This window comes from Amphiura filiformis, chromosome 17 (assembly GCF_039555335.1).
Source record: "Amphiura filiformis chromosome 17, Afil_fr2py, whole genome shotgun sequence".
Lineage (NCBI taxonomy): Eukaryota > Metazoa > Echinodermata > Ophiuroidea > Amphilepidida > Amphiuridae > Amphiura > Amphiura filiformis.
The window spans coordinates 39,547,801-39,604,285 of NC_092644.1; the positions used below are offsets into that span (position 1 = coordinate 39,547,801).

A 56,485-nucleotide genomic window follows, 5' to 3' on the forward strand; every position below is an offset into this window, starting at 1 on the left:
GAAAGGATAAAAATTTCAACGCTAATTTGATACAGTTTAAATTGGAACCCTGATTTCATACAGTTACATATTTCATACACTTTTGATATAATTATGTATGAAATGTGTATGGAATGAAAGGATAAAAATTTCAATGCTAATTTGATACAGTTTAAATTGGAACCCTGATTTGGTACAGTTACATATTTCATACACTTTTGATATAATTATATATGAAATGTGTATGAAATGAAAGGATACAAATTTCAACGCTAATTTGATACAGTTTAAATTGGATCCCTGATTTGATATAGTAACATATTTGATACACTTTTGATATAAAGTATGTATGAAATGTGTATGAAATGAAAGGATAAAAATTTGAACGCTAATTTGATACAGTTTAAATTGGAACCCTGATTTGATACAGTAACATATTTGATACGCTTTTGATATAAATGATGTATGAAATGTGTATGAAATGAAAGGATAAAAATTTGAGCGCTAATTTGATACAGTTTAAATTGGAACAGCTGATTTGATACAGTAACATATTCAATACACTTTTGATATAAATTATGTATGAAATGTGTATGAAATGAAAGGATAAAAATTTCAATGCAAATTTGATACAGTTTAAATTGGAACACTGATTTGATACAGTAACATATTCCATACACTTTTGCTATAAATGATGTATGAAATGAAAGGATAAAAATTTGAGCGCTAATTTGATACAGTTTAAATTGGAACGCTGATTTGATACAGTTACATATTTCATACACTTTTGATATAATTATGTATGAAATATGTATGAAATGAAAGGATAAAAATGTGAACGCTAATTTGATACAGTTTAAATTGGAAACCAGATTTGATACAGTAACATATTTGATACACTTTTGATATAAATGATGTATGAAATGTGTATTAAATGAAAGGATAAAAATTTGAACGCTAATTTGATACAGTTTAAACTGGAACCCTGATTTGATACAGTAACATATTCGATACACTTTTGATATAAATGATGTATGAAATGTGTATGAAATGAAAGGATAAAAATTTGAATGTTAATTTGATACAGTTTAAATTGGAACCCTGATTTGATACAGTAACATATTCAATACACTTTTGATATAAATTATGTATGAAATGTGTATGAAATGAAAGGATAAAAATTTGAACATAAATTTGATACAGTTTAAATTGGAACCCTCATTTGATACAGTAACATATTCGATACACTTTTGATATAAATTATGTATGAAATGTGTATGAAATGAAAGGATAAAAATTTCAATGCTAATTTGATACAGTTTAAATTGAAACCCTAATTTAATACAGTAACATACATTAATAAATTATGTATGAAATGTGTATGAAATGAAAGGATAAAAATTTGAACGCTAATTTGATACAGTTTAAATTGGCTGATTTGATACAGTAACATATTCAATACACTTTTGATATAAATTATGTATGAAATGTGTATGAAATGAAAGGATAAAAATTTTAACGCTAATTTGATACAGTTTAAATTGGAACCCTCATTTGATACAGTAACATATTCGATACACTTTTGATATAAATTATGTATGAAATGTGTATGAAATGAAAGGATAAAAATTTGAGCATAAATTTGATACAGTTTAAATTGGAACCCTCATTTGATACAGTAACATATTCGATACACTTTTGATATAAATTATGTATGAAATGTGTATGAAATGAAAGGATAAAAATTTCAATGCTAATTTTATACAGTTTAAATTGGAACCCTGATTTGATACAGTAACATATTCGATACACTTTTGATATAAATTATGTATGAAATGTGTATGAAATGAAAGGATAAAAATTTGAACTCTGATTTGATACAGTAACATATTCAATACACTTTTGATATAAATTATGTATGAAATGTGTATGAAATGAAAGGATAAAAATTTTAACGCTAATTTGATACAGTTTAAATTGGAACCCTCATTTGATACAGTAACATATTCGATACACTTTTGATATAAATTATGTATGAAATGTGTATGAAATGAAAGGATAAAAATTTGAACATAAATTTGATACAGTTTAAATTGGAACCCTCATTTGATACAGTAACATATTCGATACACTTTTGATATAAATTATGTATGAAATGTGTATGAAATGAAAGGATAAAAATTTCAATGCTAATTTTATACAGTTTAAATTGGAACCCTGATTTGATACAGTAACATATTCGATACACTTTTGATATAAATTATGTATGAAATGTGTATGAAATGAAAGGATAAAAATTTTAACGCTAATTTGATACAGTTTAAATTGGAACCCTGATTTGATACAGTTACTTATTTGATACACTTTTGATATAATCATGTATCAAACATGTATGAAATGAAAGGATACATTTGATTTGATACTTTTTTGATACATTATCTTGGCATTTGATACACTTTTGATATGTATAAAATGTGTATGCAATGTTAATTTGATACAGTTTTGATACATAAAAGTGTATGAAATGAGGGTTCCAATTCAAATCCTTTTATTTCATACATTTTTCATACGTATCAAAAGTGGTGTATCAAAAGTGTATCAAATTTCAGCCAGGGCCGATAAAGCTTCACCACTGCACCATACCTGCTATGCGCCCGCTATAACTCACAAAGTCCTCAGTCTTCCTTAACATGTTGGCACTTCATGATCACTGAAATTTTCCAGTTGGCACTTCAACTAGTTGAGAAGGCCTGCCCTAGCAGATCAAGGGAGCTCAGTAGCCATGAGCCTATATACTGGTGCAAACAGTCAAAGTCTGGTGCTACAGCTGCGCTTCAACCCATGTGATCAATGCACTTTTCTGTTTATGATTTGTTGAGATAATTTCATATTTGAAATAAGATAGAACTTAACTTGAAAAGTTTAAAATATTTTTGTACAGAGCCAGTGCAGAAAAAGAGCTGAAAACAAAAATAAAAAAGTCTAAATTCAGATTGAAATCTGAACTCTCACACCCCTGAGCATTGAAATAAAAGTCAATTTTATACACTAGATAGACCAAATCTCATACTTTACACTGATCACAAGATAAGGCTTCATTTATATATAATCATAGACGTACCTTAACTTCACGTTCCAGAAGTGAAAAAGTTGTATCACCGCAAGTCAAAATTGTAATGATTTGTATCGTCCACCATAGATTTGGTGACGTTCCTTTGGCCACCAATCTTGGTTTCTGTGACAAGTAATAATTATAACAACAATTAAGTGCAGAGTTCATGTGATAGCAGGTGGATCTTTGTAACGATATTATCTGATCCCTGGCCCTGTTATCACTAGATAACTGTTATCACTATAATAAATTCATTTTACCTTGGCAGTCAGTCGGGGGGGGGGGGTTAGAATGTACCAATGAGTCAAATAGGGACTTAACTGACCCTAGAATGAGCACAATAATGCGATTGATTTTCTTACATGTCAAAGTACGGCAAATTCAGAAAGAAAATCTTGTTTATCGTATAGGGCCTACTATTATATACTTTTTTGATGTAGGCATTATGTAGGCCTATGCATTTTTAAATATACTTTGTAACGTGTTCCCATTTTGAGAGTTGATATTCTACTTAACATTGACACAAGTATGGATGATTGAATGAAGACAATTTATGTGTACTATGATTTCATTTAATATAACTATCATATACCTCATACCTAATCAAGAACACAAGAAAACATTGAAACATAGGAAGGCCATCAATAGGCAAACATAATGAAGTTAATCTGTTCTTTTCATTCTTTTCATTAACCTTTGGAACATTTCACATGCATCCATATAGTAATTTAAATCGTAAATCGTGAAACCGTAGAACGATCTGTCGGTCAGCCTTGATATTGAATAAAATTGAATCCCATCACGCTATTCAAGTCTGTGACCTGTGAATGAAATCCATAAAAATATGCGGTTGGAAAATAAATAAATAGCCAATAAAAGGGTGAAAATGGTGCATCAAATGGCTTCATTTGTACTTTCATTTTGAAAAATGTTCCCAATTCAGACACCCCCCTGCTTGTCTGTGTATTTTTGCCAACAGTAACCCAATGCCTATCACATAAGGCTAGAGCCCTCACTGAATGGGTCTAATTCAAAGATTCCACCAGCCTAACACCTGTCACAACAGTCATGCCTGTGCCAAACAAATGTGTCATAACAACAGCAACAACCCATGCTTACCGAAGGCTAAAACAGGGCTAAGGGGCTGTGCATTTTTCCCCCCTCCCTGAGGTAAAGGGGAGGCAAGCAATGACCCCCTATAGCAGGCTCAAAATTTTATGACCCCCTATCTCTCGAGTATGAACATTTTTATAATCCCCCTTCTGCCAACAGATTTTTTTTAAAAAGTATTCCTTGTTTGAACTAAGGCGGTGATGGCGTAAAAATTTTGAGTCACCAGAACCCCCCTATTTTGGTGTAAAAAGGAAAAAAATTATGACCCCCTATTTTTGATATAAAAATTCTATGACCCCTCAGTATATTCATGACCCCCCCCCCCCATTCCAAAGAAAATGACAGCCTCCTAATTATGTGCACCCTGGGGATTGAATTTTCAAAAGTCTACCCAAAATTGCTTACCCCCCCCCTTTTGACATGCCAAAAATTACATGGCCCCAACCCTTTCAACCTACAAAAAAAAACACTTCAATCCCCCTATAATTCACTCCTGGGGTACATATTATTATTGTACCACTCCTTAGCACACCTATATGTATGTTACAAAAATGTAAAAAATACTACTAATTTTTGATTATTTTTTTATAAATTTTCTAATTTAGCTAATGACTGATAGTATCTTTAACAAGTAGCCAAAGTACATAGAATTGGAGCGATTATGATCATGCTTTTCATGAAAGTATGGAATGCTTGGTGTTGCAGTTGCTTTGTAGAGTAGTATTTTGGACACGGTTAGGGTTAATGAACTAAAATACTTCAGCTTAACTTCAGCCAACAGCTAATCAGAATCACTGATACATGCATTCACATTCCAGGAGCTGGAATGAAATAATGATTTCTTTCATTTTACCTAAAAGTTAGTAATTCCTGCCATCCGGGGGGACCTCTCAAGTATGATAGTGTACACATGTGTGACCAAATTTTGTTGAAACACCCCCCAACAGGCCCGTAGCCAGGGGGGATGCGGGGTGCAACACCCCTCCCTAATTTTCAAAAGTAGACAAACAGTCCCAAAATTTTAAGAATTTGTAAGCAAAGCGAGCCAAAAAATCAGATTTTTAAAACCTTTTTTAGTCAAAAAAGGTCCAAATTTGTGGAAGAAAGTCAACTTTTCACAAAATTTCCCCCCTTGGAAAAAAGTCCACTTTTTCAAAATCAGCACACCCCACCAAAAAAAATCCTGGCTACGGGCCTGCCCCCCAAATGAGTTTTACCCTACCAGCAAATTTAGCCCCTTAATGAGGTAATTTAATATAGAATTTACCCCCTAATGAGTTTTTGACTAGTAAAAATGCATCAAATGTACCCTTTTTGGACTCATTATTTACCAAAGATTTGAAAAGGTACCCTAAACAAGTTGTTCAGTTTCAGAAAACTACCCTTATTCTTGGAAATCAGTATATTTTAGACCCTAAATGTGTCACATGTGTAACTTGCCTTGTCTAAAAAAACACCCCTTTTTACTTGTTTTATTGGTCACACATGCGTACAGACCATTTATGTGAGTGGTCCCCCCAGGGCTGGCACCCCACTCACCTTAATCATTGCAACTTTTGTTCAGTATTTTATGGTAAAAAATTTTCAGCCGAATTCTTCATTAACTTGTGGAAAACATCAAAAGAGATGAATTCCACAATGAAGAATGCGGCTGGAAATTTTATTAATTATGGGTTTATTATTCAGAAAATCTAAATTGCAAATGAGAAACATGTAATAATGACTTTGGCACTTGGTTATGAGGGTGACGGTATATTAAGAGTTAACTACATCATCAAGGTTTGCATCGGGGCCTGAGATTGGAATTCCAGTTTCCTTTCTCACGAAGTAAGGGCTAAGAGTAAAATTGTACAATTGTGTTTGGGAGTGGCCTTCTCTCTTTTCTCTTTTTCCTAGCTATTTTCTTCCATTTCTTGCTTTGTTTATCAAAGCTATCTAGGCCAACATGCATATATTAGCCTACACTGGCTATTCAGGCTTGTGCATTTGTATGAGCTTGGAACGGTCCATGGTTTTCCGTGGATTAGCATGTGTTCCTCACGGACCAACCTGGGTAAACAAACAAACAAACAAACAAACAAACAAACAAAAAGTCAATAATAAAAATCATATCATCCCCACAAAATCTGATCCAAACTCTTCTCAGAATTAATATAAATGGTGAAGGTGATTGTTATTGGAAAAAATATATTTTTATGAACCACATAAGGGAGTGTTCATAAATACTTTGGTGGGGGGTTGGAAAAGTTGGAACCTCAGACATCAACATTTTGATCCCCCTAAAAAGGGTGGATTTTTTTATCCCCCCCCCCTTTTATGGTCTAAAATTATTTTGATCCTTCCTTCATGTCCTAAAAAAGAAACCAAATATATGTTATTAACTCATTTTTATAGCCAAAAGTGACCGTTTGGAATTATTACTCATTGGAGTCATAGTATTACGCCCAAATATTGTAAAGTGTGCAAGTTTTGTTGATTTGAAGCTTGAGAGTACACAATTGAATACTTAACATTCATGAGCACGCAAAAAATTTGGAATGTGCATGCCTTGTCTTACATTTTACACTTTTACCCTCAATTATTTTACCCCCCCCCCAAAGGACTGATATTTTTTTTATCCTCCTTTTTAGGACCCAATTTCTATTTGATCCCAAATATTTTCCAACCCCCCACCAAAGTATTTCTGAACACTCCCTAAGATACTAATGTATTTGCCAAAAATACAATGTGTTGGTTTTTGTGGTTGGTGATTTCAAAATGGATACAAATTCAATGCACTTTAAAATCATTAATAGAGTATGACATGACAGAACTTATCACTTTGCATATTAAAATTTTTTTTTTGGTTTAGATTTCGGTAAATCAGAGTGCTGATCAATAAATGATCGCGGAATCCATTGTTATTGCAATATGGAGCTTCGGAGACTAAAAACCTTTAGAATTTGGCTAAATTGAAAGGAAAATAGTTACTGCTGCCACCTGACTCTTGCAAGGCAGCCAATGGTGTGGCATTGGCATCACTGTCTATTCAATGAAGAACAACAAACAAACATTCATGTGGTGATGAGAATTAGTAATATTATGGAAGTTTATACAATTGGCCATTTCCTGTGATGCTCACACATGTTCATGAACTTATTGATCATCAAAGAGTTGCTATATTTATGAAACAATGGTACAATACTCAAAAAACCTATTATCAATGATCACTAAGATACAAAGACAAATATTGTTTACTTCAATTAACAACAATTGTTTATAGACATAAAAGTCACTGGGCAGGAAGTACACAATCACTTAAAAGATGTCATAATTTTAAGTTAATTTGAACTTGCATTCTTTGTAGCACTAACAAATGCGTCATTTCTAATCCCATGATTTGCTACTGCTATAACGAGGGAGTTTCTTTGAAAATGTTAAGAAAATAAAGATCATTGACGACAATGTTGTGCTTTAAGAGTGTGCATCCTTTCGCATCAATTTCTAGAAAGATTAAACACTTGGTGTGGGTAGGGGTGAGGGTGACTGTGCATGCATACTTGTAAGGGAACATTAGTCATAAACACACAACTTTAAATTTACATTTTGTGTTAATTCTTCAGTACATTACATTTTGTCATTATTTATTTGTTATTGTGTCCTCTGATTCTATTGTTTTCATCACACACTTACCGACACACAGTCTCTGGAAAATGGATGCACCAAATGAAGCATTTTCTCTCATAACTGGCTCAATTTTGGCTCAAATTGACTATACTGTAATGCAGCATTGCAAATTCTTGTGCACCAAATTTAATTTTCTTTGGGACAAAATATTGTGACATAAACACTGAATAAACACTGCCACATGCTACATCCATGGGTGTTCCTGTGACCCCCGACTTTTTGGCAAAATGACCTATTTTCTTTTCAGTAATTTTTTGACAATTCAGGCTAAAGGCCTCTCCCCCATCCACTTTACAAGATAGATTGCCACTACTGGTCACACCCACAAATACCCACGAGCATGTACACTATGCTCTCAAACCCACCCACCACTCCCATAAAACTGTTCAAAATATTTATGGAAACACTCATTCTGAGCTTATTTCTGCAAATCACAGGCTACTTCCTTAAACTTTGGCTATTTCTCAAAACCTTTTCTCTCATTAAATGACATGAATATTATAACATGACACCATATACATTTTATTCACTTAACAACTTGTTTGTGAAAGTATTATAAAACTGCTTTAGCAAATCTAAAAATACCATTTTTTCCTCAAATATTTGTATTTTGAGCAGTTGATTAGTTAGTTTGCAAAATGAAATCTCCATAAAAAGACTGGTCGTTAATCACAAAATGAAGAATTCTTGAATTTGAGTCGTCTTAAAGGGGAAGGGGTTAAGGGGGTAGGAGGAGCTGCAGAGGCTAGTGTATATGAATAGAAAGATCCTGGGCTTATTTAGTTCTTACTGCCCACATTAAATGAAAATGTTGAGGCAGAGCAAGCCAGGAAGCAGCTCTGAATGGCCATGGTTTTAACGAGGTAGTTGTACTTTTACAAACAAATTGTAAAAAAGTACAATATATTTGTACTTTTACCTGATGGGTACATTAAAGGTCCATGTCCTAATCGACAGCCTCATATAATAGATCCTATTTTTCTCATTACCATCCTGAAATATGACAATCCAAATCCATGTATTTCCAAAGAAATAATGAAAAAAACATCTATTTGCATTGTAGGTTGGTTCAGCGAAATTTCACTTTGATGAAATCAGGACACGTGTGCACAAAAATTATGAACGCTTAATAGTTAATACTGCTTTATGATTCAATTTTGGCATCATTCCTGCTATGTGCACACTTTTAATAACATTGACAAAAAATCACTATTTTGTCTCAAAAGAAACTATAGGCAAAGAGGCCTGGGGTTCAAGTCCCCGCACATGCAGATATGTCCAGATATTTACTCTAATTTATCTGCCTATGCATGTTTTGTTCCCATTGTGACTTCATGTTTAATTGGTATTCAATCTTTTAGGTATAATTCACAATTTTATAAAGGTAAAATTCTAGAGGAGGAGACGGTATCCAGCGACGATAAGCCCTACGGCAATTCAGTCCGGTTTCTTAAACCTGGAACCACTGTATCTTACACACGGCAAAAGACGGCCCAGTTTTTCCCCTCTCTGCGCTCGTAAAGTGCCGCGGTTAGAGACTGATGAGTACTACATGAATTCCTGTATCGTGCTGCAAATATCCATGGTGCTCAATATTTAAGCGCTCCTAAAGTTTTTTTAATACAGAGATTTCAAATTTACGAAACCGAATCTGAAGAACACGGGTATCAGCCAAGCTAATAAGGCAACTTTTAGAAAGTACGCATGCGCAAAGTGCCTATTTCGGTCAAAAGGTCATGGACACTCGCATGTGCTGTTGTCCTCGAAGTAAACAAACATGACAAATGCAGCACTTCGCTAGAGGTAAAATTCATGATTGTAAGGTAAAATTCATAATTTTAGGGTATAATTCATAATTTTAAGGTAAACTTTATAATTTTTAAGGCTAACTTTATAATTTTAAGGTAAAATTAATAATTTAAGGTACAAATATAAATATATGAATAAATAAATAAAATAATAAAGATATTAATAATAATAATTTTGGCCAACTGCTTTAATTATGACAATATCCCAATTCCATTTATAATTTCTAAATTGTATTAAAATACATTATAATACATGTGTAAGAAATGATTTGCTTTGATCCTTTGTCAAGTTTTCATTGAGGGTTTTAATGCATACACTGCTTTCCAGGATCTGTGAAGTCACCTACATGTTTGTAGAAGCATCATAGGTTACTTTCATGCCCTACATCTGCAGGATGCATGCTTCAAGCCATATATTAAGGGGGCAGGCAGGGTCACTATATTACTCGTTTTTGGAGAATGACATCATACACAATGCCAAACAATGCCTTGTTAGCCAAGGTTGTGCCATGCAGTGCATGGCATGACTGTATTTCCCAGGTTGTGTTTTTAGTCAGGAAACCAACAAAATCTTACAAAACAAGGGACAAGTCCTAAGCAAGCAACATGGGGTGGAAAATGTTTGAAATTTATTGTTGAGTTGAAGTGACTATATCTATATTTAAAGCATTTTTAATGGTTAAAATTTAAAGTTGAAAATCTAAATTTCAAGGACCAACAGAATATCCAAATTGGTCAGATGGTTAACATTAACATGATTAACAGATACACATAGTTATTACGCGAACAAGTAAACCTGCAAATTTGGGTCTCAACCCCATTAGCTCAGTTGCTTAAGTGCCAGACTTTGGTACAATTTCATGTTTTTGAAAGCACTCGATAGTAAGCACATAAATGTTAACTATCGAGTTTTTAAGGAATGGCATGGTCCATGTGCATTGATGTATGACGTCATTCTCCAAAAGCGGTTAATACCTATTTTGGAGATGCTCGGAAACTGCTTAGAGAGCAAAAAATCAGGTTTGAAAAAATTAACCAATTTTATCTTATTAGATTGACAGATTGTACATTATGGCTTTAACCTAATCATAAAATAAATTCCAACCATAAAGGAATTACAACTCAGCAACAAAAACATCAATATTTCTAAGATCTGGTATTCCACACTCATAAAATCTTCCATGAATTTAATTAAAATGTACCAAGACTACAAACATAAACACAAACAATTCCAAGAAATTTGAGTGACAAATTTAACAGAATTACCAATTTCCAAGCAATAGTGACCCAAGAAAGCCTCCCCACTTTGATAGAATCTACAAGATCCTGCAGGATAGGGTTGCCAAGTCTGCAGTGGGCGGTGCTCAAGTAGCCAATTTCCAGTCAAAGAAAAAGGCACCCAAATTCCTAACATATAAGGACCACTTTTCTGGACTTAGCAAAGAAACTGCCCTATTGGGCATTTGATTGAGAAAGGCACTTTGCAATAACCATGAGACCCCCCTGTAAAAGTTTCAAACAATGTATCAAAAATTGCTTCCCCTGGTCTGCCAAAAATTCCTTTCACCACTCCCCTCTCTGTCTGCTAAAAATCTTTGCCCTCCCCCCCTGCAGATGGACAATATTTTTTATCCCAATTTGCAAACCTTTAATGGTCTAGACATAAAATGCAATTAGGGACCATTCACAAACACTTGTAAGGGGGGGCCTGATGCAAACAAATTTTACCGCAAAAAAAAATTCGGCCCCCCCCCCTTTACAGACCTCGAAAATTTCAGGCCCCCCCCTTTTTGACATGAAAATTATGGGTCAACCCCATAGAAAACCATATAAACTCAATTTTTCCAGGAAAATTTGTGGTCATTTTTTTCAAGGCCCCCCCTTAGGAGGCTCAAAAATTTTCAGGCCCCCCCTTTTTTTTTTTTCTTTTTTCAATCAATCAAATATTTTTTTTTGTTTTTCCATTTTTATTGCCCTGTACTTGGGACTGCTGGGTGGAGAAAAGATACAGGAAACCACCAGCCCCCTTCTTCATGTCAGCCATACAATATTATAAACAAATATGCAAATATACCTTTAAGCCCAGATTAAAATTTGCATCAGGCCCCCCCCTTACAAGTGTTTGTGAACGGTCCCTAATTAAGGGTTTCTGTGCTGTTTTCCTAAGCCTTTTTGGAACATTTTATTTTAGAAGGTGCCCCATGAAAGTGTGCCAAAACCTGCCCCCCCCTTCAAATTGACTACACCTTTTTTGGCCCAAAACTCTTGCTGCCCCCCCCCCTCCATTTTACCCTCCCCAGGATTATTGCATGTTGCACAACCCTAATAGGTACACTTCCTGTACCTCAAGATCAATTAATTAAGTAACAATACATTACTTGAAAAAGGCAATTCAGTGGTGATTAACAAACGTGTGAAAATATGCTTTAAAATAAACAAACATTACCAAGAAAACCAATTATTTTCAAAATTTCTAATTTGGCTCAATTGTGCTCATAATGCCCCCCTATGGCAACCTTGATTCATGACCTTGAAGTAATCAGCTGGTGAGTAATTTCAGGGAACCATCCAAACTTTCTACAGCGTCAGAGAATCACATGATATTCTAGTGACATCACAGGCAGACACAAGCTTCTGATTGGCTGATAAGTTTAGATGGTTTATCCACACATAAGAACCATAACAAACAAGTGTAAAAGCTATATAAGGGTAAAACCAAGCAACCTTTGATCATATGTTATCAGGCAGGTTGACAACCTTATCATTTATATACTTGCTGACAAACAAGGCTGATTTCTGGTGCTGAGATTCTTTGTCTGTGGATGATCTTTTGTTAGAAGAACTTTGAGGACGATAAATATCAGGTTGTTGAACAACAGAAACCAACACAAAGGTAAGATTTTGTGATTATGATTTATGTTTATGTAGATTAAAATCAGAAGTTCATGATTTGATGATTATGATTTGTTTATACATTAAAAATCGGAAGTTAAAGTTTGACCTACTTCATGTAGTTTGACTTCGTGAATTTGTCAATATATATTAATTATTACAAAACCAATCTTTAAAGTAGGTACTATTAATGTTTTAGTGAAGGGTAGCTTCTGTATGCGGCTTTGGATGTAAATTGACAATTTTTGGCTACCTATAAACTTTATTTTCATTCCTAGTACTATTATATTGCTGCCCTACTTGTGTGTTTGTATGGTGCTTTTTAAAGCATTTGGTTTTGCACATTTTATTTCCTATTTGCTCTACTATATGGAAATAAAATTGACCAGATTTAAAAATGACAAACCTCTCTCATAAAACAAAAGAAGAGGAATTTATACAGTGAAGGATTGCAGCAACAGAAAATCACTTGAATGTAGGTTGCATTTTGTGTTGATCAAAATATGTTCAAGTTTCTCACTTTATAGCATATTGTAACATTCCATAGAAAACAGGTTTCACAGTTTCTTGCACAAAAATTAAAGTTTTCCCTATCATTATGTCTCCTTTTATAATTTTGACATGCATGAGGCAAAACAAATAAAATCCCATTTCATTCCTTTGCTTATTTTATCTCACTAGCAGGAATATCTTGTAAAATTTCATGAAGGTCGTGAAATTATCAATTTTAATGTATAGTTTTCATTTTTAAACGGAGTTGGGTTGGGGAATTTTTCTTTTTCACTCATCAATGGGGTGGATTTTTGTCCCTCTCTCAAGTGGGCGAAATGTTTTCCCCATGGAAATCAAATGGTGCACTCCTAGCTACTTCCCATCATCAATTGGGTGGAGGAAGTACTCAACTATAGCTCTGAGCAAGTTCAATGAAGTACATGTAAATTATACTTTCGAATAAAAATGTGTTATTTGAAACTGAGATGCAACTTGTTTGCGCAAGTCAAATTAAGTTCTCAAAGAAGGCATGGAGTGTCATGAGGTGGCACAATAGGCACATAGAGTAACCATGGTAACATTATACAACATACATGCATTATAACAGTAATGAGCATACAATATGCGTGCATTATAACAGTAATGAGCAATCAAATTGTAGGGAGTCTTATTAGAATTGACAAGAGCAAAAATAAGGAAAAAGTAAGAATAATCAGTTTTAGGAAGTGACACAGCTTGGCCATTTTTACTAAGTTTGCAACCAAATCAAACAGCTGGATTTAAGTATAGAGGGACAGATAATGACATCACATGGATAAATGAAGTAGTCCTGTGATTATGTATTATATTACCCAGTCTGACTTTGTGAAACTTATGATCATTATCAAATTTGCCTGAAATAAATGACATAACATAAATATACTGAAAGTGAAGGGGTGAATAAACTCAACACTTCACCGGAGTGCATCAAGAGTTCAGGACCATAATAAATGGATTCTAAATCCTTCATTACTCATTAGCCTATGTGTGGGGAATCATACACCGCGGACAACCAACTGTAAAAACCATCAGAAGGCTATTACAGCTCAGGTAATAATATCAAGATGGAATCGAAAGGATGACACATCATATGTTAGGCCTACTGCTCTATTTAGACCTTACCCTTGCTCCAGCAAGAAGCAAATTCAACTGTTCAGGGTCTGTCCCCTCTATGAATTACCCATTAGAGACTTGTTAGGCTGTGTGCCTGAGCAACATATGGTGCTAGTTTACTAGATTCGGGTTGAGGATCACCTTAATTTCTCCCAAATAACTATGAACAATGTTATATTTTGTGTTTCAGATGTTGAAAACGTTGCTGATAGCAACACTCTGTGTTGCCACCTTAGCAGCACCACGATCACCACCCCGAAATGGCGCCATGGGCCGTGACCGCCAACGGCCAGGTCAGGTGCGTCCAGGATTTGTTCCTGGAGTAGAGCAGCCCCTGTTGGGAATGCCAAGGAGTCTGCCTAGTATGATGTCAACTCAGTTAGAAGACTTGTTTCAGCGTATGCAATTACAACAGGATGCCAATCAGCTAGACCTAACCTTGTGGCAGGACAGAACACAGGTAGGTGAAATACATTTGTCATTGCCATGTCTATGCGTGGGTAATATATACTATGATCAGCTCATTATAGACGGGAATTGTTCATTTTTTGTTACTGAGCACCTTAATTGAGTCCTAACTTACGCTTGCGTAAATTCACAAAAGCGAGAGTCAAGCACGCAATACGCAAAGCGCATTTTGCGTAAGTGCTGCACCCAAACTGCATGAACGCCATTCTATATCAATACATGATGTTATAAGTCCCGCCTATTACGAGCTGATCATACTATAGATCATCAATACTGTCTTGTGATTCTTGAGAAAAACAACATTTATCACAGAAATATCAATTTGCATTTTAAGTTTGGCTAGGTTGGTAGATTGCTTGCTTGATTAATTGATCACATTGATTAGCTGCATCAGATTGACAGGACAGGGTAGATTAATTGAATGATTGGTCTATTGATCAATTAGATTTATTAGATATAGGATTTATTGATTGATTGCTGAGATTGATGGATCGATCAATCAAAATAACTGCATTTATTTGATTACATTAGGCACCAGAAACAAATATGTTTGATCTTTGGATCGACCGTCAATGCTGCTTCGATGCTTGTTATTAATGAACTATCAACTAATTAATCAGAATTAACGCCAAATTTAAATTGACCAATATCCCTTCAGGCACAAATTACTATTTTATCACAATTAACAATAGTAAATTAATTGATTTCATATAAATAATAAGGACCGACCAAGCATCGATGGTCGATCGAAAGATCAAACTAATTTGTTCCTATTGCCTTACTGATAAGACTGATTATTTTCCTTTTTTTAGGCAGCTGTTGACGGCTGGTGGACAGCAATCTCAGCACGCATGTCCATGGTTGGACGAGATTTCACAGTCCCAGCTGACGTGTCCAACGGCATGAGAGATAAGATCACAGAGGTCTTTACTCAGATGCAGAATGAAGTTAGTACTGGTTATGTCTTGAACCTGGACCATTGGCAAGAAGTACTCAGGGAAGATGCACAAGATAGCTGGTCTAACTTTGTAGATGCTACAACACCAGGACAACCAGAGTGAGTACAAATAACACCAACATCCTGAAAATTTTGTGATTCTTGAGAACGCAGTCAAGTTAGCTCAATCGATAAGGCGTTCGACTATGGTGCGAGAGGTTGCGTGTTCAAACCACGGCGGTGGTTTAGTATGCTCTCATGGAAAATTGAGTTAGCTTGAAATTCCCTTGGACAAGGAACTTACTGCTACTTGTCTTGTTGTAACTCGTACGAAACTCGGGGAGTTGATCCTGGTTGCGATGGCCATTTGTGGAATGTCTAGGGTGTGCGCTCTTGAAGCTGTGAAGTTCCTATGTTGTTGTTAAATGGTTTATGGAATGATGAGGCGTTGTGCCTGAGTGTAGCACACTAAAACTCACTGCGTGTGTTTTTTTAAATACCAATTTGGCAAATTTTATTCTATTCTATAGTTACACAGTTGATCGTCCAAGAGGTGAGAAACCAGTCAGAGGCGAGAAGCCAGTCAGAGGCGAGAAACCAGGCAAAGGCAGAGGTGAGAAGCCAGGCAGAGGCCAGGAACCAGGCAGAGGCGGGAAACCAAGCAGAGGCAAGGGACAGCAGAATGGACGTCCTGATGGCAGGGGATCCCCACCTGTTGATCTCCCTCAACCAATGAGACAACAACTGACGGATTTATTTGAAGGGTATGATATAAATTATCCATAAATTTGACATGTACTATTTGTGATGGGACAACTGTGATTTTTGTTGTAGAAAATGTTTTGTCTGTACCATGTAATGATCAACAATCCTAAATAGGTATATTTCAACATAATAACTTATGCTTATTTCATAAAACATTGCAAACAACTTGTTTTGTTAACATCAAAGGCAAAGCATCACCAGCAGACTGTTTCCGTCCTGTGTGTTCAACACAAATTGAATAGCCCCTCTTGTGCAAGAAAAGAATGGCTCTTCACACATTTTATTTGGCAACTCTTTAATATCTTAACAAAATTGACAAGGAAATTTTCCAAGAAAAATTGTTAATGTAAGACAAATACCCAAACAAACACTGACTTCCACAATACTTTATATATTTTAAAGCCAGCCAATTCAACATTGTCCAATTTCCCTCTTTCATTCACATAGAATGCAACAAGAGCTTGATACAGGCAGGGATCTTGCACTACCAGATTGGAACACCCAGACACAAGACACTGTCCAAAACTGGTGGACAAGAGTCAAAGGACGTCTTGAAGCTCAGAACGTCAAGCCTCCAGGTGGACGACGCACCTTCCCAGAAGAAGTCCATCCCAGGATGCAACAGAATATCCAGGATGTGTTTGAAGGGATGCAGGAAGAGGTCAACGCAGGTCGCGAATTGGATCTGACTCAATGGGGAAACCAAATGGGTGACCATGCTGAAGGATGGTGGGATAAAGTAACTGGACTCATGAATGGGTATGTTAAGCTATTGCACACTTCTTTGATAAAAACCTCACTTGCTATCTTAAAAGACTACTACCTGCCGTCTCTTACCAAGACTCATATTATTTCATTCTTATTTTGTACATTATGAGCTCCTCATCATAAAATCCCTGTAAAATTTGATGCATGGTTGTGGGAAGAACAGGTGCAAGTTTTTCACCACACATCATGAATGATAGTCACTGAAGCAAGAATCAACTATCTAGGATTTGAACCTGGGACTGTTATTCTCATTGCCTACATTATGAGCTATCCATCATAAAATCCCTGTAAAATGTGCTGCATTATTATATGAAGAAGTAAATTTCTCATCACACAACATGAATGATAGTCACTGAAGCAAGAATCAACTATCTAGCTAGGATTTGAACCTGGGTCCTATTCTCTATCTAATGTTTGTAAAATATGGGGAAAAAAGCTGTATTTCTCCATCAAAATTTATTTCACAAATCTCAAGTTATATCAGCTAGACCAATTCATTTTACTTTACCTTGGCATGGAAGTACGAAAGTTTCACTTATAAAATTAAGTCAGAATGAAAGTTGATCATTGAGTATCATCGATTACAAAAGAGTAAAGTTTCTATTAAACTATAACAAGCATCTTGTTTTTAAATGTTTTCCTTCTTGCTTTTTGTAAACAGGAATGAACCTAATAACCCAAGAGGTCATGGGCCAGGAGGTCATGGCGTTCGAGATAATCTCCCCCCTAAAATGGGGGAAACTCTGCGCGAGGTGTTTGAGGGACTTCAACAAGAAATTGAAAAAGGCAATCAAGTAGACCTTGATGTATGGCGTAACAAGACATTGGATGTAATCGAAGGTAAGAATAAATTTACAGAAAAATATTTCACTTTCAGGCCTTGCCGCTTGAGGCGAGTGATCGCTCTTGCTCGCCACTGCTTGCCCAAATTCAATTTCTTGTGAGCGATTTTCCACTCACCATAGATACTAAAAATCGCTCACTGCGAAACACCCAAAAGTGAATCCAATTTACTTTCAAGTTTCAGCACTTTCAATGTATTTGATTTATTGTAATAAATTAGCCTTATACCTGAAAACCAAAACGAGGGTGTCAACAGTGCATAGGCCTAAGTATTTCATATTGGTACAAATGATCTTTAAGACAGTGAGAGTGATTTGACTACTCATCTAGCGCATGCTAGCGTGTGATTGACCGCTTGCCTTTTAAATCTAGATGGCAAGGTTTTTAAGGCATATAAAAAAGTAAAATATCATGTTTAAAAAAGAGATATAATTAAATTATTTCCTTTTTAAAAATGAGAAGAGATATAATAGTCTTGCACTTACTTACCTTTTCTTCACAGCCTGGTGGGAACGTATGAGCAGCATCGCTGAACGTAAAAACCCCAAAGCAGCAAATAAGAAACCATTTTTTGAAAATGCTCCAAGCAGATGGCAAGAACAAGTCAATGACTTGTTTGACAGGATGCAGCTCCAACTGGACAGCGGTGAACTACTCAATGTGAAGGGCTGGTATGCAGAGATTAACAAGAGCGCCGAGAGATGGTGGGATGCATTTGCAAGACGTGCAGAACCAGGAAGGCCATTGTAAGTGGAATGTTGGTTTAGATCTTGAGCCGTTGTGCAACTTATCTATAATAAATAAAAAGTAAAAAATGCAGGTATTCAGTCATGATATGAATAGGGGAATTTACAAGAAAGGTGTTGGTAGTTCAGTAAGGTAACTACATCAGTCAAGGTGGGCATTTGCCAGTATCACAACTAGCATAATACCAGTGGCGTAGGGTCATATGGGCGTGGGGGCGTGGTGGGGGGGGGCAAGCTTAGTGCCCCCAATCAATTGCAAAATTTAGAAAATCCCATTGGAAATTGCAAAAAAAACCGCTTGTGCCCCTAATCAGACCTGGTGCCCCCTAATCATGGTCAGTGCCCCCCCAATATGATGACCTATACTACGAACTGGGCATCAAACTGTGCATAGGTAATGATTTGAATAATACAATAGTTCACAGTAATGACAACCAAATTTAGTTGTGGTTGGTGAAACTTCTATCAGGCCAAAAGTTGAACAAAATGGGCTATTTTATTCTCCACTAAAGTCACATTTTAGCATTTTAAAGATTAAAATATTGAAATCTCTTTTTTTTTAAACAGTGAACCCCGTAAAAACTTCGCTGCTGAGATGCCAGACAGAATGGGGGAACCTGTACATGATGTCTTTGATCGCATGCAGACTGCCATAGACAATCAGCTCCCTCTAGAGTTGATGCAATACCATGATGAAATCCAGGTAAAGTGAATAGTGAAAACTCCTCATCCGATTTGTTTTCTATAAATTTTGGGACTTTTATCTATTACTTTCAATTTACATCTAGAAAAGCTATAAAATCAGTGTTATTTTCATGAGATACAAAATGTAGTACATGTACCTAAAATTTGCCAAATTAATTGCTTGTTAAGACAATCTTTTCAAGAAAAATATTCTGAATGCAGATGAAGGTGCATATCAACTTACTTAAAATCAGTTCATTTCCAAGAGAGTGAAATCATACATTGATATCAACAGTCAATTTTATTTGAAGCACTATACAGAGCAATACAAGAGTTACATATTAAATGTATGAGAACTACCTGCCGATTGGCCAAAGAGAAGTTTTCATTATCAATTGGCCCAATCAGTACCATTGTTAGAATAATTTCACCACACAAAAAAATTGGGGTGAATTATTTGCAAAGCTCCATTTTGACTGGTGATTAAAGTGAAGATATCATGTAGTTGACCACTCAGTGGCAATGTTAGATCGGCAGGTAGTGCTCAGGGGTTATAATGAAATGACACTTCCACAAAAAGATATTTTTACTGAAAATTTGAAATATTCATCACATTTTCCACATCTCTTTTCACAGGAAATAGCTGCCTCATGGTGGAATCGATTTTCAGTTATGAAAGGAGCAGACAAGGGTAAACCAGGGAAACCACCACGTAAAGATATGCCCATTGAAATGAGAACACAGATCACTGAGGTATTCACCAGGATGAGGGAAGAGACAGGTGCACAGGACTGGGATATTGACTATTGGCGTAATGAAACATTGGCTATGGCTCAGGAATGGTGGGAGAAATTTACCAATGCAGAGTAAGTTAGGAAATTTATCATATGTTACCCTATAATTTACTTCTGGAACTGATGTTGTACAAAATACAGTCGAAAGTCGGAAATATTGATTTTGAGATATAGCTAAACAAAGGAAATATTTTCTTTTGTATCCTATTGTTTTGGAAACTCTTTAACTGCTCATAACTTTTGAACTGGTTGTCGAAATTCAATGGGGTTTTCTGCAAAATGTAGCTTTGCAAATGTTGTTTATAAGGGGGTTTATAATCCTATAAGAAACTGAAAATTGAATTTGTCCGACTTCAGACTGATTTTGCTTGATCACACCACAAATGTGAGAATATAATTTTAAATCTACTACTGTAGGTAGTCTTCTCAAAGTACCAAACAAAAAATGTTTGGCAAAGTACCAAGAAGATATTTTGGTACAAAATGTTTCCAAAATTAAAATCGATCTACTTATAAAACCGAAATGAAGGAGAAATAATGGAAGGGTTTCAGAGAATTGTTTTCTGCATAGGCCAAAAGAGTGGCCGTTTACATGTTGTTACCAAAACAATGGCCAAAAAAAGTGGACTATTTGTATTTTTAGGGGGTGGGCAGTCCATTATAGGCTACATCTTGTGGCATCAATCAAGATTCACAAATAGTAGACATATATATCTTATCAATTTGATTATTATATTATTGGAGACTATGCCTTTGTGTGAACTCATCAAGCCAAATCTCACGACAAATGAACATAACTTCTCCCCACTTCACAGACAGTGGAATATAAAAAACTCCTTTCTAGATGTGCATCACTAAAATGTGTCAAAATCTATTCTTTAATTGTGACACGATCTGGTCCATGGGGGCCAAAGGAGGCAAATTTGACATACAATAGGCTATCATTTACTGAAAACACAAAAGGTCTAGCATACTTGGTTTTAAAGTTATGAGGTTTTGCGATGTGTATTATCTTATGTATTTTATTGGGTTTTTTGCTCCATATTTTTACCTTATCTCAATTTCAAATTTGCCGCCTTTGGCCCCCATGTCACAATTCTCAATATTCAAAACCATCATAATCATTACTTATTCTTTTTCTCCCTCTCTCTCTTCCTCACCTGTAGCTTAAAATCAATTTCACAAAAGTGGATCGCTGCTCTCCAGGACATCTTTGAGGAGTATGTTAACAACACCGATACTGTTGACATAGACCAGTGGCGTGAACAAGTACTCAACCAGTCCCAATCTTGGTGTGATTTTGATGTGGACACTCTGAAAAAATTTGGATTCAAATCAAGAGAAGATATCAAGAAGTTAGATCGCCCAAGTTGTAGAATCCCACAACATATCAATCATATCTTTGATAGACTAAAACTAAAAGTAAGTGTATAATATGAAGATAAAATAATATTTAGTTTATTTGGTCTGAATTATGTATAAAAGAGAACATGTAATCAGTAGAAACTCACTGTCAAAATTTCCCAATGTTGGAATCAAAATACTGCAGCTTATTCAAACCACACAAAACAAACCGCACATCGCTACTTACAATCACCCACGGGGGAGCACACACATGTAAAGATGGTACGGGGATGTTTGTGCAGCGGTAAAGGGTCTCTTTTTCAGGCTCTCCGGCAGTTCTTCAAGACCCTCATTTGTTTTTAGCCCCAAAGCCTATAATTTGGCTCAATTTTAGTTCACAGACCTCCACAAAAATGTTGAAATTTCAGTTCATGAAGCCCCTATTTTGCCCCAAAATCAGTTCTTAGTTCTCAAAGTTTGGAACTTTGCGCCGCACACCCCTATCAAAATTTAAGTTGAGTGCCCCCCCCCGGGCAATCACCTCCAAACGAGGACACTGTTATTATGATTATACAAAAGGGGATGTTATTTTCTGACTTTCACCTGTTATCAGGGACTTGCACTCATTATACTTACATTTTAATAACATTTATCCGATCCACCAGCTGAAAATGGTGAATATAAAGGGATGTTTTTGGTGTAATTTTACAATATTGATAGCCACATCAATCATATTTCTAACCCTATGAAACATGTTTACCATTGTTTTCTTACACTCACCATTTTCTTGTACAATTTTCTTGCAGTCCATGGATGGTGTTCCTTTAGACATGGCCGAGTGGCAGGAGGAATTAGAGAATCTAGCATCTGGCTGGGGAAAGAGAATTCTAGCTCACAAAGACAGGTGAATATTATTAGCAAAATAACTCCCAGCCACATATGGGTTGCCTGTTTAATTACGAAAAGTGCAAGAATTAATAAACCCCTGTAAACACTTCCCACTATTCAGTAGTCTGTAAAATAGACACAAGTATGAAAACAAAATTTGACGTAATGTTCCACATTCCCTTGATAAAATACACATTATGCATGTCCTCAATTCAAGCTGTTTACAAATCATTTTAGATCCCAAAAGCCTAATTATGCAGGAAGGTAATCAGGTCTTTAAAAGGCCATGCTTTTGAAAACTTGAGCAACACAAACCTACAAAAGTTGAGTCCCTACGTACATGGGTACATTATACAATAATCATGCACCTATGAGCACAGAGATTTGAACATATTTACAGGGTGGGTACAAAAAGATCCCCATTTCTAACAATTACTTTATTTATTATAAAGTCAGTTCTCCATTTTGCAAAGCAACATTTTGAATTTCATCATCATCTTTACTACTTCTTGTCTTTACAGACCAGATGAGCGACCAGGACGCCCTCAGGGACGCCCAGACAGACCCAATGGACGTCCAGGAAGACCTCAAGGACGCCCAGAGAGACCCAATGAACGTCCAGGAAGACCACAAGGACGCCCAGACAGACCACAAGGACGTCCCGGAAGACCCAATGGTCGCCCAGACAGACCCCAAGAACGTCCCGGAAGACCCAATGGCCGTCCAGACAGACCCCAAGAACGTCCTGGAAGACCCTATGGCCGCCCAGACAGACCCCAAGAACGTCCCGAGAGACCTCAAGGGGGTCCAGGAATGAATCAAGAACCCCCTCGTAAACCATATGGATATTATCAAGAAAAGCAAAGAAAGATACGCTATTAATAATTTTGAATATTTTGTGAACAATTCAATAGCATTGACTGAATTATCTGGATCAAAATTCAAATATTAAACAAAACTAGTAAATTTGCTTGATTAGAGTATTCAGCATCTGGAGTTAACCCTCAATATATATCAGTGGTGGTTCCATAGGGGGTATTTGCCCCTCCCCCAATTTGGGCTCCCTCCCAACAAAAAAATCACTCAAAATAAAACAGTAAAAAACACCACTGATATGCATCCAGTTTTATAATACCCAATTTTCTAGTTTGTTTTAAAGGGGTCCAGTGGCGCAGCCAGGACTTTTTCAGAGAGGGGGTGGGGGCAAGGCAAATTTCCAGGGGGTAAACTTTGACGAAAATGGTCAAAAATTACAAAAAAAAGCCTCGGGGGGCAAGACTTCTCACATGGGGACAGCTTCCCCGCCCCCTTGGCTATTCATTCATTCATTCATGGTTTATTAAAAGACACGGTAGCAGCTAAAAGCTGAATTGCTGTGAAATTTACAATCATTAAAAAACAACACAAAGCATGACATAGATTTAAATATCAGAAAATATCACTTAGACGGGTACTACACCCCTCGATAAACCTGTGTCCACTCTCGCATCCCTCCCAAAAACCAACAACACAGTGGCAACAAAAGTCATGCACATCACAGGGGCAAGGAATCCAACCACCACACCGGAATCTCAGTGACCCAAGACAAGCGGTCCGTTATTCATGATAAGAAATAAGGTACCGATAGGATGTACCCCGCTTCCCATCATATACACTGAACCGCCCGTCCCGAGCCACCGAAACACCAGTGCAGCAATTGGACTCCCTGCCCCAACAACATACACAACCCCCGCCACCAGTGTGCTACTACTTTCTGAGACAAATGCAAAAATAGTCACAAATTAACCACAGGGGTGCAGTACCCCCTTAAAGTACACAAAATAAACCAAGGGGCGAAACCTCATCCTGTAACCAGAACCCACAGAAAGAGAGGTCCGCAGCTAAAAGTGCGGTCAACTGGACCTGGGAAAATGGTGGAAAGGAGGTGGTTTCACCCCAAGGATAAAATTATCCTATGCCACTGATGGGATCTAACCTTTGACGAGTCATTTAAGGTCTTTGTACAAATGAGATTGTGATTCTTATTCTACAAACAGAATTGAGATAAACAATGTTACATATTGTAGAAGATAAATGATGAGCATTAAAAGATGTTGTTACATATTATTATTTGTTAATATTACAATCAACTTCACCAAAGATACTTCTAAAATATACTTGCTTGGAAACAGAATATTATTCATGTTATTTTACAAGTTTTAGAAAAAGTTATGTAATTGTGTGATTTTGTATACTAGTTGACACATATCAATGCAAGCTAACACAGGGCCACATTGTATAATTATGTTGACATATGCTAGTACAATGATGTATAGTATTTTGTTTTTAATTTGTTTTTACCAGTTTTTGTATATGAAATGAGATGTAAAATTTAATTACAATGTAATATGTTGTAATCATTTGCTATGTTGTGATTTTTTAAATAAATACTAATAAATAAATATAAAAAAAAATGAAAAAAGAACAAACTTGTATTGTTGTCTAATGTTTATCAAGGAGTTTAAAAGATGAGTACACACACTGCCATTAGCCTTTTAGAGGTCCGGCGGACACAATAGGATGGCGCTGCACGAAATGGGTAAAGGCTTTTGTATTAGGCGGATTTTACCCCTACTCAGAAAGCAGGGGAAAAATGTCACACTTCCATGTTGTTTGCCATGTATTGATGTGATACACAGATTGGACTGTGCCGTGCCTGTGCCCTGTGGGTGTGCTTGAATTCAGCAAACGCCGGTACAGACTTTAGACCTGGCGATCTCGCTCATCTGAGTGTACAGATCACTCAACTTGTCAATTGTCATACGCGCGAAAATGAATATTCAATTGACTACTCCATCAGTTAAAGTCCATACATCCCCTATGGAAGACATTACCTTAATCTCCCACACAGGGGTATTATATTTCAAATGGAGTCGACCCTTCAGGCCTATTTGAAAGTCACACTACCTGTGTGAAAGATTATGGTCATGTCTTTCATACGGGGTGTATGGATTTCAACTGGAACAGCCCAATTGATTCTGCAGCAGGGTTGTTGCTGTTTTATTTTAAAAAACTTTAAAAATCAGATTTCATTTGTGAAGATGTTCATTCATCCAGGTAGTAAATAAAAATGTTTGAATTATAATCTTGTCAACTGGACTTACTTTGAGAGAGTGGGAAATTTTAACGTTCTCCGGATTGCTGAACTGTAGGCCCCGGCCAAGTTATGATGTAGGCAGCCTCCCGTATTGAGTGAAGGCTCCTCTATGATGTAGGCTGCCTCCCGTATTGAGTGAAGGCTCCTCCTGTTTCATATAAGTTGCTTCTTTGACCCCTCTCTCATACCATCTGCTGTAACATCCTTTCCCGGATTCAGTGTTAAGACAATGGATGCAAGGAACCCGGGGGGGGTCACTCATATATGAAAGTTGTAAGCATCCGCGTGAAAGAAAACACAGATTTAGGGTGTTTTTGAAAAGCAAAACGAGGATCCGCGCAGATCCGCGATTAGGGTCTCAAAACACTCATTTTACTAAAAGAAGGGGTGTTTTTTTAAAGGGCGATCCTCGCTTAGGGTAGTTATTTAAAATTACCCAATTAACAGACACTAGTGGTGACATATTTATCAAGTTATTCGGCACAAAAGAGTGGTTTCTAAGCAATTTTACTAACCAGATTTTTAAAAAATTGGAGCTGACTTCAACAATGCCAATTTTAAGCTTACTGATATCATATCACTGTCACTGTATGGCACGTACTCTACTGACACACGCAATGAATAGGGGCAAATTTCAAACCAATTCCTCACTTATGGTGTTTTTATATTGTCTGTCCTTGTTTAGGGGTAAATTTCAAACAAATTCCTCGCTTAGGGTGTTTTTATTTGAGTAAAATCCTTGTTTAGGGTTAGTTTGAAACATTTTCGACATCCTAGCTTAGGGTCATTTTTGAAAGTCAATTCACGCGGATGCTTATAACTTTTATACATGAGTGCCCCTCCTCCCCCCGGCGAGGAACTGTATATAGACGAGCCAGCACTGGTTGTGGAGACTTGGCTGTCTATACGCATTTGGACATTTCAAAACATTCCTTTGACAACAACGATGTTAAGATCTTGTACAGAAAAAGCAGATATGAGAGAGGGGTCAAAGAAGCAATTTATGTGGAACAGGAGGAGCCTTCACTCAATAGGGGAGTTGGCCTACATCATAACTTGGCTGGGGCCTACAGCCCAGTGATCAGGAAGATACCTCTCAGGTTGAACTCAAAGGTGACTTGTGATACAACAACATCCGCTTCACAGGTCAATGAACTTTTTAACTTCAGAAGATCAGTAGGGCTGATGCGTTCAGGATAAAACATGAACATTTCCCACTCACTTAAAGTAAGTTAAGTTGACTAGATTATAGTTTAAACATTATTAAAAATGAGATTAAAAAATATTCTCCGAACCATATAACATCCACTCAAAACAACTAAAGTGGCTCAAAGTGGCAGAAGCCTTGTCTGAATGGTTCAAAAATGCAGAATTTGATCTTTGTGTAACCTTTGATAAACCCTTTTGGAATGGCATCTATTCCCCCCAAAAAAAAAAAAAAAAAAATTGTTGGATACATATCATTTCTCTCACCCTGTCTAAAGTGATACCATAGTCATTTCCTCCCATCCAGGAGAAACCAAAATAGAAACTGTTTTGATTATACACTTTAGCTAAACCTTTTCAGCTGTGTATATGATTGTTCCATTGTCTCATGAATTACAGTACACCTTATGTACACCCTCTTTATAGGAAACATTGACAAGCTCAAATAATCATGTGAAAATATGACTTCAGTATTACAAAAAGTTGTTTGTTTATTATGTCTTCAACAAATAATTTCACAATATCATTCACAAATAATCCTACAAAATATCTTATACAACATACAGTCAGTTTACTCTGAAGTACAAAGTACAGACGCAGACGCACACATTGTGCCGACTTTGAAGGCATGCATACCTGCAGCAGAGATGCAGCACTACGCACTGTTAATGTGCTGTATATGCGCGCAATGTCACTTTGTACTTCAGAGTGGACAAACTGTAGCATTTTGCACCAGTGCAGTACCATTCTGTTTGAAAAACTACAAACATACCAACTGAAAGTTTGTTTACTGATCTTCTACTTCCTTTTTAAGGCATAAAACTGCTAAATCAGTATGATTTTATGTAAATTTTTGTTTTTCTATCATAATTTTCCAACATTGATTATGTTTCTATGATCCGGGTCTATGATCAACACTGAATCTTAAGCCAGTATATTAAAATCAGAGCCAGATTTTTAAATCTGATATTAAAGGGGCATTCTGTGATCCATAACCTCATCCCCCAACTTACTACAAAATGTTGAGCTTTTTACACCATCACAAACCTGGGACTACATCATTGCTTTAAATCTTCTACCCATCTTGAAAGATTCTTTAGTTTTCCAATTTACAGCATAATGATTATGTGATTCTTCTCATTAAATCTTTGTGCTACATTTGTACTACATTTTCAGGTATAAGGGACGGTTCAAAAAAGACTTTCAAGAGCTTTTTTGTCCTCTTTATGGAATCCTCAAACTTTAAGGTTCTTAAAATGGGTTCTTTGACCCTGTGCAGAATCTGCTTTTTACTTTCATAAACCTTTTGCCCTCCAGGGCTGACTAACAACAATGGCCGAGTCACTACTCTTTGGATCTAATTTCTTAGATTTACACTCACTTACACACACACACTCAAATACTTCCACACATAACACATATAATTTCAAAGACTGCAGTGGAGACTATGGTGGTATTTATTCCAGGCCTAGTTCACCCTGGAGAAGAGACTGGTCCATTACCCATAATTCATTTACGCGTGTTTTGTCCAATTTGGATGTTGAGTACTGAGCCACTGCAACAATCGAGGTCTGCAAAACAAGGAAATAAATAGACATAGGTTACAACATGCAGTAATACAACCTTGTACAACAAAACAGCCAGCTTTTCCCAATTTATTCATTATACCAGACACTATGGTGTACAAATTTTGAACATTTTCACTTTTTGCGAAATTCACTTTCCCACCCCCCTGAAAAAATTCTAGTGCTGCTATTGATGGTATATGTGAGACTGAGAATCATTGGCAGCTTCTCAGTGTCATTCCAGTTCAACTTTCATTGCCAGCATGCATCACAGGGGGAAATTGAAAGGTTATCTGCCAATAAGATTCAGTGAAATATAGTTCACTGTGATTAATCATTAGTAATTTTAAGCATGTAACTTATCTCCATGGTTAAGGTAATTTGTTCATTATTAATTTTTACTTTCAAAACTTTTCACTATGATTGCAGGGGAAACATCCCGGAGGGGGGGTACTCAAGTTTGGTTTGGTTAAGGACGTGCCTCAAAGATTCTGAAAGTGGAACAATATTTGTACCAATTTCCAAGAGAATTAAACTCATTTTTATACCCAAGCCCCAGGTTTCAGGCCAAATATAACACAATTTCACAAAAGTTTTACAAAATTGGAGGATTTGTTTTTTGGCCTGAAACCTGGGTCTTGGGTATAAAAATTGGAAAGATTGCCCATTTTTATACTAAAAATTAACTAGAAAAGAAGACTATTGAGGCCCATAAGTACCAAAGGCTCGAAAAAGGCCAGAGACAAATTTTTGTAACACATCCCTGTATGGACATTTGTAATAAGTACCCCAACCCAATATCCCATCATGCCCCTAGCGCTACATCACTAACATAGACTAATACAGACTATTTTCCAACAGTCATAATGCCTGTGCATTGTATGCTGTGAATTCTCGCATATCTCTGAGGGTTGATCATTTGATCATGCTGTGCGGTCTAACAATTACGTCAGCATTGCATGCCTTTGCATATACGCGATAGAGCTTTGCGTGTCTTCGCATTTATGCGAAAGACTGTAAAAATAGGCGGTTTGTGTGCAGCAGTTTCACCTGTCGCATTTCATGGAAAGATCGGCCCTCATTATCGGGTGATGCTTTGACTGTTTGGAGTTCATCTGTACCTCTTTAGTTCATGGTCACTACCCACATTTTACCCATCAGAACCACATCACAATCAAAATACTTACATCATAGGGCAGCTGAGATGCTTCCAGTTTGGTGAGGAAATCAACACTAATTTTCGGGACATTTTGAGACGATACGTAACCACCAAAGGCGCTGACATATCTAGACATAGCTGGAACGTCTTGAATGTACAACTGAAAGACAAAATTAAACAGTCAAAATGTGATCATGTTGGTTCATTAAGGGCTCATATTGAAATTCCCTTACACAGGAAGGTGTGCGACATCCTGCAGCTTTCCTGTGCTAGCCTTCTTTTGTTAAAATCCTTGGCAGGGTCTATCACTGATGCATATAATCCATCCGTTTTATGACCAAGCTTTCCTGAGGCGCGCGCTTAGTGAGGGGAATCCTGCCTTCTTTCTGTGTGAAAACGTGGTAGGGTATTTCAATATGAGCCCTAAGATGATCTCAAAGTGGGTCTTGAATTATTTTGGAAAATGTCAGCAACCTGTTTTTGACTGGGATAAATGAGGGTTAGTGCCCCACAATTTGTCTGATATTTCTATGAAAATATTATATGAGACAATACATTTTCATACAATCATTTTTCCATTGTTTTCAAATGTGATACAACTTTTGTATTTAAAGCATTCTACTGCACTTCATATGCCCATTTTCCACCTCTTCTACAAACGTAGGGCCTGATTTTGTGGCCTGGTCCAAATTCACATCAAGTGCCCATTGCACAAGTGACTGGCCCAATTGGGTGTTCCCTCTCTCAGTGGCGTAACCTGGGGGCAGGGGAGCCCCCAATTTGAACCCTTGCCCCCCCCCAACGAAAAAAGGTAAAGTAGGCCTACTTCTGAGAGTTATTATTTAACCTCATATTTGTTCATTTTAACCTAAAAACACCCCAATTTTTGCGCACATCACATGCATTTATTCCACTTTTGTACCATATGTCACCAGTTTAGCTTCAATATTTTTCGCGCGCTTTGCGCGCATTTGTACCATTAACTTCCTTTGTTGCCAAAAGGTGTTGGATTGACTATACTTCAAGACAATTTTTCCAACCCCACCCCCCCCACCCCCAATGTCAAAAAGAAATCTACGCCAATGTTCCGGGGATACATTCCAGATCCTAAGACTCCTCAGACCCCCCCGTGACGAGAGTGTTGCTGCGCTTACAAACCCAAACACCATGAACAATGCCTGCCCATTCATTTATTATGTTTTCCCCCGCTTCCCCCCCCCCATGAAAATGTCTAGTTACGCCATTGCCCTCTCTATAACAATCAATGGAGCTAGGAATCATGTCTATTATGAGCTGAATTAAGTACAGCTTTGAACATTTTGAGCAAAGAAGTCATCTCTTTATTCCATGGTTTTGGTGCCTAAAATGGAATTCTCTAGGTCGGGCTGATGTCACACACAAAAGTGAAAAAGCCTTGCAAAACCAGTGTGCACATTGTGTAGTTCCCCTTCGTCATAGCTGGTTTCTATGTGTGTGTTTGTACGCAGGGGACAATGTTCCCAGATGTCCAACCGAGTGAATAGCTGGCTCTGTGATTTGACCACAGCAAACACTAAGATCAAAAACATTCAAATGTATCAGGACACAGTTCTATAACCTTTTTATGGGTTGGATGCAAAAACTCATTCTCTACAATAAAGGTCAAGTATCAACCTATGATTATTGAATGGTGGTTATTGAACTATGCCAATGACAATGAGTTCATTTAGGCTCATAGTGAAATTAGACTTACCCTTGCATCTCTTGGTGTGGGTGGGGCACTTTGATGTTCCTCTGGTATAAACATACAAGATGTATACGTCACTTCACAGTCGCTCCTGTGTAAGTCTGCAACATCCATCTGTTCAAATAAAACAAACAATAATATTAGAAAACTGCATTTTAAAGATTTTAATTCAGATGATACAGAATTTGATGGTTCCTATCTCCATTTCACCGCCTTTGCCTGAATTGGGTTATTCCAGTTGAAATCCATACAAGACATGACCTTAACCTAGAGTCCGAAGTTTTCCGTTTTACGGAAAACGGAAGAAAATCACGGAATCGGAGGTACAACACAGACATTTTTGTATGATGTGACGAAAATTGTTAAAAGATAAGAGAAATAAATGCTAAAAACAATCAAGAGTTGTGTACGTCAATTTCTATGATAAAAATACTGTTTAATAATACCGAAATAAAGGTATATTACCAAGGCATGAACCCCCTATATCCCTCCAAACATCGTAATAGTCAGCCTATTATGTGAGAATATTCCAATCAGAGCATAATGATCGCGATATTGAACACTTTATTGTGACATTAATATCATTGTTCATATGCATTTTAAGCTTTATTCATGACACAGATTTACAAATTTTACAACACGGAAAATGGATTTTAGAAAACGGTAAACTTCGGACTCTACTTTAACCTCCCACACAGGGGTTGTATAGATTTCAAATGGAGTCACCCATTCAGATAACCCCATTTGAAATTCACATCCTCTGTGTGGAAAGGTCATGTCTTCCATACGGGGTGTATGGATTTCAACTGGAATAGCCCATTATATACTTCAATTGGTAATTTTTGCTTGTCAAAACCAGTAAGTTTTTACTTACTTAATATTTCGTCTATCTCATCGGAGGACTTAATCAGATGTGATGACATTACATACTTGTTTTATAATCATGATATAAATACATCAAAAAAGGAAAGTCCCCACTTGATTGGATAGTCATAACTATTGAGTACAATTAATTAAAAAGTAAAAAATCCAGATGAACGTATAGAAAATGTTGTTATACCGTAGAATTCCGTCTACAAGCATATATGCCTCTAAACGAGGTATTTTTTGACGAAAGAGACGAAAGGCAAATACCCTCCACAAACACATTACAATATATTGGTCTTACAATAATACGTGTTTGTACAGTCGCCTATATCAGTAATATAGTTGTTCAAACTCCAAATAATGTTTTGTGGAGAGTTTCTGCCTCACGTCTCTTGCATTAAAAAAAAACGTTTAGAGGCAAATATATGCTTGTAGACAAGGTTTTACGGTATAGCTCCCTTTTAATTGCAACATGATACCGCACTTGTTTAAAAAGAACCAAGACATTAATGAGTGAATGACATTGCGATTCAAAATGTTGCTGCCTCATTTACTGGGTATTGACCATAAAAATATGCTCTACCGATTGATAAGACAGCAGTCAGCATAATCAGTTACCAATCTACAGCACACCTTGAACGACCGCCACTGACTTCAGGTGAATGGAACATGCCAGGCTATGCAATTTCACACTTTTATCCTTGGTGAACATAAATTCTCTACCTTCCAACTTGTTGGTAAATGTTGGAGGATTTTATTTTGGTCATCTTATTGAAAAGTAGTCCAATATCTATCTATCTTGCTTTTACAGTGCAACCAAGTTGCGCAGCTTAAAATATCATGCGAGTTAGGTTACGCATATGTACACAAGTGAAGATTATGCAGGTATGGAAGATATAATGTAACACCAAGTTTTATCCAAGTTATGTTTCACAAATGAGATTACAGGATTTATGTCAACTGAAGGATAAACTACAAAAACAACATACAGTCTGTCCACATAGAAGTACAAAGTAAATAGAAATTGGAGGTATGAGAATAATTATTCTGCTGCACGATTTGTACTTGCCGAGCGCACCACGCTCTTTACGCATCATGTTTTTTTAACACGCAGTGCATGTGACGCAAAGCATTGACCCCCGATGCCACAGATTTGGTTTGTACTTCTATGTGAACAGACTGTAGATGTAATATTTACCCCAATAACTAATGGAGTAGTAAGTTCCATAGTCCTCTGTTCGCGGTTGCCTTTTGGATAGAAATATTCCAACAATGCTCCCTGAGTTAACCACTGTGCTGTCTCAAAATCACATGCTGCTTGGTCCATGCAAATCCAACGAGCTGCAATAAAATGAGCAATGATATAATTTTAAAAATTCGAAATGCTTCTAACACAGCCTTGTAAAAACATGATTCCCGTATTATGTATGTATGCATATGTATGTAACTTCATTTGGTTACTGTCCATTTACTGATCATTTATGGGAGTCAGAGTGATGCCCAAGGTGTTTGTGTTTAAATATTGAGAAAAATAAAGTTCACACTCACAGGGAAAGGTATGGGTTCAATATGTGAGATACCAAGGCTCGTTGTAATGGATTTTATTTTTTACCCCATGTGCATGGAAATTATTGCAAACATTTTCTATTTGGCCTATGGTCATAACTCATAACCGCAATACCAGGGGTGTGATTCAAAGCTTGTGAAATATCCTGACAATAAGTAAAAAAATCCAATAAAGCAGTGTGAAATTAGGCAAAAATACCCTAAAATGGGCTGAAAATCAATCAAATTTCATAAATTTTGGCCACATAAAATCAGGGAAATCCAGACAAATCACCCCCCCCACCGCAATACATGTACATATGGAAATATGATTGTAATCAGTGGCACAGTCCTTGACTTGTTTCCTATAAAATCAATGAGTCAACATGCAGAAACAAACTGTAAGCAAAGTTTTTAGCAAAATTACCCAAAATAAAAAAAATATGGCCTGATGGCTCCAACATGCCTTAAGGAAGGATATGAAATGTAATTGACTACATATTATTGATTTGATTCAAATGTGCAAATGTGTAAACACTAAGAAATTACTGCTGCCCAAAGTACATGTAGGCCCCAAATTCAATTTGCATATCATGCACATACACAGGTTTGCAAAGTACGCTAATCAAGTATTTCCCTACACATAATTATGGGCTTGTTTTCATACCATAAAACAAGCTTCAAAACCAAACCAAAGTTGACTGCTGGCACCCTGGTTATAGAACCAGCGGCGTAACAGTATTCTATTATTCCAAACAATATAATCCAGACCCAAACGCCAGTTGTGCTAGGGGGCTGATGGTAAACTGGTGATTAGGTTTTGAAGCCATCCCTAATATACCATAAGCAAGACAGGGTTCCTGCACCTTGAAGCCTTTAAAATTCAAGGACTTTCAAGGTACAAAAGCATGATTTTCAAGGATTTAACACAACACAAAAAATCATGATGCGGCTCTCCATGCGGCACATGTTAACGAAAGTGACAGCTCCTCTCCACTCCCAAAATTTTGTCAAAATTATACTTTAGGTAAAATTCGAATTTTGAAGGACTTTCAAGGACCTTGTGCAAATTTCCAAGACTTTCAAGGCCTTGAAAAGGTGTTTTCAAATTCAAGGACTTTCAAGGACAGGGGGAACCCTGCAAGAATGTACATGTACATGAATGATAGCATGTCATTCATTTGCATACATGTGTGAGGATGAAGATTTATTTATTACATTAGCAAGGTTTATTTGACAGTGTATGTACAGTCCACTTACAATATGCATAGTGTCTCTGCTCAAATCCGTCGTAAGTTACAGCTGTAGCATATCTGGGACATTCACTGCCAGCTTTACAGTCTACTCCAGTCTCTTCTTCTAATTCATTGTTTTCAAATGGATTCTTCACTTCCACTTCTGGGAACCTGCCAAAGGAAAAATAACGATAATATTTCCATTCAGAGGACAGCACATTGTTTATGGTTGTTGTTATGGCTCGGTTGTTGTTATGGGAGCATGGTGGCAGAGCGGAACGAACTCTGACTCATAATGGGAAGGTTGCGGATTCGAGCCCCGGCGATGCCATAGTGTTGTGCCCTTGAGTAAGGTACTTTATCTTGATTACTCCACTCCACCCAGGTGTATAAATGGGTAACGGCATTCTTTAATGCTGGGAAGGTAACAGACTCGCTGTAGAGGAGGTGCAGTGATCCCTTAACCCTAACAGCAACATTACATGGAGGAGTCTGGCCCAATTGCCAATGAAAGAGAGATGGGCACTCCATTCACTGTTTATATACAGGTTGGCCTCCTTTACTTTTCACTTCGGATCGGATATCTTTTTGGCCCGATATTTTCCACATCAGTATCGGATCAGATGTCAGTGTTTACCTCTTCATCGATCACATATTATAAATGCATGGAAAACCAATGCATCTATAATATGTGATAAACAGCCCTCGAATTAACCCACGGCACCCATGGCATTTTGCCGTGGGTGCCCATCCCCACTGCTGTAATGCCCTCAAAATAAGTCCTTTACCCAAGGCAGTCACTTGCCGTGCCCTCTAATGAAGTTGCCGTCGGTGCCCCAGCCCTGCCCCTTCATTATAAAATCATCTATCTATGTTTGTGTGTGTTTTCTTCACTTTTGAGAAATTGCCTTGGTGCCTGTCTCAAATTTTTAACAGTTGCCATGATGCCCTCTTGAAATATTACAAACTGCCGTGCTGCCTTGCCTTTTCAGTAAAAATCCAAGGCAATTTTCAACTTGCCCTAAAAAAGTTGCTGTGCCCCTTCAGATTCTTAATTCGAGGGCTGGTGATAAATGAAGAGGTAAGCACTAGTTTTTAAAAACAATTAACAGTGAATGATCCTAGCACTTCACTTTTTTTACCAGTATCGAATCGGATATCAGCTCATATTATAAAATCAATATCGGATATCTGATCTGTAAAAAAAAAAAAAAAAAAAAGGCGCAGTGATTTATAGTGCGCTACGCACAGGCACAACGCCTAGACATTGATCCACAAGCCTCAGCACACTTTACAGGTTGTCGCTGACCACTACGGCCCCACATCATTCCACAAACCATTAAACAATCAGGGACTTTTGCTGCTTCAAGAGCGCACACCCTAGACATTCCACAAATAACCATCGCAACCAGGATCAGCTCCCCGAGTTTTGTACGGGTTACAACAAGACAAATTAGCAGTGAGTTCCTTGTCCAGGGGAATTTCAAGCTAACTCAATTTTTCCACGTGAGTGTACTAGGCACCGCCAGGGTTCGAACCCGCAACCTCTCGCACCATAGTCGAACGCCTTATCGATTGAGCTTACTTGACTACAAGGTAGACAAATGGCATTTCGGTTGAGCCCTATAGTTGTTGTATTTTTTTAAAAAAAGATAAAAGTAATAAATGGGAGCTGATCCTGGTTTGTGGTGGTTATTTGGCTTTTCCATTTAACATCCATACTACTGAGGTAGATTTAGATTTGGGAAATATCTTACACAAGAGAAGTATGAATCAAATTTCAAATCGAATGAACACATTAGACACCACCATTTGAATTTCATAAGCCCTCTGAGAAAGAGTCAACCTTTATCTTCCACAGGGATTTAATTTTCATAACAAAATATTAAATTCATCCCATCACAAATATGAACCAAAAAAAGAACAAGTATTGCAAATCACTGAACATATTAGGTTATTCCAGTTGAGATACACCCCCCTATGGAAGGCATGGCCTGTGTGGGTGATTAAGGCAATGTCTTCCATAAGGGGTGTATGAATTTCAACTGTAAAAGTCCATTACAAAGGTGACTTCAGAGAGTTGATATTCTTGAGAGGGCACTCTATTCACGTGGTTTCTTTTCCAACGCTAAAAGATCATTAATTTTGGTGGTTTGCAAATGAAAAGTGTCCGCACTATCGATTGATTACGTAACTGTTATGAATAATTTATTAGGTTTTTCAATGCAATCGCCTCGACCCATTAATACATATTATCTGTATTATCAAAGTACTTGGAACAGCAATCCGGTGAGTTCACTGAACTACGCCCTAATACTGATGGAGTTTTAATGGCGTTAATCCTCTCCATACACAGATGAACAAATACAATAGATGAAGGTCAACACGTATGACCTCCTATGTGACATGTTATATGTGATGTACAAAACCTGAATATCACAGAGATCAGTATTCGTTTGTGCATATGAACTGCACATTTACGTTGCTAAATATTACTCATCATATATAATGACAAATATTGGTATTATGACAATACGGTATAAACATTGTATATAAAAACGACTAATAGATCCTACTATCATGGCGTCAGGTCAATGTTCATCATATCCCATATGTTTCTTAAAATTCATTCATATTTGAGACAAATTGCTGTGCCCATTTTATAGGTGCACAGGTAGATCCGTGGTTTTTTTTTAATATTCATTTCCTTTTAATGAAAGAATTAAGGTTTTCCACTGCACGGGGCCACAAGGGTGATACTAATTTTAATGCTATATTTTCAAAACGAATACGTGTTCCCGATTGGCTCTATAACAAAAAAAAAAAAAAGGTATTTCTAGTACAATGCAGCGTCGGACTCTAGCTGAGGCGTAGCCTAAGTCATTATAGACTCCAAAAGGGCTCTCCATACACAAATGAACAAACACAAAGGAGGGTAGTCTCCTCCGTGACCAGCTTGATTTCGATGGAGCGAAACCAAATTGGCTGCAGAGGAGACGGGTAATTTTGCCATGCAAATGAGGTGAGTGTCATAGCCCTGGTGACTTACTCAATGGCTATTGGTATCTCTCCAATGATTGTAGGCCTAACAGCTGGTTGTGTTGCAGTGGTAGGCATATCGGTAGTAGTCTGGGATGTAGTGCCATGAACACCAGTGGTCACATCTTTTACAGTGGTCACAGTTACGACATCGGTAATCACTTCTGTGGGCATTTCTGTGGTTGGAGGAGTTGCGCATTTTGGTTGCGACAGCAATTCTGTATCCATGGCAACCACGATGTCATTGCGACGATTGAAGAATCTCCATGGCCTAATAGAAGAAAATCAAAAGTAGTGTCTTCATAGTTACTTATAGGAAGTACAAAAAAGTGTCTGCAACAGAATAGTAAGTGGGTTTGCTTTCATTTTACCTCATTATTTCAGCTTAAAATGACCAGAAAATCTTCCTGACAGTTGATACTATTAAAGTATTTCATAATGGCAGAGAATAACAAAATTTAAATTTGACTGAAATTGTATATTATGGCTTGAAGTTGTTTTTCAATACAAAAGATAAAGCACCAAGTTTTGCCATAAATTGATGAAACCACATCCACATATAATAAGCTTTTCTATTCAATATGGTACGTAAAACTTTGTTGCGCTTTTGGGCAATCACAAACGACGAGCTGCGATGATTCACATTTGTGAACTGTAGATGAAAATGGTGCTATAGAAAAGCTTTTACAGCAATTAACAAAGTCATTTTGGGTGGGTGCTTATATTTTTCATTGTTTACAAAATTGCATACCTGCAAAATGGTCCAAAATGGAGTTTATGTGTAAATGGTTTTGTGTTTGATTCATGTGTAGTTGGATCATGCACATAATGATGGAGGATCATGTGTAGTAAAGTTGCTGGGGGGGGGAGAGCTTATAGGGGCATGTGCGGTTAATGGAATGACTATGGTAGTAAACATATTCAAGCACTTTTTTTAAGATTGCTGATGCACTAAGTCTTGAGAAATCTTTAGAAATCTAAGATTCACTATTCTACACTTACTAACTATTGAGTTCTGACCCTTACATTAAATTGAATATTTATAACTTAATAAATGCTGTCACTTCTTATTCCAGAAATTGTACAAAATAATGCTCTTGTATTGAGATGTTGACGCATCAACAAAAGAAAAAAAATTCCATGATTTTTGCTATTTTTATAACAAAATTGTCATTTAAGTGTTGGAAAATACAAGCAAATATAAATGCATCAACCTGCAAGAAAAATGAACGCATCAGAAAGCAATGCACTTAACACGCGGAGTGCGCAAACATGCATGATATACAATCGGCCCGGGGGGCCACTGTAATGATGAAGGGGGTATCAGGCGTGTCCGTAAATTCACGTAAAAAGGGTATTTTTTCAGACTAGGGTACGTTACGTGCGTAACGTGAATAGGGTATCAAATTCATGTAAAATTGGTGTAAAAGGGTATGTTTTTGGGTAGTTTTGCCAAGTTTTGGATTTGTGCTTTCTCCTTCATTCATGAAAGATGTGAAAGGAAAGTGTCTTCTTCCTACACCCCAAAAGCAGTTAAATGCCATCCTTTAGCTGTCAGAGATGACAGATCCCTACTGGCCCAGCTAGCATACTAAACACGAGGTCCCCGAACGAGGTCACAACTTGTTCAGAATATACAACCAATCAGCATGCTTTTTCTTAACTGTCAATAAATTATGAGGAAAAATATAAGAGGATTTCCGATTGGCCGAACCTCTTTAAACTCATTAATATTCATAGTCTTGGTGGCTTCCAGCCCAGAAAATTTGGTTGATCGGAGCATGGTCTGAAGGAGCAACAAAGCAACCACGAACTTCTAGGTTTGTAAACAAGCGGTCTCAATGAACTTTTGACATGTGTGAAATTTTACCGGGGTATTTACAAACACACCGATTGAATAATTTGGAACTATTTTGGCTTTCTTAAAATATAAATCAATGAGTTTCAGGATTTTGGTTGGGTTTACCACTAAATCCAGTATGATAATTAAGGTTAGCCGAGAGTTTTTCATGCGCTTGATTTCAGAGGGCGTAAGTTCATAACAGAAACAGCCATGCAGAAAATGAACAAGCGTGCGGGACGTGAGGCCTACTTACAATAGAATATTGATCCACGGTCAAGACATGAAAAGGCTATGAAACTTGGCTTAGCTCGTGTCCGGAGCTTGGATGCCGGGGGTGGCACAAGCCGTTTTCGGCAATTTTCACAAGGATTTTATAAATTTTAAAATTGATTGGGGGCATTTTGAATTTATAGCCTTGATATCTTTGATGAAATCAATGCTGCTATTCCCCTGATTACAATGTAAGGGTAGGCAACAACAACAATATCAAAAAGCAATTTTTTGTAAATCGAATTTGAGATGAAAATCAACAAGACAGACTTAGCAGGCCTACAAATTTCTGAATTATATAAAGTGAAAAACAATCAATCACGATTCACTGCACTCAGCGAATCAATCAAATAAAACTAAAAAGAAAGGAGCAAGAAAGAATAAAGAAATAGTGAAAAAGAGAAAGAAAGAGAGGGAAAAGAAAATGAACGAAAAAGAAAGAAAGAAAGAAAGAAATGAAAAAAAAAAAAGAAATGAAAAAAGAAAGGGAGAAAGAAAAGAGGAAAGAAAGGAAGTAAAAATGAGAAAAGAGAAAAAAAAAAGGAAATTCAGCCACACGGAGACTCGAACCCATAAAAATAGTTCATATTAGATTCCCAGTCCAACGCTCTATCCACTCGGCCATAGATCCGCTTACGCAATTCACTGTTCTCAAAGCGGATGATTTAACTGTAATTGGATGCAATTACATGATTACAATCGCGTCCGCATTATGGCTCTTAGAATAAACACGCATGTCGGCGCTGAAATTTTGAACGAACTGATGGAGGAAAACCTTGTTTTTTGCAAAACTAGCTTCAATTTGGAGTGAAAATCAAATGGAATAGCAATTGGCAGAATGTTGAGAAATAATGTAGGTATTCAGATGTCTAAATTAACGTCTCAGTAATCAAGATATCGATAATTTCACAAACCAGCTTTTTCTCAAGCAAATTCTCCAAAATTTTCCCCCAAAACGGGCTTTTAAAATTTAATCGGTACTGTATTTGGTTCTTCCCCATGGCAACATTATTTCTTTGATCGATTTGTAATACAATACTGAAAAAAGAAGAAAACAATCCCTCGGTGTGGATTTATACGGGCGCACATTTGAAAAAACCTCATGGAACGTGTTTTTGATCTTGTGAACATGGTGGGTAAAAATGCTTTAAACGAAGGATTTTCAAATTTATTCTAATAATTTGTATATAACACACAAAAATGTTAAGCTACATCCAATGCACCAACATTTCACTCGCTGCGATATTTGATTACTGAGAAAACTCTGTTTTAGAGAACAACTTTATACGTCTTTTATACGTTTTTTATACGTCTCTTTGTGTAACCTTAATGCTCTAGGATGTTTTAAATCGAGACAAAATTAGGAAATAAACCAAGCTAAACTGGCTGTGTTTGCCGTCTTCTTCCAACTTCAAATGTGTGGTTTGCAATCGCCATGGTCGTAATTTGCGTTGGACTTGCAGTTCAAAATTCTCTTGGATATGTGGAGAAATGGGTACATCCCAATCCCAAAGAATAAATTCTACAATATTTCAATAAAAGGGTTGGACCTGTGATCCAAAAAGGGGAAATTATTGGCCCAAAAATCTTGAAAATATTGGACATACTGCATGAACTTTGAGGTAAGCTTTAGCACCACGTAAACTTGTATGGCTCAAAACTCAGACGGCTTGCCACAAATTGCTAGCCCTATCATGCCACTCGCCGCCTGGGTTCTGTGTGTTTACTTGTTTAGGGGTAATAATTGCATCAATTACTTGTTTAGGGTTGGGGAAAAGACAACTACTTGTTTAGGGTAGCAAATCATGCAACTTATACTTGTTTAGGGGGGAAAATTTCAGTCTCGGAAATACTTGTTTAGGGTGCTTTTTGAGAGTCCTCGGACGCGCCTGATACCCCCTCTTGACACTATAGTGGCCCCCCGGGACAATCGGATCAATGCATGGTTTGCATTTTTCTAACACTTGCTCTGATTGGTTCTTGCTATCTAAGAGTGTATGAAAGCATATATAGCAGGTACTTACGCATCATAGACATTGACTTTGAAATATTCAGTCTGGTAAAATTCATCACTCAGATCCAATGTATTGGTTAATTCATCCAAGTACTCCCAAATGTTGAATTCTAAGGCGTAGCCACGGAAGTTATGTGCATAGTAATATCCGGCACCGTAATGGTTCAGAACAAGCTAAAATGGTACAAATGATTGTATTAGTGTTGTTAATTTTATTGAATTCTTAAAAGCGCAGCCACAGAAGGCATGCGCACTGTAATGTGACCCTTTCACTGTGCACAAAAAGCTAAAATGGTACAAAAAATGATTGGAAGTATTGTGAAGTTACAAAAGAAAGTCATAGGCAGCAATGGCAAGGTGTTTCTTGCACTGCAACATCTTGACTGGATGGTTTTCATTCCGTAGGCCTAGAGCATCCTTCTATAACAAGTTCTCAAGCTAAAGGCTATGAGTGATTTGCTCATTTGGAGGATCGTAAAAATCATCAAAATTCAGATTTGACACCTTAGTTGGTGTCATAATTATGCCTGCTAGCATTTTAGCTGAAAGCTGTGAATTAAAGCAAAAATAAGACATTTTTACATGAATTTGTAATAATAATAATAATACTTACTGCTGGGTCTTTAGGTGTTGGTGGGTAACTCTGTACATCTTTAGGCAGATAGAAGGCTACTGTGTAGTCATATCTCTCAAACCATCTGCGATCTCTGGAATTGGATTGGACTTGGGTATGGACAGGAATTGTCCTTGTAATTCTAGTACCTGTTGAATATGTTATAGATAGATGATCACTATTAGAGTATGTGTGTATGTGTTATAACCACTTCCATCAGGGATGTTTGCATGATACGTTGCATTCCAATCAATCTCCCAGGAAGCGGGGACGGTCCCCACTTTCTAATTATATGCAATGGGCTGCAAATAACGTAAATAACCAAACTGCAATCAAAATTAAAATCTGCGATCAAAAACTCAGTCCCTAGTTGATACAGGTTCAATGTTACCAAACCTGTGTATCAATTTCAGACACCACTGCGTCGGAGAGTCATGTCCCTTAGATTATTAATACACAGATTGGAATTTTCCAAGCCTGTGCTCTCTAAGCGTACTCGAATTCAGCTGACGCCGGTGCAGCGTACAGACCTGGCGACATCGCTTATCTTACACGAGAAGTTTCTTTTGTGTACGCTCGTGCTGTTTGCGCTATTTTTGAGTTTGATCATGTGGTACCTGACTTAGCGCCGATCCCCTGAGGCAACATGCCATGTTTCCGCGGTATGCATGTCCCCATTTGCACTGTCCCCGTTTGTAGGCAATTTCATGGAAATATGTGTAGAGGTGCATGGCTGCCAGACCACGAAAGAAACACATACAAAATTCTCCTAAAAGGTCTTCACAACATTGCTTTAATCTACCTTCATTATGCTAGGGATGACTTGTATAAGCGCAATTCTTTTTAAAGGTGCGTCACTCTGGAATAGGTCTTGTAACAGTGTACGTCCCTCACATTTTTGTATCCATGATTTTATGAGCTTAAATCCACCAAAGCAGGTGGGGGTGTGCGGGGTGCCCACACTGGAAAATTTTGAGAATCAAACTAACCTGAAAAAACTAAACCAAACATGAATACTTACGATTACTATTGTGGCCATTGATGTATCTGTAGAGTTTCATGTAAGCTTCTTGCACTGCTAGGTCATAGGTCAATGCTGATACAGTTACAGACACCCAAATGCTAGATTCGTACCAACGAGCTTCATAGTCATCGCCACCACAAACGACCGTGTACTCTGGTTCCTCTCTGCTTGGACGGGTCAATGGTGGACGGAATGGACGTCTGCATGATGTTCTGTTCTCACCCTGGTTCATTCCTTCGTACCACTTATTGTACCATGTACGTCCACCATCACGCCCTCTTTCATTATCATGTCCACGTCCGTTTGAGATTTCATGTCCACGTCCACGCCCTCTTCCATTTTCATGTCCACGTCCTCTTCCATTATCATGTCCACGTCCATGACCTCTGTTATTGCCGCGACCTGGATGATCACCACCGCTAGGTCTTCCACCTGGTCTGCCATACGTTTGGGGTCTACAAGTGAAGAAACAGAGCCAATCATATACCTTTACAAATATTGATCAACAACAACTTTTTATGAAGTGATACTTAGTAATTTGTTTAAAAAATATTCAAGATTATTTTGTTAGTTTTTGATATTGTATCACTGTCCAGTGTCCATTGGCATAATACATTGCAATTTCTCCAAGGAATGGACCTACACACTGTAAAAGTGGAAAAGTTTACCTGTAATGTTTCATGCTTTGCTGATTTGGAACAAAATTGTTCACACTTTTGATTTTTCTATCTATATACATTAAAAAAACTTTTAAAAAGTATGTATTTGTTCATTATAAAGAATTTGGATTTGGTTGACACTACATAGTTTTACAGAGCTGTTTCGTAAGGGCCAATAAGCCCTCACTCATCAGAAACTTAATGCAGAATCTACACACTGTAATGTTTGTTCATTGTTATTTTCATCTTAGCTGCATTAAACTTGTTCCACTCCACCCACCCAGGTGTAATATAGGGAGCTGTTAAAAGATAATCTTTGGTTCACCTCTAGTTTGATAGTGACTACAAGTTTGGTAGTGAGCCACATTTATATGCGTGTGTACGCTCTGTAAGATTAACATAACATCAATATTGTGCCCTGCTAACTTGAGGCGAACCAATGAATAGTCATACTGGCGCCGTTATAGTTGGCTGCCATATGGTGCAATTTATCTACTTGTATCATAGCGGAATAAATGTCCGTTCTAAAAGCGCTAGCGCTATATAAATGCCTTCATTTATTTATTTAGTCATCTACATTTCAACTAAACTGACCACACCTGAAAATATTAAATCGATGTTCAGTACACATACCTCGACTGTGAGTCTCCACGTTCAGTCCATCTACTCCACCATTTCTTGGCTGCTTCACTGATATCATCTGCCCAAGAGTTCATCCTCAATCTTCCCTCCTCTATTTCTTGTTTCATAGATGTGAATGTATCATTTAGCTCATCTCGCAACCATCTTGGCATCCCTGAGCGAAAAGCCTCTACTTGCTGTGTAACGGATGGCTCTGATCGACGCCGAGTTGATATCCGTTCAATGGTAGGAGGGCGACGGTACTTTCCAGGCAAATGTCGACCGACAATTTCTTCCCTTTGAGGTGGTCCTTCGCGAGTCTGTGTGCTGCCTTTACGTGCCTTGTTTGGGGTCTGTCCACGTTGCCATGCTGATTGACGTTCATTACCCTGCTGCCATGGTCCTCGTGAGTTTGTCTGAGAAGGTCTTTCTTGATTACCCCTTCCAAATGAAGGCCACCCTCGTGACTCTTGCCTGCTTTGTTCTGGGACACTGTCAGGGCGCCTTCTATCTTGCCACTGTCCTCTGGAATTGGTCTGAGATTGTCTGTCTTGGTTGCTCTGGTATATTTCTGACCATTGGCGACCCTGATTTGCTGGCCACCTCCATTGTCCATTGGGTCTCTCTTGCGGGTTACTACGTGAAGGCTGACCCCAGCGACCTTGTCCATTAGATCTTTGCTGGGTCTCTGGCCTTTCTTGGGGGTTACTACGTGAAGGCTGACCCCATCGCCCTTGTCCATTAGATGAAGGATGTTCTGTACCCTGATCAGACTGATCTTTTCTCCCTTTACTTGGTCTTCTGCTATTTCCATAACCAGATGGTTGTCTTTGTTGTAGATTTGATGTTTGCTCTATTTGAATGTCATGCCAACCCCTCCTCTGTTTGGGCTGATCTCTATTTCCAGGACTAGCTTGTGCTCTTTGTCTGTCATTGGTCTCACCATCTTGTCGAGATGGATTCCATCTGGATCTTCCGAACATGTCCGACATAGCAGCAGGAAGCTGCATGTTAATTTCTGGTATCTGAATATCAGGGATGTCCACCGATGGTAGCTTGGGCATCTCAGGAAGCTGGATCTCCGGGATGGTCACTTCCGGAAGATCCTCTTGGGTTGGCATCCAGTCCGGCCATTCCATACGGGGCATTTTCATCCATTTTGGCCATGAAGCATGTCTACTAGGTCTGGAGTTTTTGGACAGGGCCAGAGTTTGTGCCAGTAAGGCACAGACAATGAGCCAGCGTAACATGACGCACTGTATAACAGAAATAAAAGAAATAATTAATATTACAATAAACCAAACAAACAAAGTACATGATACCAATGCTATGCCATATGGAAGAAACAGAGGGATACTTAAAAACTTCCCTATGAATCAGGCAGCGAGCAGCATGATAGACAAAGATGGCAAAACCGTTCCGCTGTATGGCACTTGCCATTCATTTGGAACACAGAAGTGAATTTCGATCACTGGTATACACCGTTCAATTTGCACACCAAGTGATCTGAGCCTAACCAACTCAGCGGATTTTAAACCAACTCTCACCCAGCAATAATCAAATTTGTACTGTAATTAATTTTAGTTTGTGGGGTTCATTATCGAACCCCGTCGGTTTTAGCTTGTATTAATATTATTTATTAAAACATATTTGTCAGTGGCAGCACCATGGTGGGGGAGGGGGCATGGGGAAAATACCCCCCATCATAACTCTTTCCCCCAGTAAAAACCCAAAATTATAAAAATTTCTACTTTTTGTGGCAATTTTACGCACAATTTGTTGATTTTGCCCTTCAACCCCCCCGAAATTCACTTTCCCCTCGCCCCACCCCAAAAAAATACCAGTTTATGATATTGTAAGCATTTTATAATTTCAAAATAATCCCATTCAATTACACAGACGACAAAGGAAAATTCCTGAATTTAGTAAATCCGTGCCGCACACCACCAGCTCTGAATATGGATCCAGGGTTTACAAAGAGGAAATACAGAAACAAAAAGACAAGCATAAGCTCCATTGAATTGCATGTAGCTACAAGTGTATATCACCAACGTGTCCAGGATCTTTTCCTGCGAGGGACTCAGCCCCTCTTTCAGAGTTATGTGGGGGGCTTAATGGCTAAAATCGCCAGCGGGGGCTTCAGCACCCAAAGCCCCCCACCTGGACATGCCACTGTATATGGCCAAACTCCCCAAACATTGACCAAAATGTTACACTCTACCCTCATTATGTCATTTTCCGTCTTATTAATAGCAGGTATATTAGCAAAATTAGCATGTGTACCCATTCTCCTTACAAAAATGCAAAATTCAGATTTTTAGTGATTTATTTCAGATTTCCTGATTTAGCATCACTGATGGTATAAAATATATACATATTCTGACAATATTTCAAGAGCTGTCCAAAAGGGCTTCCAAGTTAAACTTATCAATAACACAATTTTATCACTTTTATTCAAATGATAGTGTTTTGGGTTACAAGCACAGGGCTTTGAATTATTAAATGTTTACTCACAATTCAATTTACCAAATAAGTTGAATTGTGCAACATTGAAAGTGTTAGAATTCTGACCTGCTGAATTAAAAAGCGCAATACTGTTTAATACTTTTTTACCTATTTTTTCTTACAAATTGTTTTATATTCCTCAGATCTAACTATAGAAAATAATCAGATTTAAATAATTTAGCTTTTTGCAAAATGCACATATATGTACTCCACAAATCAAAATATTTTCACTTTTTATGAAAGAAAACAATATTTGTACTGCATTAAAATTTATTGAATTTCAACTTCTTTGATATTTAAATAATGTCATATATTAAACTTTTTTTCAATATCACATAGCATAGGTACATGAAAATTATAGAACTTTTAGCAACTGCAACAATTTTACTCACTGAACTAGAATATCTTGCTTTACAAAGACCAACCTATATAAACATGCTGGCTTATTGTTTGTTTGGATATACATGTATCAGGCTTCACATACAAAACACATGTGTACTTGTCACCCGGGGCTTGTCACACAGCTGCCAGTGCGTTTCTTATCGATTTAAAACAAGCAACATCTCCCTTCTACTAACCATACTACTTCCATGTACTAACTAAAACCAAATCTTCAGAGTCAATACTAAAACTTAGAAAAAAGGATATTAAGATAAAGGCATGTACATTCCTTTTACAAAAATGATTAAATATTAACATAAAATCATAGCACAAATTTTCCTCACCTTTTTAATTCCACCAATCCACAGTAAATGTTGTTACAATAAACACACCAGTTGAAAAGAGTATTTTCCTTCAAATAAGTTCCCAGATGCACTCCTGTGGACAAATGCCAAGCTGATGATCTGTTTCTGAACCCGAAGTGAAAACATTTGTTAGCCACACGTGATGTTTGTATAATGGTATACCTACCAACTATCAGCCAATCACAGCTCACTACACACATCTTGTTATCCCCAGCAGCTTCACTGCTATACAAAAATAATCATAAGCAGGAAATCACCTAATTATGATTTGGCAGAACATGCTGTGTTCCCTGGAACCCAGTGTGTAATGGGATTCTTTAGCTCCTACTCCTTTGTAACATTAGTAGATGAAAAGAAGCAGAAAACTGCTAAAGTTTAAAGATGGCGCTGTAAAGGCCCTCATTAGCATATAATTGCTACAGTAGACCAGCTGATGCAGTGTCCGGTGTCATTTCCTGGTTCTGACGTACATGGAAGCTCATGGATAGACTTCCAGCTTATAACAGAATTCCTAAAAATAACAAAACTTGGAAATGTACACAAATACCTTTGACACATTAAAGGCTTATCACTGAGTTTCTAATACTTCAGTTCAGTTTCATTTGACAGGCCCACAAACCCTTTGGGCATTAGCATCAAAATGTGGGGGGACATAGAGCCTCAACTGTCAAAATGTGACTGAAAAGGTGCAGGTGGAGGGAACATGTTCTTCCTCCACCCTCCCCCCACCCACGATTGACGCCTGTGTCTTTAGGGGCTGTCATTTTCTTTGTAAGGGGGTCATGAATATACCAGGGGCTCAATTTTTAGGGGGTTATATTTTTGGATACCAAAAAGAGGGGGGGGGTTGTAAAATACCAAGGGCTTGTGACTATTAAGGTATAGTGTCACAATTTTCGCATGCATTTAATTTTGGTGTTTATATAATAATTTTCTCATGTTATGCACACATTCTTTGCAGTTACAATCAAATATTTCACCCGCTACACAGAAATTCTTTCCAATAGGGGTAACAAATTATATATCGGCCTAACACATTTTTTGATATTTTGGGAATAGGGGCTGTGCAATAATTATGGCCGCCCCCTCTTGGCCCCCCCTCTCGCCCGCCAAAAATCGCTTGCCCCCCCCTCTCGGCCTGCCAAAACTTCTTGGCCCCCCCTTTGAACATGCCAAATTTTTGGCATCCCAATTTGCAAACCTTAAATGGTCTAGATGTATGTTGCGAGCATAGCGAGCAGGAAAATTTGCATATTTTAAAAGCGTTTCCGTACTGTTTTCCTAAGCCTTTTAGAGCGTTTTATTAAAAAAGGCGCCACACGATGTGTGCCAAAAATTGCTTGCCCCCCTTCGCTCGCCAAAAATTCTTCCCCCAAATTTTACCCTCCCCAGGGCTCATAATTATTGCACAGCCCCAAATTGTTTTGGGTTTGTGCATGATGAAGGGTGGCGGTCATACACAATTGCAATCAAAGATAGGGGATCATAAAAAACATTTCAAGCATAGATAGGGGGGGCAAAAAATTGACACTAGTCACTGACCCCCTTCCAAAGATAATGACACCCTCTTAGATTTTACTTAGAAGTGTTGTTAACATGAGACATGCAATTGATTTGAATATTTGAATAAGTTCCAAACATTTTTTCAGCCTAAATGATTCATCCACTGTAACAAAAATATTTTCTTATTTGATTTTAAAAAAAATAGTCTCTTTTTGATGTAGATAAAACAATTTTGAAGAAGATGTGGGCTTAAACCTGTCAACTCATCGTCCTATTCACATAACTGCAAAACCTCACAATATATGTATTTTGAGAAAATTGCATTTTAATTTTGCTGAAATCTATTGTTTCTGTACTCCCCCATCGTCCATTTCACATAATGGCAGATCTCACAACATACATATTTCGATAAAATCACATTTTTTATTTGCCAAAATCTATTGTTTCTGTACTCTTGAAATATACCATCTAGTTGAAAAATCATTCCAAGCTGAAGAAGACATTCATAGAAATTAATAGAAATGATATTTGAGGGAAAAATTATTCACATTATTTAAATATTCACTAAAATAACTTATGCATCAGCATTAATTATATATTGTGAGATACGACACAAACATAACACTTTCAATGGAAGACGATTGGTTGTTATGTTATATGACGATTTTCACAGAAAACACACATTCGATGGCAGATATGTCTTATGTGAAATGGATGACGAACTATAACATATTCTCCTTTAATAACTATGTGTAGAACAAAATATCCCGGCAAAATATATAACAACTTCCTGGATCAAATTAGGAGTCCTTGAAAAGCTTTCATATTCTATAATTAACATGATCATACCATCATCAATAAAACACATCTATTTATGTTTGTTATTAAAACAGAAATTTAAAAGGAAAGGAAACATGATGATAATTGATATAGGCCTATAATCTGAGTACAACATGCAAGACAAACAAACACACTTCCTGTTGTTTTGTGCTAGGACATGCTTGGGAGAAAAACAAAATAATACTCATTAACTATATTATGCTTGCCAATAGGAAATTATCTAACTAAATATAATAGTTGCATAGATATTTACAGTTAAGGTGGTACTACACTCCTTGATAAATTTGTGACTATTTTTGCATTTTTCTCAAAAACTAATAACACACTGTTAACAAAGGTTATGTATATTATAGGGCAAGGAATCCAGTTACTACACTGGAATTTCAGTGACTCAAGACAATTGGTACATTATTTATGATAAAAAAGAGGTACCGCTAGAATGTACCTCATTTCTTAACATATATAATGAACCACTTGTCTTGAATCACTGAAATTTCAAAGTAATTGGATTCATTGCCCTATAATATACACTTTTATTACCAGTGTGACTTTATTTTTGAGAAAAATGCAAAATTAGTCTAAAATTTATCAGGGTGTAATACCACCTAAGTTGATGAAAGAAAAAAAAGCTTTCAAGTAGGGTCGGGCAGGCGTGTTTTTTGGCAAACAGTGGCGTAGCTAGGGGTTGTGTGGCGCCCAGGGTAAAAGATACATATTAATGGTGCCCCATCTTCCGCCCCCCATTATTGAAACAATTGTGCATGGAGCAATGCTTGGGAGGGGCGCAGAAACGATGCTAAATTGGTCAATTCAGCTCCCCCTAATCAATATGCCCTTCCTTGCCCTCCCCTAGCTACACCACAGCAAACGACTCTAATAAAAATCACTGAAATCTGAAAATAAATTACTTTTTTTTGTTGCAATTTTCACCCTCATTTTGCACACATTTTTTGGACAAAACAGCTGATTTTACATACAGTTCCCATAAATTTTGGTCCACTTTTGGTCAAACAAACAGCTAATTTTACAAGCATAAAAAACAGAAAATCCAGGTCGGTCTTGCCCATAGAACAGGGTAGGGTTTTTTTTTCATTGTGAGGGGCATTTTGTGATTCCTTTGTAAAAAAAGGTTGAGATTTTTATACCATTTTATACCATCTACTGAAACAAACCATTAAAAGAGGATGCTAGAATCACAAAATACTTGTTTAATCAATTTTTCTAAGTTTCAAAATAAACCTCTTTCTTTTTATGCATTGAATATAAGGCCAAATAAAAAACAAAACATGTTTCACATCCCCTCCCGCTTCCTTTTTTGAGGTTTCTTCAATTTTATTTTTATTTTTTGAAATTCAGTTATAACTTTTCAAAAAATATGTCTAGAAAGTAGAGATGCTTTCTATAGCCTTGCTAATATACAAGAAACACTTTTATAAAGTTTATTGATAGTTAGAGGGGCCTATCTCTCAGAACAACAAATAAAAAGAGGCCTTTTTCCAGGCATTATTGTATACGCTAAAACAGCTCTAATTATGGGTATTTACACCTATTTTGCGATAAAAATAAAAAATAAAAAGCCCCCTCTTCCTCCTTTTTTTCAAAAACCCGGATGTGAAACATGTTTTTATTTTACTTGGCCTAATCAAATGCGGATCAATCAGAAAAAGGGCGATTGTTGACATTCAATTCATATTCTGTCAACCAAATGACCCTCCTTTTTCTATAATAAAAGTAGGAAATAAAAACCTAGTTCATGTCTGACATCACCTGCCCATTAATCAACTCAGAGTTGAAGTTGTTGACGATTTGTTGTAATTAAAATTTCAGAATGCAGTGAAAAATCAGCATGCCCTATGGTTAGTGTTTCACCTTCAAACAGGCAAGCCATCTCAAAAGTTAGTTTTTAGTCATAAGAAACTTTGATGAAGGTGCCATGTCAATAATGCCTAGAAAAGTTACTTCTTGTCTTGTAAAGGGCTACCAACCCCCCCGGGGGGGGGGGGGCCACTCATGATACATGTGTTGTCATCACCGAGCAGAAATCCACGGGAAAGGGTACTTTTTTCACGCATAGTCACGGTCCGCGCCGACCGCGAATAGGGTAGCTATTTCATGCTATTTTTGGGAAAAGGGTATACATTTCAACACAGGTCAGCGTTTAGGGGCTTTTAGGGTATGGATTTCACAGACATGGGTCGGCGATTGTAGGTATGGATTTGGAGGACATGAAGGGCCGGTTTATTGACCACCTTTTCTGGCATTTCTGGTCAGTGAAAAGGATACCTTTTTATGGTGGTTGGTGAAAAGAGTGCCTAAATATTAGTGGTCAGTAAAAAGCCTCCCTTTTTTACAAGAAGGTCAGTGATTAGGGTAGGTATTTTCACATGCTCGAGATCCGTGTTTAGGGTGTGAAATTTGAGGGCCTGCTTGATGATGACAACACATAAAAGCATATAAGTGGCCCCCCTGGGCCAATCCCCGGTACCAATCATGCATTCAACATGATCAATGACCATGGACAGATCTTCATGCCATTGGTATCATTCCCCTTTCCTGATAAAAGCAAGGTTTGAAAAAGGTCATGTAAACAATTCTACAGTCTGTATCCTAACAAATCTTATCTTACCTTACATGTGTTAGATAAAATTAGATGTGCCAAAATACACACCTGTTTTAAACATCAATTAGTTGATGAGATTATATCCAGTCTGGAGATCTCAAATACTTGAGTCACTTTTTCGGGGAATATCAAACAAATATTTCCTGTGTCATAATTTAGAAACAATTTGTCAAACAAAATAATTCACACCTTGCCTGGGCAATTGGCAGCCTGACAAACCTTATTATATTATTACTTACCATCATATTTTGTGGCGAACTATTGTTTAGAACTATTGCATAGTTTACTGGCCTTTTGGTATATCAATGGCCCCTTTATCTGCGTCAATATTGGTATATGGATTGGTCTTTTTTTTTCCTTCAAAATGTTCTCAATTTTTTTTGGAAAATAGTCAAATTTCGCCAGCCAAAATGTTTGAAATTGAAATTTATTATTTACCATCATATTTTGTGGCAAACTATTGTATAGTTCACTGACCAACAGACCTCAACTTTGGAGCAAGGACAGTACTACTAACATTTTTAGGCCTAATGTGAAAATGGGCCTAAGTTGATTTTTTGAGAAAAATATATCTTGGCCATTGACATTTAATGGCTAGGTAACAAAGCTGCAAATCCTATTGCATTTTGACTTACCTGCCTGAGTTACCAATCTTAGACATTGGCTTAGGAAGATTTTCAACATTGGGGGGGGGTCTCTTTAGGGCTTTAGATCTCTTTACTACTCAAATCTGTTACTTAAAAAAAGAATGTAAATGAAGAAATCTTATTTTTATAACAACTTACATAATCAATAAGTTAGTTTTACATGTTGGGTGTCCAAATTGAATGACTCCTTTAAACTTTCTTATTCTGGGCTATCTGGCACCCGGGGTACTCAAGTTTGGTTTTGGTAGGGACGTGCATTGAGAATTTGAAAGTGGACCCATAAATATACAAATTTTTCAAGAAATTTGGCCCCATTAATTGATATACCAAAAGTCAAAATTTTTGGCCGAATTTAACCCAAATTGTCTTAGTTTTTACAAATTTTCCCAAAATTTTGAGAAAATTTTGGCTAGATTAAGGAAAAATTGGGCTATTTTCCTAAAAAATTGAGAAAATTTTGAAAAAGGACCCATTCATATACCAAAATAGGCTTTGAAAAAGGGGTCATTGATATACCAGAAGGCTGAAAATGCTACCCATATTTGCGGCACGTCCCCGTATGGTCATTTGTACTGAGTACCCCCCCCCCTCGGGGTCTGGCACCCACCCCAACAACAGGACAAATCTGCTGGTATAATCACACCATATTACATGTAATGTACATCTTATGACAGGAAATGTTTAGTCTATTAAAAGTTCAATACCTAGCAGCTACAACAATACTACCTTTGATCTTCCTCCTCAATAGCTGTATATAAACAAACAGATTTTGGAGCTCCTGGTCCTACAGCAAATTAATATTGCTAGCAGCATTTGTGTTGGATTTTAAAATAAATGAAAAAAAAATCAAACTAGAATTTTGCAGTTCTCGACTTTAGCGCTAATTTCTTGACGAAAAGCGTCAACCGCAATGCCTCCACCTTGATGCCCATCATTTTAACCGGTGCAATTTCACTTGACCCCAAAATGACATTACTTGCCTTGCTAAGGTGGTCGTTCCCACAAAGACAGCAGTCTTATGGTGATTTGACCCCAGATGACAGCAAATGACCCCAAAATGGCCTCGACATATTTTGCCTTATTTTGGTGGTCGTTCCCACAAAATTTCATGATCCTGCGACAATGTATTGCAATTTGACCCGGGATGACCCCAAAATACAATTTCGTATCCAAGAAGGTGGTTCTAGAATCACTAGTCTCGCCTGCTTTTGCAACCACCTACTTCCCCAAATGATAACCAGCACTATATCCTCAGTCTTATTCTATGGGATTAAGGTTAGTAATTATTTTAAACAGTTGTGATTTGGTAGTTCACAGCATCTTACGAATGGTAGTGAGCTTTGGCAACAACTGCATTGCTCTATTCATAGCGAGCGTGTAGAAGAATTAAAATATCACAGATACACTTTTATAGGTGCTGCGGTTCTTGAGTTACGTTGTAAAGAGGGCTGAAACAACAACACTTTTGTAAAACGTACATAACTCATTAACAACAATAAATTAAGCAAGTTTGCAAAGTATATGATTTGTAGAATGAACTTTTGCAAAACAGAAAGGTGTTAATTTTCAATAATATATTGATATAGTTAATGAAAATCGATTTTTAGGTTGCTTCGACCAGGAATACCTCATCTACCCTTAATCCTGTGCAATGTGCATGGTCACTGTAAATACATGGTCTGATATTAATTTGTTCCTGTCACTCCATATGATAACTTCTAGGTCAGTATTAATGTACATATTTCCGCATCAATGCTATCTAGGTGATATATCTTAATTGTCACCGGTCTATACATGACATCGGATTCATTGTTAATGCCTAGCCTAGATGCACTTTGACATTAATTGCTTTTAATGTAGCATAATCACTGATGTCAACAGCATGGGTAGAAGCGATCAGGAAAAGGCCTACATCATACATGTATGTGGAGGGATATTCTGAGAATCTCATGACTAATCCCGGGGACTAATCCTAATGCCCAAGGGATGGTTTGATTGGAGGGGCCTATGAATTAGGCTATTCCAGTTAAAATCAACACCCCCTATGGAAGACATGACCTGAATTTTCCACAAAGGGGGGGGGGTAGGTTTCAAATGGAGTCACCCATTCAGGCAAACCCATTATGAAATTCACACCCACTGTGTGGAAGTTTAAGGTTATGCCTTCCACATGTGTATGGATTTCAACTGGAATAACCCAATTCATCAAATAAAAAGACAGTAAATCCAGCCTATAGTGTATTCACTACATCATGGTACTTGTTTTATTGATGATGTAGTTCCACATATTGACATAACACAAGAATTAATAAACTGCTCAAATAAAGAAAGTCTGCAGTCATGTAACCTGTCCTACAGCAAAACCTGATCTTGTTAGGGCAATTTAATTGATCAGGTCGTGTGCAGAATCTTGTTAACTCTAATTTGATTCCAAATTTGCTACCAAACACTCTAAATTCAGAGAGATTTATACCAGTATATGAAATTTGGTGCATTTTCAAAAGTTGCAAATTAAAAACGGACCACGCAGACCTGTAGAGGTGAACAGCAGAGCGCGACCATTGACATAGCCCAAAGCAACCGCTAGGACATATCGATCGCATCGTGCCCTATTATTCATCAGTAAAGCACTGTAGCAATCCATGCGTTTT

At 37.3% G+C, this 56,485-nt stretch overlaps 2 protein-coding genes across 2 annotated transcripts; one reads left to right on the forward strand and one right to left on the reverse strand.

Moving 5' to 3' along the window:
• The first annotated feature begins 12,431 nt into the window (after window positions 1-12,431).
• LOC140137772 (uncharacterized) lies at window positions 12,432-23,666 on the forward strand. The gene is made up of 12 exons (XM_072159538.1): window positions 12,432-12,571; window positions 14,405-14,674; window positions 15,495-15,739; window positions 16,150-16,383; window positions 16,832-17,143; window positions 17,814-17,992; window positions 18,498-18,741; window positions 19,309-19,444; window positions 20,062-20,291; window positions 21,386-21,641; window positions 22,370-22,467; window positions 22,973-23,666. Exons 2-12 carry the CDS (start codon window positions 14,405-14,407, stop codon window positions 23,331-23,333), a joined length of 2,565 nt encoding a protein of 854 aa, XP_072015639.1. The 5' UTR covers window positions 12,432-12,571; the 3' UTR covers window positions 23,334-23,666.
• Window positions 23,667-27,266: 3,600 nt separating this feature from the next.
• LOC140137774 (uncharacterized) lies at window positions 27,267-48,352 on the reverse strand. The gene is made up of 11 exons (XM_072159541.1): window positions 48,204-48,352; window positions 44,986-46,229; window positions 43,691-44,148; window positions 42,670-42,818; window positions 42,067-42,230; window positions 37,940-38,200; window positions 34,916-35,061; window positions 33,309-33,451; window positions 31,250-31,357; window positions 29,546-29,677; window positions 27,267-28,364 (listed from the first exon to the last, which is right to left on the reverse strand). Exons 2-11 carry the CDS (start codon window positions 46,221-46,223, stop codon window positions 28,251-28,253), a joined length of 2,913 nt encoding a protein of 970 aa, XP_072015642.1. The 5' UTR covers window positions 46,224-46,229; window positions 48,204-48,352; the 3' UTR covers window positions 27,267-28,250.
• Between the last annotated feature and the right edge of the window lie 8,133 nt (window positions 48,353-56,485).

Coding starts and splice junctions, on each gene's coding strand:
- LOC140137772 (XM_072159538.1), top strand. CDS start 14,405: ATGTTGAAAACGTTGCTGATAGCAACACTCTGTGTTGCCACCTTAGCA. Junction 17,993..18,497: donor GACATTGGATGTAATCGAAG/GTAAGAATAAAT, acceptor TTTTCTTCACAG/CCTGGTGGGAACGTATGAGC. Junction 22,468..22,972: donor ATTCTAGCTCACAAAGACAG/GTGAATATTATT, acceptor TTGTCTTTACAG/ACCAGATGAGCGACCAGGAC.
- LOC140137774 (XM_072159541.1), bottom strand. CDS start 46,223: ATGTTACGCTGGCTCATTGTCTGTGCCTTACTGGCACAAACTCTGGCC. Junction 44,149..44,985: donor CGTGGAGACTCACAGTCGAG/GTATGTGTACTG, acceptor CTTCACTTGTAG/ACCCCAAACGTATGGCAGAC. Junction 28,365..29,545: donor CATCTCAGCTGCCCTATGAT/GTAAGTATTTTG, acceptor CTTGTTTTGCAG/ACCTCGATTGTTGCAGTGGC.